The 72,089-nt window shown below is 40.8% G+C and overlaps 4 protein-coding genes across 5 annotated transcripts in view; 1 reads left to right on the top strand and 3 right to left on the bottom strand.

The window, feature by feature from the left end:
- The window catches only part of LOC140545674 (endothelin-2), a 7,862-nt gene extending 6,648 nt beyond the window's left edge, over window positions 1-1,214 (bottom strand). The window contains exon 1 of the mRNA XM_072669006.1: window positions 1,157-1,214. Within this exon, the coding sequence (XP_072525107.1) occupies window positions 1,157-1,214 (58 nt within the window). The remainder of the gene's footprint in view (window positions 1-1,156) is intronic.
- Window positions 1,215-11,413: 10,199 nt separating this feature from the next.
- pex3 (peroxisomal biogenesis factor 3) lies at window positions 11,414-17,578 on the bottom strand. Its single transcript, XM_072695960.1, has 12 exons — window positions 17,418-17,578; window positions 16,833-16,964; window positions 15,903-15,984; window positions 15,354-15,397; window positions 15,147-15,268; window positions 14,991-15,057; window positions 14,835-14,889; window positions 14,482-14,632; window positions 13,375-13,445; window positions 13,148-13,270; window positions 12,824-12,920; window positions 11,414-12,716 (listed from the first exon to the last, which is right to left on the bottom strand). The coding sequence occupies exons 1-12, from the start codon at window positions 17,488-17,490 to the stop codon at window positions 12,633-12,635; spliced, it is 1,101 nt and encodes a 366-aa protein (XP_072552061.1). The 5' UTR covers window positions 17,491-17,578; the 3' UTR covers window positions 11,414-12,632.
- Window positions 17,579-18,366: 788 nt separating this feature from the next.
- Window positions 18,367-22,058, top strand: adat2 (adenosine deaminase tRNA specific 2). 2 transcript variants are annotated; one of them, XM_072680442.1, is made up of 6 exons: window positions 18,367-18,586; window positions 18,677-18,781; window positions 19,592-19,742; window positions 19,982-20,088; window positions 20,235-20,307; window positions 20,403-22,058. In XM_072680442.1, the coding sequence occupies exons 1-6, from the start codon at window positions 18,497-18,499 to the stop codon at window positions 20,516-20,518; spliced, it is 642 nt and encodes a 213-aa protein (XP_072536543.1). In that variant the 5' UTR covers window positions 18,367-18,496; the 3' UTR covers window positions 20,519-22,058. The 2 variants fall into 2 exon arrangements, with proteins under 2 accessions (XP_072536543.1, XP_072536535.1); XM_072680434.1 differs by having other exon boundaries at window positions 20,229-20,307.
- A 2,357-nt stretch (window positions 22,059-24,415) lies between these two features.
- On the bottom strand, window positions 24,416-66,092 carry aig1 (androgen-induced 1 (H. sapiens)). Its single transcript, XM_072680422.1, has 6 exons — window positions 65,844-66,092; window positions 57,205-57,360; window positions 51,205-51,306; window positions 32,046-32,161; window positions 31,058-31,221; window positions 24,416-28,203 (listed from the first exon to the last, which is right to left on the bottom strand). The coding sequence occupies exons 1-6, from the start codon at window positions 65,982-65,984 to the stop codon at window positions 28,169-28,171; spliced, it is 714 nt and encodes a 237-aa protein (XP_072536523.1). The 5' UTR covers window positions 65,985-66,092; the 3' UTR covers window positions 24,416-28,168.
- Window positions 66,093-72,089: the final 5,997 nt, after the last annotated feature.

The following is a 72,089-nucleotide window of genomic DNA, read 5'->3' as shown; positions in this document are numbered from 1 at the left end:
CAAAAGTGATTACAGTTTTACAAAAACAAAAGTGGTTCTTTATTTGTGTCGCTCCAGAGAATTCTTTTTAGCAGCATTACTTTTAAAGTGTGGAGTATGGGCGCCATTGGCTAGAAGGTAAAATCTGCAAGGTCTGCATGGAGAATGCTTTGAAATCTTAAGGGTTCTTGAACCCCACTAAAACTGCTACAGTACATGTGGGAAGTAATATATGTTCTGTGGTGCCTGGAAGTGGTTCCTACACAGGGATATGCCCTACACATGGGGGTTAACACATGTTCAAGACAGACGGAATTGAGCAGCATTTTACGGCACATTTGACTCTAATTTAACTGTGGATGCATTACTTCACAACTAATGGTGAACTGTACCTCACATCAACCTATAAGAATGCCAATGTTGCTAAGCTACATTTTTAAAAACAATTGTACAAATTGTAAACTCTTCTGAGTATCGCTGTCGAAGAAACACTTATCTTTCTATTCTTGCAAGCACTGGTTAAAATATACCCCAAAGGACCTTTCAATTTATAGCCACTTTTGTAATTGCGTTAGACGAGTGTGAAGAAGCTTTTGAAAATTTATAGAACCTCAACATAATGTAAAGGTTACAGGAAGAACTCGTGAATTGGAATTTAACCTTACATAATGTGAAAGTTCTTCAAGGTTCCTCATTCTTATCGATCATGTTAACAGAACAAAAAGAGGTACTTCAGTGGTTCTTTAGTAAAGGCATTGGTGCTATATTGAACATGACAACTCAAAGAACAATTCTGGATGTCTGGTCTAATTATTTGTTATGTACAAGGAAAATGTTTTGCAATTGATTGTTTTAAAAATCTTTTAAAAATGGTTCAATAAATCACTATAAATTGTTCCACTAAGGAAGAAATTTTGTAATACATAGAATACATGTAGTACCTCTTTGTTTAGAGTGTATGGCATCACTAAAAGAACCATTGGTGGCACATTATGTGAAAAATTACATATTACTAGAAACAATGCACAAAAATATTTATTTCCACCCCAGTTTATGTCTTACATAATTACACATCAAGCAGATATAGTACATTTATAATGTACAAATAAACACAACCAGTTTTGCACTGTCCTGAGAGTCAACAAGAAAAGCACAAACAAATAGAGAAGTTGTTTACCTTCTTGTTCCATTAAAAGCACCATGACACTGATCAAGTAGAAAAAGGAAAGATCCATAGTGTCTGATTCCTGAAGCGCAAAACCAGAATGGAACACCTAAAACCTCAGACATACAGAAATGTATCCAGGAGATGAGGGGGAAGTGCTTTGTGTGGAAGGGGCAGCCTGTGGATCCTCTCTTAGGCTCCGTCCTCCAAACACCTTCAGCTCCCCCACTCCCTCCTCCCCTACCTTATCTTATTGTCTATCACATGATCTCCCTGCAAAGGACCACACCACCACACTTGGCACAAAAGGGTGTGCATGCACAGGTACAGTTTGCAAAGATACCATAATATTAGTGCACTCTTTGAGACAATGACCACAGCTATGGAACATAAAGCTATGTTTGGAACCCACATTTTGCAGAACAAAGTCAAGGGTAGAGAATAGGGAGGAAACCTGTCATTTTTTCAAATTGGGAAGCCGTCTAGCACCATGTCTTTTTCCCAAACCAAGGGAAGCCCATTGCGGTGAACCTCCATCTTAATTAAAACAATAAAAAGCCAATTGAAACATCTTGACGATCGCATCTGCATGCCAGACTCTCTTAATTGCTGAGGGCTCCTCGAACTGGTTAAACTTTTGCTTCCATTAAAATGGAATGCCGACAGCGTGGGATTATTTCCAGAAAGGCTACTTTTTGGGTGGTTCCCCTGTGAGATGTACTGAAAATTGCTTTGTAATCACTAGGGTAAGCAAAGAGTTCCGATCCAACACCCTTGGGTCAACAGATAATCCAGCATACACAGCCTCCTTGCACATTCAGGCAAAGATATGTAGCGTAGCGTGAAAGTTGTTGAGAGTGCTCCTCAATGGGGCCTGTCATATAATCACAGTGGGAGCAAACTGATTTATTCAGCGCCGCACCACAGGGGTTATTTTTTCCCACCCTTGGACCCATTTAGCTCACTTTTTGACTTCTCATTAGTCCAGATTAGGCTTAGCTTTGCATTCAGTAGAGATAATTAAAGGCCTAGACACAACACAAAACAACGTATTTGGTCACACAGCCCTTGGCTACAGCAATTAGATCCAAGAGGTGAGGTGGGGGGAGTGCAGAAGGAAGGGAAGAGAACTTCAGAGGGGTTGCAGCCCTAGCCTCCTGTGCCTGTTTTCCTCTGTGGGAGAGCTTTAATGAACAGTTTGTCGGCGGCTGTCGGTAAAAATGGCCACTTGTTCAGGCTCCTGAGCCGAGAGTAACAGGAAGCTAATAGCACACAAGCGTGTGCTTCAAGTAAAAGCTAATTTCGCCCTTCATGCCAAAGTGAAGCAGAGGGTAATTGGCTGTTTTCGTATATCCATTTAGACTTAGCTGCCAAAAACAGCCAGCAATTGCTTTTTTTGGCAACAGCAACCTGAATCTCTTTCCAGAGTTATTACACCAGTACAGAGAAACATGAAATTCTGTACACACCAAATACAGGGACCAAAAAGCATTCTTTATAGCAATAGCAAAGAAGAAAAGCCCCTGGTTCCCTAATGCCCCTACGGAATCTTTCAATGGATGCTTCTTTAAAGAGTCATTGTTGTAAACATGATTTGTGAAAGTGAAAGAACCTCCACATAATGTAAAGGCTCTATCCCAATTCAAGGCTTTTCCTTAAGCCATGTGTTTTAGACAATAGAACACAAGCTTTTTATTTTTTATTTAAAGAGGGTGGAGAAAGACAAACCAATTCTTGTAAATGAAAGAGGTGAAAAAGTACACCACAACATTTTACAATATGTCAAAGTGTGGGTTCTGTCAAAGCCATTTTAAAAGGTTCATTCAAATCTTTTATCCATCTTTAGTGGTGTTTGATGCAATGACTTAAATAACTAAAGTATTGTAATGATAAATTACAATACTTAAATTAGTATAGTTGTGGGCAGTATTATGGCAGTATTATGTTACAGAGTTATGAATTTAGTTGTTTTTTTTAAAACAATATATTTAAATATAAGAGCAGAAGAGAAAAATTCTATTTTTTTTTAATTATTCAATTTCAATAATAGATCAGTAAAATGGTTCAAAATATGACTCAAATGTCATGGATTTATGCAGTTTGATATTTCTGTATCATTAGTCATTTTTCTAAAGGGAAATGTTTTGTTGTGTCATCACTGTATTTGTACAGGAGTTATACTAGTAGATATAGAACTTTGCTGTAAACTATTTCCAACTACCTAACAGCATAGCCTCTATTCTCAACAGGTAATCCCTGCCATTGCACCTGCTTCTGATCCAAATATCAGCTTGTGACTGAACATTATCTTCAAACAAGCTTTTGACCTTAATACAGACTTATCCTTCCACCTCTCCGTAGTCAATAATAAACTGACGCTCAGTCAATCTCACAGACTTTGCTGTAATTTTGGAAAGAAACCCGAAGGTGGGTCATAATTTACAGTGTTATATTGTGAATCACCACAGCTCATCAAGAAACACAAAAATGTCTAGCACATGAAGTCATTAGGGTTGTGCTGGTCCACAGTCAGCATGACTAGCAAATTCAGAATACAGATGCATGATGACACAGGCACATTTTGATAGCATGATAATATCACAACCTGAAAAGTCTGGGCTTCTCCAAAATGTGCTACAGTGTAAAATGTGTTTGCACTGACATTTCTGTGCTGCAAACAATAACTGATAATTAACCTAATTCATTTATTTATCTGCTGAATTCCACACATAACTTTCTGATTTCCATGAAAAAAAATGTTGGCAGTAGAATATTTTTTCCAGAGCAGAGACACATGTAAATAAGGTGACCATTGACAGATAAAATCTCTTGAAAAGGAAATCTGGTCTGGAAGATGAATTTGTGATTTTTATTGCTCTTATATTGTTTATCCCTTTTGTCCCATTCAGATTTATTTGTATTAGATGTATTAATGAAAAAAGTGGGAAACCTCGAACACATTTACAGGGCATTCATTAAGAGCAGCAGTGCTGATCTACAGCACTGAAGAAGAATTTGATCCTAGATCAGCACTCCTGCTTAGTGGCGGACTTAGGCTGTTTTAAGGACCGGGGCTCAACAGCTATTTTGCAGCATGTATTGTAAAATCATCTTTAATTAGGATTAACATTACATTATTAGGCTAAATTCTTTGCAACAAGCGATTGTGGCTAAAACTGAAAACTCTAACGGAAAGCACACAGATTAGTGTTGTGTTCCATTTAAAATACAAAATAGATTACTGCAGGGTTTTGAAATGTGTGTCATTGTTGACAACAATTCACTTTGTATTTTACTGTTAAATACAGTTAACCTAACATAATCTAATCTAACCTAATTGTTACATTGAAAAAACAGACAAGTGAGATTACATCAAAATGCGAGCTAGATATTAGCCTTAAAAATGCAGTAACAATTCGTAAGCAGCTCTACAATGTGTTTGGAAAGTAAGCAGGGCTTAAGAGGGAAATTCAATCTTACCAAAAGCATTTGGCAGGACCATTAGACTGTCACCACAGTACCCACTTTGGGAATGCCCCTGAGGGCACATTGTAGGGGATGCTGTAGGGAACTGCATCTTATCTTCTGTTAGGATGAAACACTTCTTCATTAGAGAAGCACCTAACTGGCCACTTCATCATGTTTTCTCACCTGTAGGAGAACCCTGTAGATCTCTGCGTCCCATTTTCTCTACTGAAAAGGGCACCCTTAGAAGGGCACTCATTAAGACAATTTATCAAAATTGTGCCCCCAAAATTGGTATCAATGTATCATTTGTATCATTTTGTAGCATTTTTGTTCAATAAAAGTGTTGATAGGTAAATGTTGGTTTGTGAAGGATGGAAGTCTCCACCTAGTGATTAATCCTTATAATTACATTTCCTAAAGCAACAGTCTGTAGAATGTATAGGATATGATTTTAACTAAGAGGTTCACAAATGAGTGCTAAAGTCACTGATTTGGTTGGTTATCTCAGCCATGGGCACAGGCTACAGAGTCAGTATGCTAATCACTCTGTTGGATATTCGAATTTACAGTCTGTTATTCAAATGTCGAAAAGTGTCAAATACTGTAGAAACACTTCCAAATTGCATTGTACAGCAAAATTTGCTCATTTTCCTTGTTCAAACACATTCTCTAAACGATGCATTGATGCAGAAATATTTGTGTTTATAGTTTTTGGACATGTGCCTCATAGTTTTGGAATAATAGTTTTTAGTGTGTACAGAAACAGCCATAATTCATTTTCCATCCTCTTTTTATTCCCTAGAATTAAACAAAGCACAGTTTCCCAAAGGGTAAAGATCCCATAGAGCAAAGAGGGTAAAGTTTCCTTAAAGAGTTAAGATCATCTCAACTGTTTGAGAGAGCATTCAGTGTGATGCTCGTTGAATCATTTAAGAATCTTCTTTGTGCTAAGATTTCTTTGGGAAACCTGTGCCTTTAAGACTGATGTTTAACTGCATATTATTATTAGTTTGGATTTGCTGCAGTCTTTCCTCATTTAGCCACTACATTGAATTTGCATGAGAACTATATTCTATAATATAATTTTAACCCACTGGCCATCACTGCCACTAACTATTTTTTTCATCTGTTTATTCAAGCCTCTCAGTTACATCACACAGCAAGCCATATGTCTCATCCTTCTCTGCAAAAGCAAAGCTGTTCTACATCATATCATCCATTACATTAGCTGATGATCCCATCAGGGAGTTCAGAAAGAACAGAAAGATCTGAGCAGATCTTAAACACTACAGTAGGAAACTGAGCAGGCAGGGAGGCAGCGGTAAGGAGTGGTCAGATTGGGAGAACAGAACAGAACTGTCTTTAGTAGTATTGAGTGAAATGAAATACATTCACATTTGTATAGTATATTAAAAGCATTTCAGACCAATTTTAGAATGGTTAGGACATGACATTCAGTTGTCTATCAGTGATGTGCCATCAAACCCATCATTCTGCCTCCTTTGTCACTACACACCTCGTCCTTTCCTGCCTACTCAATACCAATCAATATTCAAGCATTTCTTTTAATCATGTTCTGCAGTCTGTTTTTTATGTTCTGTTTATGTTAAGTTCACTTTTATGGCTGTGAGAGAGTTACAGCAGTTTCACAGTGCTTGGTGCTATGAATGGTTTTGGAGAATGAATGACCCAATGCCCTCCATAGTTGGCATATATGAGTGTTCCTCAATCTTTTTTTATCAAAATATGCTTTTTTTATCCAGTTGTATTTCATAATAAAAGGCTTACATATCATGTTCCATCAAAGTCAGTGAGAATATTTCAGGTCAGTTCTGATGTACTCTTGGCTGCATCTTTATGAGCTTGTGACGATTGTCCTCTCGCCTTACCACTTTAAAATGTTGTGAGACCACACTGCAGTCTCACATGTACAGGCCTTCTGCCACGAGCCGACCACATCCTGTGTCTCATATGCAAATGTGTGGATTGGGCGCACATGTGCAGGGAAATCAAAGATGATTATCCTGGCTGGAGAGCACAGCATGGCACTGCGGCATGAAAGCTTGGGGTCATTTTTTCTGCTATATTTTTTGGAGTGAAAACCACACATTTTAGGTTTGATTACAGACCAAAGCCTTTCCTTTGGTGGCTATTCCAGACAGTACTAATGAGTCTTGAGTCTTCACACAGGCTCTAAGCTACATTTCATTGCATATTGTGTCATGGACGCCTACAACGACCAGAAGTCGCAAACAAATCGTGCCTGCATCTCAATCTTAAAAAAAAAAAACTGAGTTCATGTTTTAAAGGGTGAGTAAGAGATTGACAAGTAGATAAACATGAGACAGCTACATATAAAATAATAAAAATAAAATAATAATGGTACTGATAATATTTAAAATGTGGTAATTGTGGTAATTGTTGTGTAGAGTGTTGTCTGGCTCTGGGTGTTTAAAAACAACCAACATTGCAAATGTACTGTCCTTCTGCCGAAACTTATATTCATGCAAATAGACTGCAGATCTGCCATGACAGCTGACCAGACAAAAGCTCGCCTGCATTAAGGAATGTTTCTGGCCTAAATCTGGAAATGCTTGAGTAACTGTACTTCATTACTGGAATTAGGTATTATAATGGCAATTTACTCAAGTAATATTCTTATAATATTTCCTATTAAAAAATTAAATACTTGAAATTGACCAGAAAAGATGATAAGCAGGGGCGCAGTACGAGTAAATAAGGAGCAGGGTTGCAGTACGAGTAAATAAGGAGCAGGGTTGCAGTATGAGTAAATAAGGAGCAGGGTTGCAGTATGAGTAAATAAGGAGCAGGGGCGCAGTACGAGTATATAAGGAGCAGGGGTGCAGTACGAGTAAATAAGAAGCAGGGTTGCAGTACGAGTAAATAAGGAGCAGGGTTGCAGTATGAGTAAATAAGGAGCAGGGTTGCAGTACGAGTAAATAAGGAGCAGGGTTGCAGTACGAGTAAATAAGGAGCAGGGTTGCAGTATGAGTAAATAAGGAGCAGGGTTGCAGTACGAGTAAATAAGTTTAATAAATTCAATAATTTAATGTACTTTTTATCTGACTAATCAGACACGCATTTTGACAACCAACTTAGTTAGTCTGTGTTATGTGGAATGTGAAGAGCTCATTATCAAATCAAGTCAAATCTAATTTATTTGAGTAGCGCTTTTACAACTGGCCCTGTCACAAAGCAGCTTTACACAATCAGGAATCAGTAAAAAGACAAGAAATCAACAACATAAGAAGACATAAAAACCTAAGACCCCCAGTGAGCTAGCCAAAGGCCACAGTGGCAAGGAAAAACTCTGGAGGAAGAAATCATGGGAGGAACCAAGACTCACAAGGGGGACCCATTATTCACTTATTTTGTTCAAATTCATTAATACAGTGCAAAGTGGGCTGCAGGCTTTTGTTTTGCAGATGCAACACATGTGTTTTTTTTTTTTTTTGTTTCCATCATAAACTGACCATTCACAGCATGCAGGCAATGCATATGTTAACCAGAACTAACTGAAGGTTAAGCGCAAGATCAGATGTCTGTGTTGAATCACAGTAATTACAAAACCAGAAAAATACATGTTAGTCAACTGCACTTAGAACCATAATAGAACCATAATAGAGGTTTTAGGGCTAAATTTAGATGATTGGGTTCAGGGAAGACTCTCTTAAGTGTTTTTGGCCAATTTCTTTGAAGTCATCAAGGAAGGTAGTAGTTAAAAATGCAAACTTAGCACACCTCTTACTAAAGCACTGTTTAAAGAGTACAGTCTGTACTGTAGGCTTATGAACACAGTTCAGGGGCAGAACTAATTATTTTCACATGTATTAGAACAGATTAACCCCTGAGAGTATGAGTATGTTTTTTTGTTTTTTTGTTCCTGTTAATAAATGTTGAATGTAAAGTCTTGGTCTTGGAGACAATAAAAGACTAAATCACCCAATAAAAGACTCAAACTGTCTCTAACTGTATTGTCTCCCTCTGCTGGTCTCAGCGGGGAGCTCACACACAAGTCATGTGCGCCAATGTGCAAGGGCGAAGCACATTCACCCTTCACCTGAGGATCATCTCCAGCACACAGGTGCTGTTCATGGTTTGACTGATTAGACTCCACTTAGCACATTCTTTTGGCCCAGAGGAGGCTTTTCAATATAGGGGGGGCTATGCCACTCTCAGGCCAAACCCTGTGTCACCAGGGAGAAGGTTGGGGACTAGAGGAGGCTACTCCCGCGCTGGCCCCCAGATGGTCTACTCCCGTGCCGGTGGTCACTCCTGCCGCCTCTGCTCCCCGTGCCGGTCACTTCAGTCTTCGTTCTGCCGATGGTACTCTGAACTATGTTTCTCACAAGGCTAGTGCATTGGATCTTCATGGGAAGATTGCTGTAGCCCTAATAAAGTCCCTCTGCACATGCAGCTGGCCTCAACCCTTATGCAATACTAACCATGACAGACCAGGTTACTAAGTTAGTTAAGCAAGGTAATTTCTCTCCCATTCTGGGCCAACCATTACAAAATTCAGAGCAGTAGAAGTCAATACACCTGGCTTGACACTTTTAATGTAATTGTTTAGAGCTTGAATATGTTTTTAATGTAATTAAATTACTGTAGAAGTGTAAATTGCTGTCTAGCTTTTGATATCTAGTTTTGACTTTGACTGAACAGTTTTGAGGTGGTCGGAGCAAAACTTAACTTTGTTAAATAAGGTGATATGTCACAGTGTAGTCCACAAACTGATGTTTTGATAACTGAGAAATGCAATTAACTAAATGTAAAAAAAAAACTCTACTTAATTCTGTACACTGTATGTAGTATCCTTTTTCCCATAAAAAAAAAGCAACAAAAAAAATGTCCTTCTGCATGTAAATATAAAGTATAATCTCCCTGTCTCTTTATGTCCTTTGTCTTTGTGTGAGAGTTTATCCAAGTAGCGATTCGTGGTTTTTGATCAATGGATCATTTTGTCTTGGGGACAATAAATGATTCAGGCTCCAGCTGCCAGCTTTCTTTCTATGAGGGACCTCTGATGTGTTTGTGTTCAGTCATTCATAGTGTTCATAGATCTCAGTACAATCTTCGCCAGCTGCATTTAGTGACAAGTTATTAGTGAGGTCAGGATGTTGAATGATCACCACTCCACCTCATCTCCAACTCCCAAATGTATTAGCTGGTGCACCATTATTCCAGAAAACACAGTTCCACTGCTACACAGCTCAGTGCTGGGGGAACCTATGAACCTATTGACACCTGGCATTAGGCACGGTGTTAATAGGTTCATGATTATCTGCTTCAGAAAGTCTTATTCTACGGATAATACTTCTCTACACAACTGTAGCTGATGTAACTTTCACTATTCACTGCTTGCAAGATTCTTTTTTTTTATTGTAACAGATGGAGTGAATAGTAGAGTGAGTAAAATTTGCCTTAAAACGTAAAAATGATGTAAAGCATAATTTAATACAGCTGTATGTCAGATCAATTGAATTTTAAAGCTATCTATTTTTATTCTGTGTCCTTCCTTCATCTGTAGCAAGCAAGCTGCTTGGCATATGGGCTGAAGCAGTGTTCATATTATGTCTGCTTTATGAACGAACTCCAAAAAAGTTTCAAAATGTACTGTTTACATCACATATCATCTATGCACTATTTTTAAATGAGTTGTTTTTGTGAAGTTGCAGGTACAAATGTGATTACATATATAGGTTCAATGCTATTTGAATAGGCACAAAACAGGGCAGCCAGTCAGAACAGATATATATATAATGATTAGTTTGATTATCCCCTGGTCAAAATAGCTTAAATTTCCAAAAGGCATACTTCAGCAAATGCTCCTACTTCTGTGAGGATCTTGGGCCGCCTTGCATGCGCTGCTTATTTGAGGTCTAGCTCCAGATTTGAATGATGTTCAACATCCAGCTTGAGCCTCCTGAGCTCTATTGTGGGTTTTTAAGTGTTTAAGTGGATTTTTGTGTTTAGAATCATTATCCTAATGTAGAAGCCATCCTATTTTTATCGTAACTTTTTTATACACAGTGATGTTTGCTTCCAGATTTGTCTCATATTAAATTGAATTCATTCTTCAAATCCAATTCATTTGTATAGAGCTTTATACGCCCTGCAACCCACAGCTTTACCAAAAATAAGACAAAAAAGTAACAAAACAAAACTCTTTCCACTACTGTGAAATGTTCTCCATGCCACTAGCTGCAACACATGCCCAACACACGTGTTCTTTCCCTTAGCTACCATTTAACATTTATTTACACATCTTACATCTTACAAATCATATCTGAAGGCCATTCACATATGCAGTGTTTAGAAAGCAGGGTCTTTTGGCAATTTTACGTATGAGGTGAGAGGTTTATGTCTTGAGGGAAGGCCTAATATTTTATGAGTGTAGTGTTTACAGTTTGTACAGGCAGGATTCCAGTTGGGAACACTTAAATATTGCAGTGCTGATCTAGAACTGCAGAGCCCACACACAGATGCATTTTTTGAAGTGTATTGTTAGGGATTGATTACATTTAGGCTTTAAATCAAACAGCACAGACCTCAGAAAAAGCAAAAGCACCCAGAGAGTGCACCCAGAGCATTAGTCACATCTGGAGTGATCAAAACTGGCATTCAGATCATATTTAGGTCTCCATATCACTGAGAGTTCTGAACTTGCTGTAAACATCATGTTTCAAAATAGCAGCCTTGGTGTGCAAATTTCCCACATTTCATGCAAAACAGGACAGAATCACTGTGATCTACTTAACTACACAGCACTGCAAAACAGATGTTCTATGCTTTTAATAAGATTTATTAATCACCTAACAACCACAAACTGGACTCATAGTACAGATTCATGTAAACCTTTTAATTTAAAATTTCTTCATTAAAGCCCACTTTTCACAATAGGTACTAACCTCATTGTCCACCCACACAAACCAAGATAAAATGGAAAAAATGTTTAAGCAATCATTTGAAGCTGATTAGCAAAAGGGGCAGATTAATAAACAAATGAAATAAATCCACAAACATGGACAGAATTAGTCCTGTGTAGAAAAAAAAAATCTTATGCTTGTTCAAAATATATTCCAAATGATGTGACAATTTCAGATTTGCAGGTTTGGTTAAAGCTGCTTACAAGCCAAGTTCATGTTGACTCCATGACGATCATTCCGAACAAACAAAAAAAAAGACAAAAAGATGTTAGTGCATTACTCATGTTCATGCTGGTATTTGCTTTTGTTTGCAGTGCACTATGTTTATCTTCTACCTCTGCCAGAAAAATCACCCTGACTGAGTTGAAAAACACTAACTGAACTGAATTAAGTCTATACTGTGTTATAAACAAGAGTCCCTTCAGAACCCTGTTTCTACATTTTCATTCTGTTTTAGCTATGCACACACCTGGGCACCTCCAAGACTGATTGTGATTACCATTCATTCCCATGGATTGTGATTTCCCACAAAAATCAAACAGAAAACCCTTTGACTCAAAACACACTTTTAAGTGTTGTTTTGAGACAACACTTTCTCTGTACAAAGACGAAACACTTTTAAATGACAACCAGCTGTATGGTACAGATGTGGCAGATGAAGCTTAGGTGAAATCGTAGTTTAAAGGGCACGGCGGGCTCGCTTACGATGATTTTACCAAAACCGTGTATTTATGTATTTAGGATCCTCATGGACTAGATGTGGATCTTTTGTCATGACTGACATGTCTTAGTAGGTCGTTCTCTTACATAACTATAAAGAAACCGACCAGTGATTAATACAAAGTCAGGGCCAACAGTTACAATCCGAAAGAATTACACCCCCCCCCCCCCTTTGAATCCTTGCCGACAACTGTTCATGTTCAGTTCGTGAGACAACATTCCACCATGCATAGGTCCCTGAGTTTCTTTACGTAGGATGTGTGAAGAAGGGAATGTTCTGCTGTATAGCTCTTGAAATTCCTTGGGAATTAACCTCCAGCACAAGTCCACGTTACACTCAGTCCTAGTGTTTACTTCTGCAGGTCATGGGGGCTGCTAAATGTTTCATAAACGTTGGCTGCAAACTCTTTCACTTGGTCTATCATCAAAAGATCCTAAAAACGTGAGAAGGAGGGCAAACATTGGTGGAGATGCAAATCTGTTGAGAACATTGGTAACACCAAGCAAAAATCCAAAATCATCAATGATATTCATAGCTTACCTGAACAAAGTGAGAGGGTATTTCACTGCATATTGAGTTAATCTGTCCATTGGCAATAGGAATTATTTTTGCAAGTGGGAGACTTACATGTGAAAGACTGGAAAAGAGTGGAAAAAGCATGTTAACACAGTGTTGCTTCTTTATTAGATTCAACCACTACCTTTACACAAATTGTAACCACAAATCATATCAAATGAGCTATGTACACACTGCAGTCAGATTTACTGCCCAAATCCAATTATTTTGTTCAATTATTGACTGTCTGCTTAAGGTGGCCTTTATCTCTTTGTGGAGGGTGGCCAAAGTGAACTGGAAACTACTGACCTATCAGGCGTGCTGCAGAGGGTGGAGTCTTTTGTAGGGGGCCTGAAGAACTCTGCCATATTGTCAAGGAAACGACTGAAGCCTCTGTTCAGGCAAGTGTTGAGTACAGTACCAAAATCTGGGCTGAAGGAGAAGAGCGTCAACAGCTAAAGGTGTCCAAGAGCTTTAATTCATGAAAAAAATACAGTACCTGCATCCACTAACAAAAGCACCATTATAGTCCATACCTGTCAAGCATGTCCCTAGTTTCATTTAGTAGCTTTATTGTTGTGATGTCATTCTCGGTTAGACCAGATGCCTGAAAAGTCAAATATTTTTAAGTGATGCTGCAAAATATGTAAGAATTAAAGACATATCCACATTTATCTAGTCACTCCATGTATTCTAGTATTACAGTGAGGATAAACTGAACCACTAACAAAATGTGTAACCACAAAATTTTCATTCAACTTTCTGAAAAGCAAAAGACACACTGAGTGCATGCTCAAAAACTGACACCTTACGAAAAGAAATAAACATACACAACTTAGTCACCACAAGCTCACATATTTTAGTTACTGAACCAGGAATGCTCAGGTCCACTGCTTGTGATCTACCCATGTAGTTTAATTCCGATCTAAGGGCATTTTCACACCTATAGTGTTTAGTTTGCATCGCTCCAGAGTTCATTTGGGACTGGGCCGAGACCACCTTATCTCAAGGGTCTCAGTGCAGTTGTTTTGGTCTGCATCCACATTCAATTTGTGTGTACGCACCTGCCCAAATGAATCACACCAAGGGTGAGTCCGATTTAACCAGATGCCCTAACACACCTGTTCAAGTTTAACAAGACTTTCAGGAGCATCTGAATATTAGAGCTAGGGTTGTTGGAACTAACCTCTCTAGGGAAATAGATCACCACAACCAGAGTTGGGCACATTTTCAAGATTTTCAGCAAGAATCAATTCAAGAATTCAAATTCAAAGAATTCATTAGAATGTATATACTGCTGTCCACACTTTGCATTGTTCATGTACACTCATCTATTGTTCAGTACCCCATTCTTAGATTAGAGTGCTCTATGCATTCACCCTGTAATTAACAAGTATTTGTGTACCAGTGACGCCAGACCTGTATTTTTTATAATGTGACTCTGTTGGCCATCTACAACAGCTACACTGAACACCTTTTCGCTTTTTTTATGTATTTGAAATATCTACTATAACACTTACTAGCTAACAAACTGTTGTTCTTATATGAACAGAGTGGCTTCATTTTAGATTTTGTTGTGCTACAAGCAAATCTGCCCTATACTGTGAAGTCTCTGTCATAGTTTACGGTGGTAGCGCTTTTACCTGATCAGCCAGTGTGTTCTCCTCATCTGGCATCATGTACCAGGAGAGAGCTTTGTGTCTCAAGGAGCCGCTGCTTTCCTCCACCAACTGTCTGATTTGAGTCACATGCTGCTCCAGTTCTTGCAAGGATAAACTCTGCTTCAACGAGACCCTAAATTAACAGAGAGAGGGACAGCTTGGCGTTACTGTCCAGCAGACAGTTTAGTGTACTGCAAAATTGTCTTCGTCTGTTCCTCATTGTGACATGGAAAATTTACAAAAAGGTGCAATTACATTTTTCATATCACCCACCCCTAAATGGCATTATGCTATAAAGAAGAAAAAAAAAAAACAGCTAATCACGAAAGACTTACGGTCCTAGAATTTCCTGTACAGCCTTCTTCACAACAGTTATCAGCTCAATAAGCCCTGCAGACACAGAACACGAGTTACTAGTCAATTACAAATAAAGTCTTTTCAAAACATTCACCACCATCATTACAAAACAGGATTTTTCTAGGTTCTCTTACCATCTCCTAGAAGGTGCTGTATACTCGACAAATACTGCTGCTGGACTTCAGGAGGGGCCAACGGTGACTAAGGGTGCAAAATATGAGAGGCAACTGTTATAAATCCATCAAATTCTGCTGCTGCAAGATCCTAGAAAGAAAGACTACAAGACTTACAGTTCCATTTTTAGACACAGAGTTGTCCAGGTACAAGTAACCGCCAATTATGTTGAGCTGAACACGAAGCAACACCACCAGCATGCATGTACTATATACAGCCACAGTGCTTCGGGTGAAACCTGGTGAGGGCAAGCAATTGAGGTGAGGACAAAGCTGTACAATACGGCTGTTCGTCTCCATAAATCTGAGAGTATTCCAACTTACTGATAATCTTAAGGTCCTCCCAAATCTCCACCTTATTTGCTGGTCTACAAAAGACACTCAAGTCAGTCAAGTGAAACTTGACATTTCAACATACTGAAATGAGTAGAGTTGCTGCATGCCTGACTAAATCTCAGAAAGGTTCCATATTATATTATTTATTGTACAAACGTCTTAGAACCAAGCACCATGTTACAATTGCATGCAAAACCTTGGGCAGTCCTGGCAAATTGCAACACATTTCTGCACATTTTAAAGCAAATGTTTATTTGTTCATTTTAAGATAATTGTAGAAAAAAATAATTTTCCAATATCAAGGCATTATTTATTTTTTAAATGTTTTTATACAACTTCAAATCAACAAAACATCATTTGAACTGGGTGTACAAACTTTTGCAGAACTGTTATATCGTCTGCTATATACTTGCTATATCATCCAAACATGCAGATGAAGACATGTACTGCCTGAATCTGATTGTAAAGTGATCAGAAAGGACAAATGTGAGCATAAAGTGTTCATCTCATGGCTTGTAATTCTAGTAAAAGACTCACCTGGACTTCAGCAATGCTGTGAGGCTCTCTGAGTTCAGGTGATGTATTATAGCCTCCCTCAGAGTTGGGAGCATCGACAACACTAAGAAAAGGGGAGAGAGTCTTAGGGGGGGATATATAAAATAATCAATACTGATTGGCTTTCTCCAAAGATAAAGTTTACATTAATACAAACCTACCATTGCTTATTTAGATATTTGTCAAATGTAGCATATATTGTATTTTACTTAGAACATTTGAGTGGGTTTGTGGACCAAATCCAGTTGTTGTCGAATTTTAAATGACCACATACATGACCAATTTTCCCCTTTAAAGCAGTATTATGTGAGAAATGGTATTTCTAGCTCCTGGGCTCCCCTTACAGTCGGGAAGAGGAATCTGCACTTTGAGCCACCCCTAAAGGACACAATCTATACATGCATTTCTGAACAAACAGAGATACAGAACAGTCCCTGAAAGTGAAAGAATGCATCACAACACCTGACAAAGTTTATTGTGTAATAAAATCTGATCTCACCTAGGCTCACAACATGATACCATTTTTGTATGTATTTTTGTGGCAACAAAGCTGTCTCTGAACCAACAACACAATCCAGATGTAGTAGCTTTGAGCTTTGAGATGTGAGTGCAGAAGATGGGGAAAGTGTACATCATAATGTGAGCATTTGTAGGAAGCTATGCTTTCATGTCCACATAATTAAAAAAAAAGCTCCAACCTTGGAAGCATTTTAAAATCCTCCTATTTCATGTTCATGTGGGCACAAAGAAAAGGCTAGGTTTTAAAGAATCCCCCTGCATGAACGGCTGTATCTAAATCCTCTAAAATACAAGATACACGACACATTGGATTTTATATATGTAGTGAAATCATTAGACCCCTAACAAACAGTTACATGATCAGTCCTTCCATTGCCAATCTTAGGTTGTTACCTGTCATGTTACAGGTCCTCTGGTTACTCTCAAAGTGGAACTGGCGCCGAGCCTGGGCGATGTACTCCGCCGCTTCCCGTTCCTGCATCTCCTGGAGCTTCCTCTGGGCATATTTACCCAGCAGGTACACACCTAGTGAAGAAATGTGACTTAAAGTTAGTAGCTGTGGTTTAGTTGTACTATCTGCACGTAATTGTGCCATGAAGGCGAGAAGGCTCGCCAGGACAGCTGAGTTAAATAATAAAAAAAAGAGAGATTGACCAAGCGGCCTGTCTCTCATGATGTGTTCACACAGACAGCAAACACTCAGATCTAGGTGACAGGTTAACATGTGGTGAAACACTGCAGGGAAACACTTCAGGGAGACTAGGAGCTATTAAACCGCCTTCCATGAGAATAGAAATGATGCGTTTACAATACTTCAGGGTCATAAAATGGTTATGTGAGCACTAATTTATATCTTTGCGTAGCTGCCTAATACTAAACCCGTCTCTTTTCCTGAGACACTCGGCAGCTATCAGTGCAGTGTAGTATGGATGAGCTGCTTAGCGAGCTACATGGCTAGTTTGAGCCGGTGTGTCGTACCTCCAACGAAAGCTCCGGCGAAAATAAACTTCCTCTTGTGTCGTTTGATAAAATTCCACGAGGACGATAACATTTTAAAACACAATCGGGAGTCTAAAACTCGGAAAAATAACTCCGATTAAGGAGCTTGCTTCTCAGACAGAGCTAGCAGATCTCTGGACTCCATGGCAAAAGAGTTAGCGTCATGGTTGCCAGATGCGCGTAAATAATCCCCAATTTGGCGAGTTTCCCACGTCCTCACATCCAGACCATATACTGCCTATGTTAATTTGACACATCTCAAATGTACTTGGCTGTCTACTTTACTGGCAAACGTTAATGCATGTAATTTGTACCAAATGTTTTGTTAAATCTGAGAACAATCTGGTGTGACTTTACTGCCCAATAAATCATATTTATTTATGCCTCAGAAGTGAACGGGTCTAATCAGTGTTTGGTGAATTTTCGCAAACTACTACAAGGTTAATAAACTAATCCGTAAGTGGGAAACAAAGTCCTACTCGATTCAACTAAGCAATTAATTGCGATATTTAAAAGACTTGTTAGAGCAGTGTAAATATAAATGTAATTATAATCTAAAAACAAAGGTATCAGTTCGCATAGCTACGTTTATGCAACGTAAGTCCAGTCCTCGTAATTAGTAATATACAGTGGCATTCAGGGGGAAATGTAACATTGCCTCGGAACAGTTTTGTTTACCACAGCAGTGGTCAAAGGCAAAATCAGCATAGACTGTGTTATTTGGTCATGGTAAGATGATGAGAAACCTCAGTTCTGAAGTGGGGGCCGCAGATCACGCATAGTGTATTCAGTTTACTATCTCAACATAATTAAGGGGTTTCTGCCAATATGGCAACGTCGTGTAGCAGCCAACGCCAAGGAAACGCGCGTTGGAGTCGATTGATCGATTGTGCGGGTTCGTCGCACTGGTCTTACTGGGTCCCTCTGCTATTATGTTCCCTCCGTCAATGTGCAAGCGTGAACGAGCAGGACTTGCAGCGCGCGCCTCTCTAACTTACAAGTAGTACAAGTACCTTTTTGTAGCTATTTTCTGTGTAAGTTATTATTAAAAGACAGAGATGAGGACTCAGAGGGGCGAGCATCATGCTGGGTTTTTACAGCCCCCTGACAGTGATGTCCAGAGCTGGATGGACAAGGCGTTCGATATGGTAGCTAACGTTTCTGTCCACTACTCTACAGTTTATTAATCAATAATCCATATCCAGCAGTAACTCGTTTATTCTGAATGTGCTCAACAGGCAAAAGATGCTCTTGAAAACGGAGAAGTACCTGTTGGGTGTCTGATGGTGTACAACGACGAAATCTTAGGAAAGGGACGAAATGAAGTGAATGAAACAAAGAATGTAAGTAAAACAGCTCAGCTAGTCTGGACACGGGCACTGTTCATGACTTTGTTTGTTTGTTTGTTTGTTTGTTTGTTTTTACTGCAGACCGTAGTTAGTCAGCCCGTGACCAGAGTAAGACGAAGAGTTGAAGTTATGGGGCTGATTTTTCTGTGACCATGTAGACCAGAATAAAAGAGGAATAATCTTAGCTACTGGAAAGTTACTTAAGCTGGGTACATTAATGACTTCCTTGCTTAATTTAATTAATACTAATAATTAGTTTATGATCTCTGTAATAGGTTTACAACACAAATAGTGGTGCTGTGGAGTAATGTGCTTTGCTACAAAGTTGGAGGGAAGAGCTGTTGGTTGTAAAACAGAGTTTTCTAGATAAAGCATGTATGATTATTTAGTACTTATTAAGAAATGTTTTATCATATTACAGTGTGGCTAGTAGGGCATGCATATAACAAACCTGTTACTATTTATAAGCATCCCTTCATGGAAGTGCGTACATCTGGCAATGGGTTCTTTAAGCAGGATAATGACCCACAAGAACCACAGTTCACATTTCCTTGGGTTGTTTTCTGTGTTTTAAGTAACTGGCTCAGTTTATCACCCTGTATGAAGTCTGTTATGAAAGCATTAGCAACATAACAAACCTTTGGAATCACCAGCTGTGTATATATATATATATATATATATATATATATATATATATATATATATATATATATATATATATTACACACACAAACACACACGTTACATGTTAAATACAGAATACACATGGAGTGGAATAAATAATGTTATTCTGTTTACAAAAAGGCCACACGCCATGCAGAGATGGTGGCACTTGACCAGGTGTTGGAATGGTGTCATCTGAGAGAGCTGGACATGAAGGAGGTGTGCAAACAGACTGTTCTTTATGTGACTGTGGAACCATGTATCATGTGTGCAGCTGCCTTGCGTCTGCTAAGTATCCTTCATATTTCTTTTGGTTTTGTTTTTTGGAATGTTTCTGTTTCTGTTTTTAGAAATCTCTCCAACAAAGCAGGATTTCTTGCTTAGCCAGCTACCCTTTGAGATTAGTTTGATATTAAAAGAAAGAAAGTTACCTTCTTGCCAGTCACCCCCACTTGCATTTTGTTTTATGAAATGGACACCTGCATTGACTAGTTCTGGAAGCTGAGGCTTTGCTTCTTGACACTGATGTAGATATACCTTTAGTCGTGTATGGGTGTAAGAATGAACGGTTTGGCGGCTGTGGTTCAGTGTTGGACATTTCATCAGATGATCTACCACACACTGGTACATCTTTCAAGGTAAAAAAAAATAATGTGTGTGTGTATATGTATGTTTGTATGGTAATTAGCTTGTTAGGGTCAAATTCTGGGTAGAGGACAAGGCACTGTATCAGCAATCATACAGTTTGCTACCATTTGTTTGTTTGTCACTTTTTCAGTTGCAGTGCCTCTCAGGCCACAGAGCAGAAGAGGCTGTTGAAATGCTAAAGACGTTTTACAAGCAGGAGAATCCTAATGGTGAGGGTGTCGATGAATCACTTCTGTTGTGTTTGTTATTCTCCTTGGATGTACTTGCTAGGACTTAAGAATTTACATGTTTTTCCTCATCATAGCTCCCAAGCCCAAAGTGAGAAAAGACTGCATCAGTCCAGCAGGGGGCTCTGTTGTCCCACAGAAACAAGAAGCTTTAGATGATGAAGATGGAGCAAAAACAACCCATTCAGACTGAAATTACTCTTTTTTTTTTATTTATTAGTGTATTTATATTTTGACTAAGAGTCAGGTGGACAAACTGCACCAACATTTGAATTAACTTCGTCAGTTCATCACTTTTTATGTGTCCATTATTCCATTATTGTTTTCACGCAGGAATGTAGGCCCACTTGATGGGGGCTTGTTGGTCGCTAAGTTTCCTCATTTATCACGCCACATTTCTGGTAAACCACAGTTCCCCAAGGATGTTTGAGGCTTTCCTGCACAGCTGGGAGGCTAGCTGTTCGCTGTTCGCTTGATCATTAGCGGCACTCTGTGCTTTGCGGACAGCCACTCTAGGCAGAGTAGGTCTGTTGTGCATTAAAGCATGCGCTCCTCTCCAGTCTTCACCACCCCCTCCCATATGTCCTCACATGACCCGGTCTCTGCTCCACAGCCATAATTGTGATCTCATCCCAGTGTGCTATGAAAGCAGGTGCTTGGGCACACTTGGTCTGGTTCTGCATTAGTGCATGTTTTGCTAATAAAGTAGGTCTGCAAGTAGGGGTTAACCCATCCAGCTTGTTCCATTACTAATATGGACTAAGTACTTAAATTCCATCACAGGAAGGCAAAGCATGTATAAAGGCTAATATTTAAATGTAACACAGATTATATGTTTCAACAGAACTGTAAAATGTGATGTATTTATTCAAGTATGAGAAATAAGTATATAGAAATATGAGTGCATTGTTAGGATGTGTTGTTGAATGAGAAGGCAGTGAGGGGTGTAAATTATTCACAAATTTAGATAAACTACTTTTTCCAGCAAAGAAACAGTGACAATACACAATGGAGCCAAAGCTCAGATGAAGCTAATAACAGTAATAGTCTCATAAGAACATGCATATTAAATTTGGGGTTATTTTAGATGGTAAGTGAACAGTTAGTTCTCATAGTTGGCATGTGGAATGGGGCAGAAATGGGCAGGCATGAACCCCTCATGACCAAGACGACGGAAGAGAAGAGATGCCACCAAGCTGGTGAACGTTTTAAGGCAAATCACAGGGTCCAGCGAGTCTTGTGGAATTCAGTTTAATGCCTACCACCTGTCTAAACATGGTTTCAGACCAGGAACTCGCCTTCATGGCAACTGTATCCCTCAATGGCAGTGGCCTTCTTCAGCCGGATAATGCAGACTGCACATAGTTTAAGGCCCCCTGTTTTCCAAAACCTCAGTACAAAAAAACACCCATGGGATGAGCTGGAACAACAAGGACGGAAGGTTGAAGTTGTTTTAGTGGCATATGGAGGACCAGCAGCATAATGTTTTAGCTCACCTCTGTGTACTGACCTGATAAACTAGGTTTTGGCACATTGTCCTCTGAGGAGAAAAAAAAAACTTAAAATCCTCATCATCAGCACTAGACGGACCATCAACTCTGTTTGCGATTTAGCTCCTCTGAATAGGTGGCCCCATCTGTTTTTCATTTTTACAAATGATACAAATTGATACAAATTCTTTCATCACACCCAGATTAGAATGCCATGGGGCTGAGACACTTTAGTGCAGATTACTGTACGTATATATATATATATATATATATATATATATATATATATATATATATATATATATATATATATATATATATATATGCATTTTGCACTGCATCTAATGTACCAGTCTGAATGATTCATATATTTGGGTTAATATCAGGACTGATACCAACCCAGCATACTGTATCAGTGTATTACTGGTCAGCAGGTAGCATGTTCTGTCTGCAATATTATACTTTTCTAATTATTTCGGGTCAGCTTATAGCTACTCCATACTCTAATTCTTTCCAACATCAAAATTCAAGCACAAACCAGAGTTTGTGAACAGCCATCACAAACCAACACCCTAATCTGTTAGATTAAGCACCAAATGGACACAATCATAATTTTTTTTTTGTTGTTGTTGAAAAAATGTATTGTATTGTATCGAATAGTTAATCAGTACCAACTGCCGGCTGAGTGTATTGTTACACCCCGAATAAACACATGCTTTCTTATTTTGTGGTAAACGACCTGCCACTGAGCATTCACAGATGTCTCAACACATCAATTTGATGAGGAAATTCGAGTCCACTAGAATAAATTCAAGCCAACTGTGTTGTTATGACAATAAATACTGAATCATGAACCTTAAAGTGACATAGTCGCTTGGGAATGAATTAACAGTGGGAGAAAATGAACTCCTTCGCGTATGTCTGACCCATTAAACAAGTGGGCGCTTTTTGCCCCATGGCCGATCCAGCAGCTTCTAGGTAGTGTGCCCAGAAATGAGTCAGCGTGGAGAAAGAACATGCCGTAAAACAAACCAAAGCCACCTACGCTGTTCCAGCTGCATGTGAGACGGCCCCTGTTTTATCCATAAATAAAGCATTCACACAAATCTGAATTATTTTTAAACCGTGGCTTGCTTAGGGTTATAGAATTTGGCATTGTGTGAATAACTGATGTAATTACAGACTTAAGCATGTCATGTCTAAAGATCAATTTGAAATCAGTGTTGTTGGCCTGTAGTTTTTTTCCCTTCTTCTTATTCGGTAACTGATGTAGAAGTGTGCTCATTGAAACTGTTGCTTCCACTGTTGCTGAGTCAAACGTTACAAATACCCTTGGCCATTTTATGACTCTCAAAGATTAAATGGCTTGATTGTGATTAATGTCCGCGTTGGTTACAGAGCCTCAGGTGGCATTCTGTTTAGCGTTTAATGCAATTACTGATCATTACGCTCCATGGCTTTTGTACTCCATCCTGTTGAAGGGCCGCTGAGGTGCACATGCTGCAGGCTGTCAATATCACACCACTCACTACACTACAATCACTGCATTTTCACCTCCATTTTGTACTTGCTGAATCAGTTGCAGTTGTCTTGGCTGTGATGAGGAGGGAAGTTGTTTGTGGGTTTTGTTGTTTTTTTTGTTGTTGTTGTTTATTTAGACCAAATAAACTAGCCACACTGCATGGAACACTGGACCATAGGCCTCAAATCAGAAATAGGCTTTTATGGTATTAAAATATTTTCACATTAAACAATTTAAACAAATGCTATTTTTGATATTTTGTAATGTGAAATATGTTATGCTGTGGTGAATAAAAAAAAATTTGCAATAATGTATTAGTTGCTGTATGAATGTAGCATAATGTGGCATCTTAGGTGTGTGTGTACATGTATGTTTGGTTTGTTTTGCTGTTATATGGTTAATATGACCTTGCACCATGACAATAGACAAGGTACCCAAGGTGTAGGGTACAGCCAGTCATAACAGAGGTCACTTACATATCTATCTTAATGGCACAGTAACAAAAACAGTGTTTAATTATAAAGGAATAACATGAGGTGGGGAAATAAATTTACACCAATGTAAAAAAAAAACGTGTCTAAGACTGCATGGTGCCTGACTAAGTCTTTAATGACACCTGAAATAAATCTACATTCATGGTTTTTGGATGAGGATGGACATTCCAGATGTTCTTTGCGCTATCAGGTTTTATGTGGACCATTTAATTTACTCAAGAACCCCTAAGGAACCCTTTGGAGTGTATACAAATTCTAAGATGAGTTTAGATCTCATTAGATATTCTAATAACCACACTCACCCCTGCCCTAAATACATCCTGCAAGCCTTCCATGTTGTTAAATGTGCGGTTAAAACAGTTAGCTCCCTCTGAGGTGTTTGATTTTAATGATTACTATGCTAATGCATGCAAGAGAATCCTACAGCTACGATGTTCAATTTGTCACCTCCGCATGAGGCAGCGGCAGTGTTAACGAGAAGACTATGAAGTGCAGTTCTGCAGTCAACAAGCTGACGGAGAGTGCACACAAGAGCACACACTATACACACACCCATATACACTAAAATGTGTGCTGGAAACATACAAAAATAGCCTTCTAGGAATCCACTGTTGGTCTAACACTCCAACCAATCAGGAATATCATCTAATGGAGCTATTCTTCAGTCTCCATTTACAATGCAAATTTACACTTATGGACTGTTCCCTCTGCACATATAATTAAAGCTGACAGCCAAAACTGGAGCTTTGTGTCTGTTTTTAGATGGCTTTTTTTGAAGATGAAGCTGATGTGATCAGAGGTATGAAGAAGGGCGAGATGGGAGATGGGATAGGAAGAAGATTTTGACAGTTTTATTTGGGACGTCAAACATGTTACCACCTTACTTTAACAGCTCAAGCCGCCTTTTCTTCTCTGACATAGTTCCACACGTTAAATATTAATTTATGCCCGTAACTGATGAGACACTGTAGTGTTCTGACTCATTAGGTGAAGCAGTACTCCAACATGGTCTACTTCATCACATTTCACTTTCTTGGGTGCAGGAAACATTTGTGGGCCCTTTGGAATTACATTTTATGGCCAAAAGTATGTGCACACCTGACTACCTTTATAAGCTTGTGGGACATCCTGTTCCAAAACTATGGCAGATAATACAGTCCTCTGAAGTCCTCTTGCTTCTGTAACAGCCTCCACTATTCTGGGTAGGCTTTTCACAGGAATGGTAGTTAATGTTTAATGTCAAATAGAATTTATTAGAAAACTGTCAACTATCTGAGCTCAAAGGCCACGATGCTTAAATCTATACTATCAGTTTTATCATTAAAGCTGTCCAACATCCAATATTTACCATCATCGTAAGCTTAGTTAAATTTGATAAAAAATTCCTGCATGGTATGACGACTCATTTTCATGACTTGCTGTTGGAGCAGCTCACACGTGGAATAATTTATTAGGGAATACTCTTCATTTAGCTCGTTATCAAGCTAATTTTTCATAAATCATGGCTACAATCAACATTGTCACCATAGTATGTAAGTCATTTTAACAGTTGCCATCATGCTCTATCTGACTGAAAAACTTCAGAAATGCAGATTAATGTGCACTGTCTCTGTAAATTCAAATAATGTCTGACGGGAAGTCCTGGCTCACAATCGACGTTCCAGTTCATCCCAAAGGTGTACAGTTGAGATGAGGTCAGAGCTCTGTGCAGGCCACTGGAGTTCTTCCACACCACTCTCGTTAAACTGTGTCTTTATGGACCATCGATGCACACAGGCAAAGTCATGCTAGAACAGGAAGGAGCCGACCCAAAATTGTTACCACAAAGTTGGAAACATATAATTGTCTAAAATATTTGTGTGTGCTGTAGCTTTAACATCACTCTCTATTGGAACAAAGGGACCCAAACCCTAAAAAACTAATCTCCACTAAACTTTACAGTTGGCACTATGCAGACACTCATCAAATCCAGATTCATCCTTCAGACTGGCAGGTAAAGTAAAGCGTGATTTATCACTCCAGAGAGTCCAGTGCTTCCTAAAGCAATTTGGAGGCAGAGTGAATGCAACCAAGTATAGGAAGTTATTTGTGCTAGGTGCTTCAGCCTAGCCGAGTTTGCATGGTCTACCATTGTGTGGCTGCGCAGTCGGTCATAAACGTTGCATCGGCAGTTGATTGGGCAGATCTAGCAGTGAAGAAGATTCCCACAAAACTGATTTGTGGCATCCTATGAAGTCCAGTGGGCGTCACTAAGCTCTTTAACACAACCCATTGTGCTGCCAGTGTTTTCCTACTAAATTGCAAGGCTGGATGCTTAGTGCTTAATGAGTGTGGCTGAAGCACCTGAGCTCAATAAATTATAATCAGGCCTTCCAATCAATCCAACATGAACTGCATACTAAACAAGGACACAGTGCCATTGATGCTAAGTACTGGAAGCTGTTTGAGTGCTATCAGTGCCCCCTTGTGGAGAATAATTTTGCCTGCTAAATGTGAGTGCGTCACAAGCTAGGTCTATGAGGTGCTTCACTCAAGAAAATAAATGTAATGTCGGGTTACCTGCAATTCACAAACACAGTTGGTGTAGGGCCTGATATGACCCCAGAGGAAACAACGACTTCAGTTTTAGCCCACCTTCGGGCAAATCAAAGACATTTAGCACTATTGCTTCTCTGCTTTAAAGTAGGCATTTTATAAAAAACTGTCAAATATCATGCACTGCAATCCTCAGAAACAAACCTGATAATGACATATAATGATTTGCATACATCTCCATCATTTGTTTGATGACTACTTATTTTGTGCTATGACTTAGATAAAGATCAGGTCATATATTTAAGAACTCCTCACTGCATAAATCCATGTGATTCCAAAAGGGTTCACAAAAGTAGTTATTTCATATAGTATTTTTAATTGTGTCCTGCAGCACTACTCTGGCCAGCCCCTGTGGTTTAGAGAAATGCAAGGGTGGAAGCTGCAAGAGCCTGCCTATTTGTTTGTGTCCATCATGAAGCGATTGTTATTTCTTGCTGAGCTAAGTCCTTTTCCTCTTCAGGCCTGGAATGTGTGTTTCTCATTAAGAGAATGTCCAGCACGGTACAAAAGAAATTGTTATGTTTGGGCAGAGGCTGTGTCTGAGAAGGCAAGGGCGAAAAGGCCAGTGAAAATATGGGACAAACATTAAATCATGCAGGCAGCAATTTTTCTCTTTAATTGAATGCCTGGCCTTCCTTTTCCCAGGGAGCTGTGGAGATGTGGGAGTGTAAATACTGGAGTAAGAGAGTGAGAGAGAAGGGATGAGGTACAGTTTTGAATTCACACTGACTTACAATGCCACTTCTATGCTGGTTGGATATGTCCATTCTTTCTATTGACAGCCCATCAGTTGTTGCTTCGTATTTCCAGCTTGTTTTTTTTTATTAATACATTAAAAAAAGCACACAGAAACATATGGTTACACCCATGTGCTTTTGTTTAAGACCCTTTGGAGAATAAAGTAAGAGACTTTATGAGGATACTTGTGTTAAGTGTTCCTTGACAGTTCCAAAGAAAAAAAACAGTACTATCAGATGCATCATTAAATAAAACGACAATACATGTTGGTAGCACACACAGAGCGTTCCATGGAAAAGAGAAGTAAATTCTCATAGCAGGCCATGCACCAGGCTTGCTTATTTACAGTCAGGTCGCACATGCAGATTACTTCCATTTCTGAAGTCAAGATAAGCCACATGACCTGCCGTTGGAATGGCAGCAAACCAGTAATGTTTAACAGGACAAGATGAATGTTACTTATTGCTCCTTCAGGTTCTTACACTTTTTACTCAACACCCTCACACCACATAAGCACTGATTACTTGTTCACCAACAGCTACACCACCATCTGACTTAAGCATTGTGCTCATTATCAGTTACATATGCTTATGTAAGTGGACATTGGGTATCAGTCAATCCCTTATAATGAAACACATGAAATACAACATACTTAACTCATAATATGATTGTAATACTGGCCTTAAACATGTTCAGAGACAGAAATTCTGTTTTACACCTTGACATACTTGAGGTATTCTGAATATTAAGTCCCCCAGAGTCACCGCAATAACATAATGTCTGTGCTTTCCTTTCCTAGGGGGAAATAGTTGGGAAGAAAGTTATGTCTTAAGAGCTTGATTAAAAAGAGGAGAAATATATCAGGCTAAGCTCAGTAACAGTTTATTGGTATGCTGATTACTGATCACCATTCCTGAGTCAGATCCGCTGCTCAGAGTCCTAATGAAGAGGTGATGATATCGGGAGAGTAATCCTAACATGGCCACACCTCACTGGTGAAGGACTCAGTCAGTTTTATCCTTGTTAGACTCAATAGCACCTAGGGACAAGAAAACAGAAATTCAGATTACTTGTTGCACCTAGTATAAACGACATCAAAATACCAAGAATTTTGACAGAGCTTTGTAATGACCTAACAAAAACAAAAGTAAACCCAAAAACATTCAAAATACCATACAAAAAAGGATTTCTGTCATTTGCCATACGCTATTTCCTTAACCATTCCTGGCAAACATGTTCCATCCATTTAACAACAATTGCTAAATGTTTAACAGTGCTAATAGTGCTAAAACGGGATTAGATAGCTTTGATGGTTTAGCTAATTGACCAGCTTGACTAGTGTGGCCAGATGACTTGCTTACACATTTTCACTTTGGTAAGACCCTAGCGAATTGCTATCAAATAGCAATTATTAATTGACCCACTAAAGACAACCTGAATGTCACTTGGGTTGCCATTTTAAAATCACTTGTATCTAGGGTAACGCACAAAAACAACCTGATGTAAGATGTATAAAATTATAACCCTTTCTTCATGGGTATAAATTATGTACTTAAAGGTGCCACATGCCTGATGCCTTCTGTTTAAGATGACGGTAGATCCATAATAGTATTAAAGTGCAGGTATAAGTCCTGTTTTGTTTCATTTTTTTTTTAAAATAAGTTTCTTTAATGGCTGCCTGCTATTGGTTGCTCATGAATGTCATGGCCTAATCAAGGCAGTACAATCTTGACCTGAAGAAGAGGCAATGTGCAGTAAATATGCAAGAACGAGGCCCGCAGCACCATTTCATTCGCTGTAGATGTATGTGTGCAAGTGAGCACACGAATGCCTGAAGCGCACTCAGTGATTTGTGGGTCAGTGTCAATCAGGTGGGAGGCAGAGAAGGCTTCTCCGTGTGCTGTTAATACTCTGCTCACGGGCCCACTCCCGTCAGTTTTGCACTGCCTGCAGCAACAAGACGCCCACAACACTTCGCTCTGCTCCACACTGCTAAGCTCTAATGATGCTAATGGGCAGATGAGTGAATGTGAGGGAGCACAAGGAGATCACGGAGGAATATACAGCAACCTGGAGGTCAGTGTGAGTAGAATCTTTGCTCCTGGTGTATGTGGGTGAGACAGAGAGACAGTCATAACGCTAGGCAATTTCTAGCTGGCATGAAGATGTCTGTCCAAAGCAAAGTTCTGTTAAACCTGCCCTGAAATGATAGCATGTGAAGTTAGCTTTTAAGCATAGACAATGACAGCCATTTAAAAATGAACACCCTAATTATTATCAAATTTCCAAAATGAAGGGAGCCAAAACTTTATGACCACTCACAAATTAAGCAAATTTAGTTTGATAAGGTCTGCACATTGGATTAGGGACAAATTGGCAGGAGTGAAGACTTCAACAAGGACCAAATCAGCATGGACACACAACTGGGTGGGAGCATCTCAGAAACGGCAAGGCATGTAGGGTGGTCCCAGTCAACAGTGGTCAAGAAGAGACAAACCATGAGTTGCACGTTGATGATCGAGGCTCTTCGATCAACAAAAGCAATGAAGACTATCCCATCTGGTTAGAACCAACAGAAAGGCTACTGCGGCACAAGTCACTGAAATGTTTAACCAAGTACACCCTGATATGAAAATGGTATTTCCTGATGACGACAGCATTTTCAGCAGTATGATAAGGTAAAGGTGCACGTATTTGTCACTGTACAGCAAAATGTGTCCTCCACATTTAACCCATCTGGTAGTGAACACACACTCACACATGTGTTAGGAGCAGTGAGTAAACACACTCACACCCAGAGCGGTGGGCAGCCAACTCCAGCGCCCGGGGAGCAGAGAGGGTAAAGGGCCTTGCTCAAGGGCCCAACAGTGGCAGCTTGCCGAGCCCGGGAATCGAACCCACAACCCTGTTATCGATATCCCAGCGCTCTAACCGCTGAGCCACCACTGCCCACTGTATGATGCACACTGTCTGGGAATGGTTTGAGGAAAAATGGTTTGCCACCAGATTTCCCAGATTTCAATTCAACTGAGCAACTGTGGAATGTGCCAGAACAACAAATCCAATCTGTGGATGTTCCACCCTATCAACCTTTAACAGTGTTGATAATCCATGTGTCTGTGGGACAGGGTTGTTTTGCTGGCACACAGAGGACCAAATACATATTAGGCAGGTGGTCAAAAGGTTTTATCCATTTCAAATGTTCAAATATATACCAGGATTATAATGTACTATTACTAAAAATGTCAGTAAAAATATGCTTGTTAACTTTCACACTGTCATACAATATTTTATAATAATACTATATAATACATATAGCAACACTATATAATATACATATAGCAATTCTATATAATACGTAAAGAAAACCAATATTAAATGAAAAACTAAACTATGAGAAAAATGGAACTATGAATACACTTAAATATTATATTGTTTAGCCAGCTGTTAAAATTAAAACTTTTTAGCTCTATATCAGTTTTTTCCACTTGTTGATCATCTTTAAGACACTGATATTGTGTAATATCAACAAAATAAAAGAAAATAAAAGCTAATTATAAAAGTCTAGTGAATGCCTTGGAACAATATTCTAAAGTTGCCTACATAATGCACTGCTCTCTTTGCTACTCTTCTGGTCCTCAATTAACCTCACTGTCAACAACATGAGTGACTCTATCGTGCCACAGTAAAACAGTTAAAGGTAATAAAAGTGGGAAGGACGAACACAGTAAGGGAAAAACCCTGGAGAAAGGTTGTTTAAAGGAGACTATGAGAAACTCAAATTTGAGTGAAATTTGAACCCAACCCGAGACAAACCTGACAAATAAATGAGAAACAATATCCAAACCCAATGTGAATAGTACTCTTTTTTTTACACACATATATGCACTTACTCCTTGAGGAGTCCCAGATGTAGCTGTTGAGGATCTCTCCCAGTATGTAGTAGACGCTGATGAGTCCTGTGAGGCAGATGAAAAAGAGAGCTCTGGCCATGGGCCCAATGTGCTCCAACAGTGGATACACCCAGACTCCTGTGACATTATGCACCCAACACATCCTGAGGGAGACAGAGGGGGGAAAAGGAGTCTGTTAAAATGTCATGCTTTCACCCACGGTCTGTCTGTTGCCGTTTCTGTTCCTGTGTCTGTCCAACCCGCCGCATGCAAGACTGTGAAAGCAGTCAGTGGAGTGACAATGTGTCTACCAGTCCCATCTTAGCCCTTCACACACTGCTCTTATTGTTTCCCTGAAGATGTTCTTACACAGAGAGATATTAAAGTAAATAATATGTCCACAAGTATGTTAAAGCAGTATTTTCTTATTATTTCTGAGACATCCTATGAAAGAATAATTTTGTGCATGTGAGATGTGCATTCTGACATTCATGAATCTCCAAGAGTTAATGGTCAGACATTAATTTAAGCAAAGGGAATACAAAATGAAAATGGAAAGGCAGAACATAGAGCTGAAAGGTTGCTAATTTATTGTGATAGGACAGGTGTTAAGAGGCATAAAAATGATTCGCAGAAACAAATTGCAGACAGCAGAGGAACACGTAAAAATGTGTAATGTCTAAAAAATTGCTGTGGTTTTTGTGTTGGATATGTAACAGAGCCTGCCTCTGTTCTGTATTTGAATTTTGAAAGTGTTTCAAATCTTTAATTTTCGGAAAAAAAAAATTCAGTATCACTAAAAAAGCTGTATTATTTCTCCTCAAGTGAAAAACATGAACACATTAAGAACATACTATAAAGGCAATAAATAGAAACTCTGACTCCATGCTACTGCACTGCACACAAACCTACAAGTTGCACTGATCAAAGCAGCATCAGGATGTCGATTAGACATTAGGGTACAATGATAGTGAGCAAAGGCAGTTACCATAGAACATATCCCACAGCAAAGCTGCACACAGCCAACAGTCCACACAACCTGCTGGGATATTGATGATGCGTCGTTCTCATCTCAATTATGATGAAAGGGAGCACCGTCGTATGCTGGGGAGAAGAGAAAGAAGCCAATTAGTTTTGCACAGAAATCCTCACGAAATGAAGCAGCACATTATTACAACGATGTTGTGCAACAGATTCATGTGGCGGGAAAGTGCATGGCTGAATTACATTTGCTCCTGAATGCCCATACAGATGACTGTGTGTTAGTTTCCATGTTTTTTTATTCAAATACAGCTGCAGATTCATTGACTCTGTTTGTCCTTCCTGTTTCTCACATTCGACAGATGTTCCTGAAGATTGAGAGTCAAGACACCTGTGTTATCCAAAACCACGTGCACTTTTCTCTGATATGCCTGCCAAAGCAAATATTTTTGAGCCAGCTATGAATGGCTTTAAACATCAATAGACGGCTTTAAGATTGCAACTCCGGCATTATGTTAACTAACATTAGCTTGAATTAATGAAAATTAGACATCATGCTAACTAGCAACGCTAGTTTTTATTCAGTGTTAGCTTTGTAGTCTGGTTAAACAATTTCTTTAATATTTACATGGCACTGCTGTTCCATTTCTTTCCACTCCTTCCTCCCACCCAGGCATCAAACAACTTTATTTTATCAGAAGCATTCACAACTCACTCGCCTTGCTGCTCAACAGACCACCTGCCGTACCGTTATGAACAGAATGCTTACACAAACTTGAGTGCTTGACTGTTTAGAAGAGGAGAAAGAAAAGAATGAAGACTAGAGTGTGAACTGATGTTGGTCAAACATGCTTCCATACATAAACACAGATGATCGTCTAAACTTTAGAATCAATGCTGCCACTAGATTTGTGCTGATATTTAGTGATAGGTTATACCATAATATCTGATATGCACAATATGCTTACTAGCTGCAGCCTTATCGGAGAGTAGCTCTGGTTTCACAAGTTCCCACCATACTATGATCCTATGCTTTATTTTAGGTTTGTACATCTGGTTTAGTTGGTTACTGGTCGGAGCACCTTCACAGCTTACGGTACACAAAAAGCCTTAAAAGATATCATCACGGTCAGCCCTGCGGCGCCAGGGGGGAAGCTTCGGGCCGCGGTCCACAGGCTCCTTGGGACTTTTCAGTCGATGTTGGGTTGATTTCAATGTTCATGTACTTTCTGTTCCTCCCGTTGGTTTTCTCACTAAGGACTTCTATGTTGACAGCGGTCGAAGTAAGACGCCATGTTTTCTGTTTAGTTCTGATTCGTTTCACCTGAGAGCTGGAGTACAAAGGGAGCAAACACAGATGCCTCGGCGCTGAGAATTACTCTTGCGATGCCAAGCTGTGAGGTTGGCTTCACGTTCAGGAGACTTCTAGGGAGGTCTACGAGTTCAAGTAGTATATGCTCTATCGGAGCGGTTTCACGTTCAGGCGTTCACTGTCTGGTTCACCGGTTGGTCGCCAGGGAGATTTGGCGTCCGGTTCCTTTGCACCCTAGTTGCGTAAGTTCATCGGCGCCTGACGAGCGCGGTTTTGGGGTGAGGTTTTTGTTTACTAGTTTCATTGGTTCCTTTGCGTTCTAGCCTTCCTCCCCCCGTTTGATTTGTACCCCTCTCGCTTTGCTCCCGGACTATTTCCCAGCCTCAGGTGGTCTTCCAGGTTAAGCCCCATTTCAGTTGTCACCTGTCACTTGTTTTCTGTTTCTGGTTAACTGTATTTTGCTGCCTCGTTTTGGTTGTGTTTGTCTGTTTTGTTTGGTCATTAAAGACTATTTTCCTTGCATTGCTCTGTCCCTGCGAGTGTTCCCTTGTCTCGCCTAGCCAGCATGACAGAATTCTCGGCCGACACCCTCCGAACAGCAGGGATGGACGCCTTGGATCACGCTGTTCGCGCCCAAGGTCAATTCTTGGGGAGCAGTAACACACTCTGCAGAGCGTGTCAGAGACTGTCGGCCACCTGGCGCAGCAACAGCAGATACGTACAGTGGCAATCCGGAATTTTGCGAGGGGTTCTTGCTTCAGTGCGAGGTCTTCTTTAAGAACTCTCCGACCGGCACTGACCAGGCGAAGATCGCCTTTATAGTATCCCGGCTCGCAGGGAAGGCTCTGGATTGGGCCACTGCCACCTGGACGGAGCTTAGCGAAGTATCCCTCTTGGAATACCTTAAACATTTTAAGGCGGTGTTTCTACACCCCCGAGAGGGACTCACCAAGGGCGACCTGCTGTGCATGGAGCAGGGATCCCGGTCGGCTGCTCAATACTCCTGGAGTTCCGTACTCTGGCGGCAGGGAGCGGATGGAATCAGCCGGCCCTCTTGGCCCTGTTTCGTAACGGGTTGAACCCCCGTCTGCAGCGGAAGCTGGCCTGTCGGGGCGAGACGTTGGAGCTGGACGACTTCATCGCGCTCGCGATCCGGCTGGACCAGCTCCTTGGTCGCCCTACTCACCTCAGACCCCACGGAGCTGGGGGATCGGTCGCCTGCCCCAAGAAGCAGGCCAGCCAAAGTGCGCCAGGGAGTATAGCACTCTCCAGTTCAGCGGGTGCGGCGGCCTCCGCCTCACCAAGTACACCGGAGAGTGAGCCCATGGAGGTGGGTATCGGCCGCTTGGCTCCAGAGGAACGCAGTCGTAGGACTAGAGAGGGGCTGTGTTTCTACTGCGGGGAAGCGGGGCATCGTCGCAGAGACTGCCGGAGGAGGATCCTGATGGCTTCTCGCCCAAACACCGATGGGCGCGGGGAGGGGACTCCTCGCGCTAATGCGGTGAGTCTGCCCGTTCCGGGGCTAGTGTCAAGGTCGATCACATTGACAGTATTAGTGACCTACCAGTCCCAGTGTGTGTGTGTTGCAGCGTTGATCGACTGCGGTGCGGAGGGGAGCTTCCTGAGGGCCGACATCGTGGAGCGTCTGAGAATCCCGGTGGAGGAACTCCAGAGACCTCCCTGGACGGGCAGCCCATGGGTCCTCGCCCCATTACCCACGTGACCACTGGGGTCCACCTAGCCGCGAGTTTCTTACACCAGGAGGAGGCCTCACTGCTGGTACTCCCGGCCTCCGAGCATGAACTGATACTAGGTCTGCCATGGCTGAGTAAACACAACCCTCATATTTCCTGGCCTGACAGGGAGACAGTGTCTTGGTCCTCGTATTGCCGCGCACACTGCCTCAATCTCGCCCCCTTTAGAGTCAGGTCCACTTCTATGGAGAGTCCAGAGCCAGAGTCCCTAGTCGTCCTGCCTTCCGAGTATGCGGACCTTGTAGACATCTTCTCTAAGTCCGGTGCTGCTAAGCTTCCCCCCCCACCGCCCGTATGACTGCGCCATCGACTTAGTGGAGGGAGCGGTCTTACCCAAAGCACGAGTTTATCCCCTCACTGGGGAGGAGGAACGTACTGGCGATGGAGGAGTACATAGACGAAGCCTTAGCACAGGGGTACATCACGCCGTCTAAGTCTCCTGTAGCGTCAGGGTTTTTTTTTATTCAGAAGAAAGGGGGGGGGGTGAGGCCGTGTATAGATTACAGGGCGCTTAACGCGATAACCAGGCGCTTCCCCTATCCCATGCCGTTGGTCCTGTCCGCCCTTGAACAGTTGCGGGGGGCCCGGGTGTTTAGCAAGTTAGACTTGCGCAGCGCATACAATCTCGTGCGGATCAGGGAGGGGGACGAGTGGAAGACGGCGTTCATGACCACCAGGGGGCATTACCAATACCGGGTCATGCCGTATGGCCTAGCCAACGCCCCCTCCGTCTTCCAGTCGTTTATCAATGACGTCCTGAAGGACTACCTCGGACGATTCGTGGTGGTCTTTCTGGACGACATACTGGTGTACCCCCCCGACCTGATCACCCATGTGTGTCACGTCCGCCTGGTCCTGGCGAGACTCAGGTCCCACCTGCTGTTTGTTAAATTAGAGAAGTGTGTGTTCCACGTGCTGGAGATTCCTTTTCTGGGTTACATCATCAGCGAGCGGGGGGTTCTTATGGATCAGGCAAAGGTTCAGGCGGTTCTGGATTGGCCGTCACCAGGCTCGGTCAAGGAAGTACAGAGCTTTCTAGGCTTCGCAAACTTCTACAGGAGGTTCATTAGAGACTTCAGTAGTTTGGCAGCGCCCATCACGTCATTACTCAAGGGAGCCCCGCGGCGCATCACATGGACGCAGGCCGCAGAGGACTCGTTTCAAGCACTTAAGCGTGCCTTCACGTTGGCCCCATTGTTGCGCCACCCCGATCCCCGTAGACCGTTCGTGGTGGAGGTGGATGCCTCCAGTACAGGGGTGGGGGACCGCTTGCACCCCGTCGCGTTTTACTCAAAGAAGCTCACAGGAGCAGAGCGGAACTACGGGGTAGGGGATCGGGAGCTCCTGGCAGTCAAGATGGCGCTGTCAGAGTGGCGCCATCGGTTGGAGGGCGCTGACCACCCATTCCTGGTACTTACCGACCATGAGAACCTCGAGTATCTCCGGCAAGCTAAGTGTCTGAACCCCAGGCAAGCCAGGTGGTCCCTGTTTTTCGCCAGATTCCGGTTTCACATCACGTACAGGCCAGGCTCCCGTAACACCAAGGCGGACACCCTCTCCCACATCCAACGGCGGAGGGGGGGAGGTCGACCCGGTACCCGTATTACCACCTTCTGTTTCAGTCGCGGCGATTCAATGGGACCTCGATACAGAGATAGCCGAGGCGCTTATCAGCATCGTTGTTCCCGCGGTGTGCCCCCCGGACAAGGTCTATGTACCGAGTGCGTTCCGGGAAAGGCTCATTGGTTGGGCCCACGCCTCCCCAACGGCCGGCCACCCAGGTGAGACCCGTACCTTTCACCTACTGGCAGCCAAGTACTGGTGGGAAGGGATGCGGGCAGACATTCACCGTATAATCGCTTCATGTAGCACCTGCGCCCTGTGCAAAACCCCCAAGACGCTCCCTTCGGGGAAGCTCATGCCTCTGCCCATCCCTGACCGCCCGTGGTCTCACCTGGCAGTGGACTTTGTCACAAATCTGCCCGAATCCGGGGGTTACACGGTGGTGATGGCGGTGGTGGATCGTTTCTCGAGGGGGGGTTAGGTTCATCCCGTTCCCCACGTTGCCCACAGCTATGCAGGCAGCCCAAGCCCTGGTAGACCACGTCCTCCAGAATTTCGGAATCCCGGAGGACATAGTATCAGACCGAGGGGCCCAGTTCACATCCCAGGTGTGGGGTGCGTTTTGCGAGCACCTGGGGGTGAGTGTAAGTCTTTCCTCAGGATACCATCCTCAGACCAATGGCCAGTGCGAGCGCACTAACCAGGAGCTGGGTAAGTTTCTGCAGATCTACTGTCACGACTACCCCAGCGACTGGTCGCGGTATCTGGTTTGGGCCGAGATGGCCCAGAACTCGCTGAGGTGCGCGACCACTGGCCTCACCCCCTATCAGTGTATGTTAGGCTACCAACCCCCGTTGGCCCCTTGGACTGCTGCGGAGACCCGGGTACCAGCAGTCGATGCATGGATGCGCTGCAGCGAAGCCGTCTGGGCCAAGACCCATCAGCACATCCAGACCTTCCTGCGGCGCTATAAGACACAGGCTGATCGGAAGAGTGGGGAGACCCCGTCATACGCGCCTGGAGATCGCGTATGGGTCTCCACACGGGACATTCGAACTGGTCTTCCGTCTCAGAAATTGGCAGCGAAGTACATGGGTTCATTCGAGGTTGTCAAGCACATCAACGAGGTTTCTGTTAAGGTTCGTTTACCCCCGCACTCACGTATACATCCTGTGTTTCATGTGTCGCAGCTCAAGCCTGTGGTGTCTGGGCCCCTGGACGAGGCCACCCCGGCGGACACGCCGCCGGAGCCTGTAGAAGTGGATGGGACTCCCGCTTACACGGTCCGGCGAGTACTGGACTCCCAGGCCTCGCGGTCGCCCCAAGAACTCTCCAGTCGGCAGGTGCCGCAGCCCGCCTCGTCGGACCGAGTGGGCCTGTTCCCGGACGTTCTGGGTTCTCGGGCATCTGGCCGGTGGCCGGGGCGTCCCCGTCGGGGGACCCGACCGGCCGCCTCGGGGGGGTGGCGGGGTACTGTCAGCCCTGCGGCGCCGTATATGCTCTATCGGAGCGGTTTCACGTTCAGGAGTTCACTGTCTGGTTCACCGGTTGGTCGCCAGGGAGATTTGGCGTCCGGTTCCCTTGCACCCTAGTCGAGTACGTTCATCGGCGCCTGACGAGCGCGGTTTTGGGGTGAGGTTTTTGTTTACTAGTTTCATTGGTTCCTTTGCGTTCTAGCCTTCCTCCCCCCGTTTGATTTGTTCCCCTCTCGCTTTGCTCCCGGACTACTTCCCAGCCTCAGGTGGTCTTCCAGGTTAAGCCCCATTTCAGTTGTCACCTGTTTGTTTTCTGTTTCTGGTTAATTGGACCCTGTACTTTGCTGCCTCATTTTGGTTGTGTTTGTCTGTTTTGTTTGGTCATTAAAGACTATTTTCCTTGCATTGCTCTGTCCCTGCGAGTGTTTCGCCTAGCCAGCATGACAATCACTAACACATTGGCAATCAAACCATGATTTGTAATTATTGTAAGAATATATATATATATGTATGTTTTGGTACATGCCAAGCTGGTAGCAATAGTGGATACCATTGCTGTTAATTAAAATTAACAGCCAAATGAACAAAGCTGGTCACTCCATGCCTACACAGCAACCCCCAACCTCACAACACATAAGGCAGTCTCCCAAGACTGTACATTCCGGTCATGCTAGCACTATCAGTGCTTTCTATAGACCAGACTTTAAGTATCATCCAAGTAAATACTCAGCACTGCCACTTGATAAATGCCATTCTACAACCAGCCACCAGATGGTGGCCTATTTACATGGAGTTCAATGGCATCATCTCCTCTCCAACACCTCTTTTCCCCCTATTACATTCCTGGTTCCTTATTCTGAGACTCCTGATTATGAAAGGCAATTAGACAGTGACACCACTCTAGAGCTGTGTCTAAGACAGAATAGCAGGTGGTAGTGCCACCAAAATACATGGGACAGACTAATGGATGTTTGCTGGAGAGGATCAATTAATGTCCTTTTTTATTATTAATCAATATCAAATTCAGCTGCATCCAACAAACACTGAATATGTGAGCAAAATATAAATTATTCATATTCATTCAATATTCATTCCAAACGAACTAAACCAGGCATAGTTTAGCTAAAGAACACAAACATTAACTCTCTCATGAACAAGGCAACAAGACTCTCCCCATCATGTGATGCAGGTTGGAATTAGCAGTGACACATTCAGTTGACTCAACTAAAATCTGCAGAACTAGATAATATTTACTCTGTCGTGACAGAAGTATAAATTAGGCAGTGGATCAAATGAAATAACTGAAATGCCTGAAAATGCATTTGGGGGCCCCACTGTTGGGGCAATAATCAAGTATTAATCAACATTACCTGTGATAATGAGTGTATTTTGTAATTTCACCAGGATGTGTTAGCTGGACACTTTCCAGAGTTGGCTGCATCCTGGATTCATTAAGTCTCCGGAACCCTTAATAAGAATATAAGGCATCTAAAGAGATTCGGTTCAGAAGACTGGTCTCATATCCCTTTACCTCATCCGGCATAATTGAAGGAATTAAATTTTGGAAGGTGGTGTTTGACACTTCCTGGGATAATTAAACTGATCGAAAGTCAATTACTGTGAAGAAAAGCTCCTGTGTAAAGTCAAAAGAAGAACACCTCATGAGATCTAGAGATTCGTTTCAACATGCACAAAATGAGCATGCTGTTAAATGAGCATAGCTGAACATACACACCCACTGAGTGGTCTTCTGCTGTCTCAAAGCTGGCAAATCATTTATATCAGGCTGTTAACCACCCCCCTCCCCTTTTCTGACACTTGAAACTGATGGAGGTTTGTGACTGAGAAGAAAATGTGTGGGATTTGCACTTGCATGCCCTGAGTTGACTATGACCTAGATAAACACAAGTGCGTACTCCAAACGTTGAAGAAGTGAATGAGGTAATGGTCTCTAATCCCCTCTGAGGCAGGACTCACTGTTGGAAATGCAGCTCCTATTTATAAATGTTTTCCTTGGAAACACTACATTCCTTGAACAAGAGTGTGTTCTGATCTGAGAACAATATTTGTCTACTGAATCCTCATGAAAATATAGTCTGTTCATCGATCACACCAAGCAATCTGGCAATACAGCTGGGCATGGTGGAGGCAATGGTTTGACATGAAGCGTGTGCACCAATTGTAGTCTCTGGAAGGTCTACAACTGTGTGGTAATTAGGAACACTGACAGTCAAGATAAGCTCCCTGAACAAATGATGTGGTAATGATTATGTTGTGGCCAATAGCAGTACAGGGTAAAGTCTTAGAACAAACTGACTGGTAGATTAGGACAAGAGGTAGATACAATCTGTACACATTTTACAGCCTTTTTTCACCATGTGGTCAAGGTTGCAAAACCTCAACTACTGCCACATTAGCTTCCTGCTGTTTTCTGCAACTTTGCCCCCGTCGCTGGGGCATACTTTGACAATTCAGTCATTGCAATTATCCTCATGACCAATGGATTGAGGATAAAAAGAATAAACAAGCAGAAAGCCAAGGTCTTTTCATGCAGCTGCAGAAAGTTTTACAGTTCCTATTGTCACAATGGTTTAGGACAGAGTGGTTTAGCGGTTGCCTGAAAGTCACAGTGGTCTCTTAATGAAAGCAGATGTTTACTGACAGAGAGATTTATGGTCAATGAAGTGCCATTGATAAACAGAAATGCAACTCAAAGCTTTATGACTTCAATAGTTAGAATGTGTATTATTCACTGAATTTGTAGTTTTTGTCCCCAGCATTTATCCTGATTTGTTTAATTCTTCTGCTGCAGGTGCATTTTTCACACTAGGGCTCTTAAACTCTAGTCTTTGAGAGCCACAGCATTGCACAGTAAGGCATTAGCTTCTTTTATATGCTGTTAAACTAGCCGTGAACTAAAAGAAATGTAACTGATGAATACAGTATGTCTCCAGGAAGGCAAAAGGCTCCTTTTTTGCGGAAAGTTTTATTTGTGCAATGACGTCACAGATTAAATGAGTTATCTATAGGAGCTTGTCACAGTCTGAATGACAGCTTGAGTCCCAGATTTAGCTGGCACTTGTCCTCCTAATCAAACCCCTGCCTGCCTTAACCTGTCAGAGCAGTGGAATCCGAAGCATAGACATGTGGGCTAAGTGTGCACTCGTCTGGCCAGCGAAAGGCTCCCGGAGGGGATAATGTGTCAGGGAGAGTGCTCCCAAGGTCGGGAGTTGTGTTTCCCTGCCTGGCCTCCCAGGCCATCCCTGACACACTCCACACAGCCCTCCAGTCAACAGAGGGTTCACATGACCCAGCAGCGCACTGGCCCGTCAGCAATGAAATCTCCACTAAATACCCCTGGCTTTGGGCAGGGAGTGGGCGAAAGTTTGTGCGCATTCTTCTCGTACCTCAAGCGGCCGCTGCCCCAAGGAGAGCCTGGTCATGGAGCTCACTTGGCAGGACTTGGCTGTCAGTGGATTTGGCCCAACACTGCAGATTTTCTCTGTTGAAACAGGCTTGTGCATGACCCCAGACATGTTTTATTTTAGCCCTTATTTGTGGGCCCCCATCTTAATTTAAAGTGGCAGCTCTCTCTCTGACCACCAGGCAATGAAGCTTTCAGAGCCTTGTGGCTTTGGTCAGCATGCCAGGACAGTCTGTGGAAAATCCCCTCCTACAAAACAGCACCGCCCAGAGGACCCTGTAACTGTACGCAGGACAGGCTATGTCAAATGTGTACATTGTTTAAAGTCTACAACAATGATTTCTCTTGGTTTGATGCATGCTGAAATGCCTCAGCCATACACTCTGAAACAACCGAGGGAACAGATGGTATATATACCACAAACCCAGTTCTTTGATACCTCAAATGTTGTTTGCCCATGTTCAAACGAGAGCATGGTTCCAGCTTGGTTTGAAAAAGGCATTTTCACAAAGGTGTTCTGCACCGTGCATCACACATCACACAAGCTGCCAGCCACACCAGTACTGGCGTGAACACGTTTCCACATGCACCGTGAAACGAGGAGTTGCTCCACTGCCGAAAACATTCACAGAAGCTCATACCTTCGAGTGTGAGAGCAAATCATTTTACAACCACCCTTGAGTTGAAAACTTTGTGCTGGCTTTGGGAACAATGGATAAAAGAAACCCAAACTGAAACAGCCATCTTTCACTGGGTTGAGATGAGTAAATATTTTTCCAGTTGTCAAGGATGAGCTAGTGAGCCAGCTATGAGTCCATTTTAATGACGGGTTTTGGACGGAGGAACTTAACCTAGTAACTTTTCCAGGCTCAGCACAGCAACTCAATCATAAGTGCAAGGATGATATTGTACACCGCCAAGCCCCGGACGGCAGTGAAATATTAGTGTCACAGAAAAACGGAGCTGCAATTATCGATCTTTTTTAAGTAATCCCCCAGTGCTCACACAAAACCAAAGGAAATAGCTGAGCAGAGAGTACTTCAAACGGGAAAAGGATTATTTTCCTGAGAGGAATCAATATCATTGAACATAGCTGTTTTTCTTTTTTTGTACTGCTCTGGTTGTTATAGACCTGCGTTTTATTCCTCTCTGCTAACTAAATCTGTCTCCTGCTCTCTGTGAAAAACACATCTGTTTCCGCTCTGCACATAACTGGCTCGAGTCAGGTAGAATCGCATATTCTGTCAGCTGGAGCTCCCCAGATCCCCAGTGGTGCACGTTTGGACAACTAAGTGTAACTTCAGAGACTTTCAAACTGAGTGAAGTCTCTGTTTTCCTTTAGAAAGGTCAAAGCCAGATCTGGCTTTTAGTGATTTAATGCAAGAACTAGACAAATATTCTAACAATATGAGAACATGTTGGACAATAGCACTGCTATAAAACCATCCATAAAACCATTCTAAACTACTCTCTGAGTACCCCCTTACTGGGAGTGTCATTGACGTGTAACCTCCCACTGGAGACATTACTGATAAAAGCTGCTTTGATATGGGTGGGAGCAGGGATGAGCAATATCACAATACTGTATTGAAATGAATTTTGCTATTTAGTAAAAATGACTGTACTAAGCAGTTTTCTTCGGCATATTATGAAGATATTGTGAAAATAATATTTTTGTCCATATTGCCCAGCTCTACGTGAACTGCCCCCTTCACCTCAGTGAAAATATATATATGTCCTATGAGTAGCTGTGGGTTACATGAACGGAGCGTGTGGATAAAACCGAGCCATGAGAGCCATACAGCAACACATTGAGCACGGACACCCATTTTCAGCACCACCACTCTGGTTTGTGAGTGGGGAGCAGAGTTCTATTAGTGTGAGGTGTGGGATTCTGTGTGTAAGAAGGAGAAATCTACAAGTAAGCCAACCTAAGAAAAAACTTTTAATGTGGAACGGACTGAAAGAAAAAGAAAAGAAGCGTGAGAATAGTTCCACTCAAGCATAAGAAACACACCGCAAACGTAATAGTATCACAAAAAGCTTTTGCAAAACTGAAAGCTAAAATTACTCTCACATTTTTCAATATTTTTTTTTTTGCTGAAACCCGATCAAAGGAAAACTGATTTAGTTTTGTTGTATTTTATTGCTGCTACTTTGCACATCCATGGTTTTAAACTTTGACAGGAAAAGGATATTGAAGTTTTACTTATCTTTTATATTAGAAGGTATTTATCTTTATTGTCTTCATTACTAATTAGTAAATACATAAAACAAGCTAAAAAACTGCTAGCTACATAAGGGTTATTTAGTAATTAAAGGATTTGTTATCTGAATCATTTTGATAATCGAGAGATTATTCAACTATCAAAATAGTTGTTTGTTGCAGCCCTAATCACATCTTAGGTTACATCCGTTCAAGTACATTCACTGCTTCACATAGAGACAGTGAGGCTATAGAGACTGCCCTGTGACCTAAGCCATTTCTCTGGTAGGACCTTAGACAGTGAGGCAGAGGGTTTTAGTGAAAGGGTACTTCAGTACCTGGTCATTAAACTTCTAATGTTTGTTAGCAATGTTCGCCACATAGATTCAGTTGACATACATGTCTTATGTAACTAGATGCTCTGAGGTTTAATGCTTAACAACGAAATAGCTTCCTCTGTTGTGTAGCAATCTCCATCTCTTTCTATGAACAAATAAAAAATGTGATGCAAAATTTCGACAACAAATATGTCTTTGCTGACTGACTACATCTGCGGTTAATCTGAATTTTCACTGATATATTCCTATGAGAGGGGAGCCAAAGAAGACGCAACTTGATGGAAATTTTAGAAATAGCTTGAGTGTGAAGTATGTTTTTAAATGAATATCATCATATACTTTCTCATTAAAACTTACTGCTGAATTTCAAAAATAATTGAAAAATGAATCACAGCAAACATGAGATTGTTCCCTTAAGTACAAAACCTCTCAACCCAAGGAACAGGTTCATTGTGCGGCAGTGATAGGAACAAGGCAAGATGGTTGCCTCTTAATAGCAGAAGTTAATATTTAACAGGTGTGAACTAAATGGCAGAAAAACAAATGTACCAAGGTTTTTGCCACCCCAAGTATTCATCTGGAAATTACTCAGCGATTAGTAAATGCAGATGTTTTACGTACCACATCTGCTGTGGATAAGAGGCAGATTGTGTTTTGACAGGCCGCTTTGGCTGGATGAATCTGGCTCTGGTGCCAGGCCACTTTCCGACAGGCTAAGATAGTCTGCAGGGTGTGAGACAAAATGAGTGCCATAAAGTATGGATGTGTGACAGTCACAGCAAGCTCAAACTCTTCATGAGAGAAGATCTGCTGCATGGAAGAACTACTGAATGCTGAGTGTTTGCCTAAGTACTGCATACTTACCATAACCTTACACATTAGGCATCCTAGAAATAAAATCTATTACACTTTAGTGCTGACAGATATCACATTATGAGCAACATGAAAATAGGTTTATTATTGTATGGTGTCTTTATGCATTTCATTATGGTAATACTTTATCATGGAACCAAAAATGAGCATTGCCTAAGCCTCTATAGTACAGTATGTCCTTACTGAGTAGCTGGTGACGTGCCAGCAACAACAATGAGATGCCATCTGTCAACCAGGAGCTTTAGAGTGGTGCCGTTGCCTCAGAAAAAGAGTCATGTTAACATTAATACACCACGGCAAAGAAAACTAAAAAATGTCTGAATCTACAAAAAAAAACAAGTACACAGATTATTTACATGAGAAAAATGTAAAAAAAAAAAAATGCTCCCATATGCATACCTGAATGTCAGTTTTACTTAATACCTATTACTAAAAATCCAACCAAACAGTGAATCCTACCAATTTCTTACTATTTCACAAAACCACACATTCAATCAATTAATGATAAAGTAAATAATCAGCAGATAAATCTGTAATAAAAAAGTTAAAAAGAGCTTCACTTCACGTACTGCTTTTATTTATTTAATGTATTTTCAATGGGAGGCTTTTAACATATACTTACAATAAAAAATATATCACTATTGTAAGTTTTAGGTAAAGCATTTGTTCTGCCAAAAAAGGTCATTATAATGTATAATTACAAGAAAAAAGGAAAAAAGGAAGAAAAAAGAGAGAAAGAAACTATGAAATACCATATACATTAAAACTGTGATATTTTGTGAGACTCTGTTGCAATCAATGTGATATTTTCTTATCTTAGCATGAAAGGCCTTTGCAACCCTAGATCAAGCACACCCATTCCAGTCAATGTATTCTCTGCTTCAACACTTTATGTGTGACAGTTATCCACTGCATGCTGCACTCACACATAGGGTGGATGTAATCTATTATACGAGTACCACAGATATTGTGATTTATTTTGTCTATTTTTACCTCATTGCACACAAGGAATGCCAAGCCGCAGCACACTGAAATGTATGGGGAGACCTCATAATGGAGGATGGCCTTATTTTAACATGTCATTAAAAGGATTCTGCAATCTTGCAGCAGTCTGGCAGAATTACAGTACAAGTACAGCCCACAAATCCAGACCCTATACCCAAGTTGACAATGGCCACTAGGTGGCAAGCAGTCAACAGCCAGACGTGTTCATAGCAGGCGCAGGGAGCTCCATATGTAAAAGCTAAAAATCTAAATTGGTACTGCCTGGAAAGGTGAGACATTTGAATTACATTAATGCTGTCAAGAGTACACACTGGAAACACATTCTCTGGTGGACATTTAGTTATTGAAATCAGTGAGTAGATTCAGCCTGTTTGTAAGGGATATGATATATGCTAATGAAGACAAGCTGGAAAAGACAGAATTTACAATGTGTATATTATTAAAATTAATATGACTTGAATAACAGCTGAAACGCACAAACACATCTGGTTCTTATCTTGCCTTTAGTGTCCTTAAGGCAGCCTGGGGTTGGGGTTGTACCACTGGTTAAACGCACACTACGTCTGTCTGGCTCCGCTGAGGTTCCTCTGACAGTGGTGAACCAAACATGTTATTAGCCATAGAGACAACACCACTGGAGTGCTCTTCAGGCCAGGATCAGTTTAATACCGCAGCGGGTGAATGTTGGGGGGGCGGCGGTGTTGATCGATTTCAGTCACACAGAACTATTTCATCTCTCACTTGGAGCATGGCTTCTTGTAACTGTAAATGGTAAGGCGCTTACCCCCGCAAGTCTAAACATACTGGTCACAGCGGGAGTGTACAGTTAGAGACAATTTTCAGAAGAGCGTCCCCTCCAAATTGGCCTGTGGACACAGCTATTTTCCACTCTAAACAACAGCCCACAAATCCAGCCGAAGGAACTGCAGGGGAATGCCACAAACAGTTCAGAGACAGTTTAAGAGCGCTGCTATGAAGCTTGCTCAGGCTCAGCGTGAGTTTTTCTTTACTGGTACATGGAATGGGATGGAGACTGCTACAGGCCAAAGGAAGCTATTAGGTTATTAAGCATTGGACCTAGTTACAAAAACCTGAGAGTGTCTAGTTACACAAGGCATGTGTAACTCAAAATCATTCCATCCTGCAGAATTGAGGTAACACTGGAAAACTTATCAGTTAACTCCAACTTAAACTCTATACAATGAAAACTGACAAATGAAACCACTTCACAAGCTACATTTCAACTTTGTCACTCCAAAAGGATGGAAAAAAGCAAATAAATAAGTAACTCAAGCCAAACTTAAGTCTTAGAGAGGATGAATGGGTAAAAGACTATGGGCTACTGTAAGTCTAAAAGAGGCCCATGAATAGTTGATGGGAAAGAGGGCCGGGAGGCCTGCTCCGGCGGAAAGGCTTCTGTGGTGTATCACATTTGTCTTCCCTCTTTCCACTTCGCCGCCCAACAAAGGCTTGGTGGAGATGTAGGGGTTGTTTACCATGGGTAATCAGTCATAAAAGCCCCTGTACATAATGAACTCCATTCCAGGGCCTTGTGTCATTTAAAGCTCCCCTGAACCTACCTGCTGAATTAAATATTAGCAAGATGGGCAATGCTCTCGCTGGGAGAACAGCTAAATGCTACCAGGTCTAAACGCTAACACTAAGGCTGTGAGGCTGTTGTTTAAAATATGTTCAACTTAGAAAGTTCCAACTTCAATCCGTACTCTTCTTTCGAGGGTGGGTCTGATGGCTGCATGATGCATGGTGCAGTTGTGGCGAGATGGGACTTTTGAAAGCCTCAAGCTCTCAGGGGAGATGTAAGAAGTTTATTCGTGGTGTGTGCTGCAAGAGAAGTGCTTTGAACCAAGGAGTTGCGCAGCAGGAGGCTACTGGCATTGACATTACAGTAGCGAAAGACTCTTCTGACAAGCCTCTCTTGGCAGAAGAGTAATTACACAGTGGAGACAGGATTTTTGTCAAAGTGAGTTTGACGCAGGTAAACTGCCTCCCGGCATTGCCATGAAAGCCTAGTGGAGGCCTCTTTAAGTACCGATGAAGTGGCTCTGCCCTAATTGTCAATGCCACATTAAGGGAGTCCTGTTAAGTTTCGCCAAATATACAGCACCCAGTTTGACAGCATCAAAACGGCCCGTTGAAGAAAACTGTCCTATCCCTTGTCACCTGGGAGAACAATACTCAGAATAGCAACTCTAGTAGGTTTGCTTTTCTTTTTTTCTCAACTTTAGCATGTCTCTTGATGTCAAGCCTGCACTTTCTATGACAGTTTTCAAGTAACTCCGCAAGTCTAATTAATATTCGTGCATATTTACATGTGTCTTCATAGATCACAGATTTTGAAGGTTCTGGGAAGTTTGAAAGAGCTTTGCCCACCCATGTGCATCAAAGCCCTCTTCATGAGTTCGAAAAGGTGCTGTACAAACCTGCCCTGCATATTCAAATATGATTATTTAAAGACACAAGATGTTGAGTGGTGTTACAGTTCCTCCTATGCACATGGTCGTGGTGGCAACCACATTAAATCAACACCTTCCTCTCCTGTTTGGCTGGCCTTCTCTCCTTAGTGGTATGAAAGTGTAAAGCACTCATAATTGCCCTTCTGTGCAGATTACCTCAATAAGCCTCGTCTGATAAGAATACAGCAGGCAGACAAAATTCTAGCATTGGTGCATGTAATTGTAGTCACAGGCTCTGCCAAACAGTAACAGGGCTTGGTCACTATTTCCTCCTCCGAGCAGGCAAGTGGCGCAGAGTACGGTTGCTGTGGAAGTGCAGATAAACAAATAAATGCGGTACCATGGAATGCAGCAAAAATATTTACAATGGAGTAACTCTCCCGCCGTCATCGCATAGCCAAGCTAGCCAATCTGGCCAAGCTGGAACCTTAACATGTCATGAATTGTTCTCAGCTGTAAGATGCTTTGCTTCCCACTGCTGTGTTTGCCCTTAGCAACCTATTCCAGTTTTAAGTCCCAATCACAAGTTCCCAAGGCCTTCCTTTCCTTCTTCCCTCATCCAAACCTGGCAGACAGTTGGTTATAATACATTTATGGAATGTAACCTCTTGATTTATACATTTGCGCATCTTTTGCACACCCTGCATTTTGTCTGATTGGTCAATGTTAAATTGACCCGAGCTACACATATGTAAAATGGTCCGAACAAAAACCCTGCTTGCAAATGTGGCAGATATCAATCTGAGGTAATAACCACCGGGAACTGAGACCTACTTTTCTATCACATGGCTGCAGTCCACCAAACATTATCTAATGTGTGTTTTTTCACAACATTTTTCTTAACAATAACTGCTGTTCTGTTTTGATTGTAGACAACAAAGGCATGGCTCCTTAGTAACAGTTCCATGTGTAAAACTAAAGTAATCTCCTAATACACATTGTTGCAATCAAAGTTTTTTAAACGCATTGCAGGATACGTTTATTAGCAAACTTTCAGCTGTTTACATTGAACTAATCAAACAAGAACAATTTAAACAGCTCAACACAACTAATAGAACAAGTGTTTCCTACACATTTAACACGCAATGACACTTTTAATGACGACTGCAGTCTCACAATTATTCAACCCCTTCATCAGAACTAACTCTGTCTCATTACCTTTTCCGAGTAAATGGCTACCCAGCCCGACCTGTTGGAAGATTGCCCGCTGATGTCCCCTCTACCTGCGTCAGACCAGCTGCCACCTACCAGTCCGACCATCAGGCCCCCCACCCACCACCACCCATACCAGACCAGCGGCACACCCTCCTACCGCTGCTACCTGATTAATGACCATGTTAAAACCTAAATGGACTTGTAACTATCTGCCACTATTAATATCACCACTATTAACTATCTGTTATACCTGGTTTGGTCATTTTTATTAATAATGTTTAAATAGCTCTGACCAGAGGAGAATGGGTCCCCCTTGCGAGTCTTGGTTTCTCCCAAGGTTTCTTTCTTCAGCTCTGAGGGAGTTTTACCTTGCCACTGTCGCCGCTGGCTTGCTCACTGGGGGTCTTTGTTCCTTCATGTCTTATGTTATTTCTTCTTATTGTCTCTGTCTTTTATTAATTACTAATTATATAAAGCTGCTTTGTGACGACAACAGTTGTAAAAAGCACTATACAAATAAATTTCACTGGACTTGACTTCATCACAAGCTTCTTTAGTGCTTAGCAGAGCACCCATTTACTGTTATGAACTGCTGCAAATTTGTGAACTGTGCTTCCTATCTCTAGGAACATCAGTGTCTTTGCTATTTTTGGTATCCTTTTTCTTGTTTGTGAAGGCAGTGATCTCTTCTCTTAACTTTCTGGGCAACTATACTGACTTCCATATTTCTAATGTGCAATGAAACGTCACAGTCAACAAACCCTTAGCCAGGTATTTCATGTGTTTTATTTTAGGCCCACCTGATGCAACCAATGAGGAGATTTGCCATCTGATTTACAAATGTGTGATCTTAAGATGGTTTCTATACAAGGGTAGTTAACTTTTGGAAAGCACTTGTAAGATTAGTTGTGTTGAGCTATTATATAATAGTATATAATAATAATATAATTGATGTTGTAGGATTGGTTCACTGTAAACTTGTGAATTTTGCAAATAAACTCACTTTGCAATTAAATCATTTTGATTGTAAGTGTTGCATTTAAATCTCTTACACTTTAACATGCAATAATAATGTGGGACACAGGGCTATTTTATGTCACAGTCCTATCATTGTGTGAGTGAACGGTTTGTTTGATCAAGTTAAAATCACTAAACCCAATGCTGATGCCACATTACAGCAAAGATGCACAGAATGCTGATCACAGCAATTAGCTGGTAGACTTACCTGTCATAAAAACAGAGCCAGCAACTGCAGCTGCAATTCATTTTTGTACCTTACCGAAATGAATGGTTCCTCCAATCTCTTATCCCTTACCACAGTAATTGTCAATACTGCCCAAAAATTACAGAAAACTATATGTGACTTTACTTTTTTTTAAGGCAGATAAGACAATTAAGACCGTAAATGGGTTGTAAAGTATGCAGGATTTACTTGGAATCTGGAAAATAATCATTTGGATTTGTGTGTGTGCAAAGAATGAGTCTCATGATGGTAACATGCATGCAAATTTGATCACAAAGGATAAAAAAAAAATCTGTCCATTTGAAGGTACTGTCCTGTAATGCAGGGATAGACTGAGTACTCACCATTCCATGATTTAGCCATTGAGGTATGAAGTTGTCCAAAAGTCTTGGATACACAAGGTCTCTGTCATACAGATATAAAGTCCAGAACATGGTCACCACAAACTGCAAAACAAAGGTATTTATGCAAGTGATTACTTTGTTCTTTTTGTCTCCCATTCAAGACAGGAAATTCAAGTTAATGCCTGAGAAATACCATGAATGAATAAAAATATGCATTACATTGCAGTAGAAGCATTGGCAAAGCTTAAAAATGTCTGTCCACTGTATGTTTCATTATAAACAGTGTAATTAGTCCTGCTCAATGGAGTGCCGCAAATGTTGAATAAAAGTCACAGCAACAAGTAAAAATAAGAAGATAAAATAAAATAAAATAATAATAAGTAGTATCATTTGAGTTAGGTTAATGTCCTGGCTTACCCCTCTGCTAATGCTCTGGTTTGCCCAAGTCAGCCACCACTGCTGAGTGCCTGCATTGTGGGCTAGATGGGCCTTGTCAGCACCAGTTCAGCCAATTGAGGCTGGTATTAAGAGAATTCTCTGACTGGCTGTTCTAGTAAATCAGCCCATGTGAAGTAAAGCAGAAGTGAGCAAACCAAGCATTTATTATTACTGTGAATACAAACTACTCCCACTTCTTTTCACATAGGCACAGAATGTACATGAATGCTGCCATCAGCAGTTTAGAAAAATGCTTCAAATTAAGGTGGTGGTCATCATTTGGCCTATGCTGGTGCTTTTTCTGCAAAGCAGCCTTAGTGTGTCAAGGCCTTTCTATACACTATATAAGGTGATAAAATGTTTTAAGATTCTGACATAGGCTCAGATTTGAGCTGTCCAGTTGTAATAAATTGTAAAAAGGAAAAAGTGCATATGGAACATTCCAGGCACTTTCGGGTAAGCCTATTAGCACTCTACATTATGTGAGGCAGCCTGCGCACCTCCTGCCCAGGGTAGCATTTTAGCCCAGAAGTGCCAAGTGCTGACCTGTCTAATACTCCCCTTCTTCCACCCCAACAAAAGAACAAGTGCTCACTGCAAAAGTATGACAAACCCAAAAGCCAGCCATGAGTAAGGCGAACCGACAGTTCTGGAGCTTGTGTTTTCATATCAGCATACCATAATTAATCCCTGAGAGCTGACTTTCACCATGCCGCTCTTATCCGGCACTTTCTTGGAGCTATAGATGCCTTCTGTAAGAAGGACAGCGGTGAGCTTACAGCGAGATCAAACGCGCCGCAAAAACAAGCACTTTACTGTCGAGCACACGGGTCTTGGAGAAGGCAGAGACGGTGTTTGAAGTCTCCATCTCTCCCCAAGAAGCTACTTCGCAAGTAAGGAATTCCATCTCTCCCCCTCTGTAATCCCTTTGATCCGTGCGGTCTTAACCACTCCAGAACCACTCAAAACCCCCTTTTTGCATTAATGGGCCTCATTTATTGATGTGACAGAATCCTGTTTGAATTGGTTGTTTCTGGGGATTCTGCAAGATCCCTGTTTCCAGCAAGGGTCCAGTTATTGCCACGGTAGACAAATAAACAGTGCAGCACTGGAAGGATGAGTGCAGTGAATGGGGGCTATTGACCTGGAGTGAGCAGCTTGCTTGAGTACCTCAAGAGCAGACAGACTGCCTCTGGAGGTGCAGAATCAGACAGTTTTAGCATCTTCACCCTCAACACGTTATTCATGTCACCTGGTCCTTTTGCATAAAACCCCAGTGTGGGCAATGAGCCCTCCTTGCTTACCCAACCAAAGCAAAGCCATCTGTAGCTTCTAGGTAGTTTGACCTCTATGACTGCGTAGGATACCTGGAATAAACTCCATGACCACTGTATTAAGTAAATTACTTTAAGTCCATTTCTATACCAAACAATATTTCAAACTTCTATAGGTTTTAACCATGGTTTTTAGAGTGGAGTACCTCAAGCAAGGGTATTCAGTTAAGGGCCTGGATGGTGATTTCAATACTCAAACAAATCTTCTAAATCTTCTAATCAACTAATAATTCAACTAATATTCAATAAAATGTTAATGAGATTACCAGGTTTCGATTACTCTTAAAATAAATGTGCCAAAATTGTTCCTTGGAGCAATCGCATGCATTTGAGTATTTAAATTTTTTTTAACAAACCTTCCATTGAACGTTTTTTTACAGCTAGGGTTACACCTTGTGATTAGTTGAATTTTAGCTCTGATCTGACCGATTCTGTTCTGACTGGCTCTAGTCTGTAGATTGGGTGAATCTAATTCTAAAAGTCAGGTTGTCATGTCGTTTGTCCAAGGCTCTTAAAGACTGATCTGACAATTTAGTAAAACAGTGGTTGCTTAAACAATCATCTCTCCTAAGATAATGCTGCCCCTCCACCCCAGACCCAGAGCTCAATACTCTTGACCTTAAATGACTATAAAGTATCTGCTATAGTGTAGCACATGTAGAGGATGCCAGTGCAAACATACAAGACGTGTACCAAGAACCATACATCTAAATTGTGTAATCCTATAACTATTGACATAAGGCTTGTTTCCCGACAGTGGGACTGAGGCTAATGATACCTATTAGACAGGAGTAAGCTGAGCCTTTGGCTGAGGGGCAGTGCCAAGTGTCACCTAAGTATTTGCTGGTAATGTACCTGTATAGTGGTAGGACTTTTTCACAACCTCAGAAAGGAGACATGACATCCTCTGCTTGTACCATTACCAGACCACTAATGCCATCTGGCCTGGGACTATATGCAATATTATTCCTAATGTGCTAATGACTGATCTTTAGTAACAGCTGAGATTTCTTACTTCTTAATTTTTTTTAAAGTAAAGTTAAATTAGTAAATTCTCTGCAGGAAACCAGTATACCAGACTTGGCCAGACTCAGAATCATAGATTCAGAGAATAGAGGCCTAACTGATTCTGTACTGTTTTAACAGCTTCTCCTAAGGCAGCCAGTGAATTCACTCCTCCTCACTACACTGAACGTAGAGCCGCCTGTTACAAAGCAAACACTCTCAAACTCTTCATCATCTGACAGCTTAGATCTCCCCCATCTCCATCGAGCCACATGATACTAAAACAGCTTCAGCCAGGCACAGACAAAGCGAGACATCTGCAGGTTCCATTCAAATATTTTCCGTGCAATTATCTGATGGTCATTACAGACTCCATGCGCATAAAAGCAAGAAAAACACATGGAGCTTCCTTCTCTCACCCAGAGCACAAGCCCTTGTTCATGGTGGCTGCTCTGGACCTGTGACATGCCATTCAGCACAGATAGATGACCGGACATTTGCAAAGCAAATGGCTCCGTACATTAAAGACAATGTGCGATGGTGTCCCTACTCGCCTTATGCAAAAGTGCTGCCGAGGCCCTGCTCCAGATATAGCGGCATAGGCCAAAAGAATGTGGCAACAGCCTGCTTTCATGACAATCGTGGGACTTTTCCATCTACAACCCCACCCCCAAAAACCCACTATTTTGCATGTGAAGTATAACACAACTTTTGGATGACCTAAAAATAGATGTCAGGGCACATGGTATCTACCCACAATGTGACCTAAAACATCCATCTGCTTTCTCTTTTTTATTTTACCCCCCCCAGTGCAAAAATGCCTGCACTGAGCGGCTGGAATAACAATTTAGGGTGATGGGAGGACATGGATTCAATGACAGTTGTGTGGTTATGTTAAAAATGTAACCTTGGGTGCATCCAATGTGCGCTTTACACAGTCCCATTTTTTTAGCCACAGAGCGATGGCCTGAAATAAGATTTGAATAGTTGCCTCTGTTTTCCTGTTGATGTGTGTGGTTTTGATGTCAGTGGCATAAGTGGGAATGAAAGGGCAATTCTTGGACAATGTACTGCATTCACTGCAGTACTGAAGTAGACTTTTTTTAACAAATGAACTTGATGCCCGTAACATGCATGGTAGCATCATTCAATTTACAACATTTTCTATAATTTGGAGGAAGTGTCTAGTATTAGTGGTAGAAAACATTATCAAGTCAAAACTTTATTTACAGTTTTTACACTTTTTCCCAAACCTTAAAGCCACTGGACTGAGAGTATGGATGGGTTTTATGCAGTGTAAACTGTTTTCAAACCCAGGACCACTTATAGAAAAACAATCATCGGTCCACTTAAAAGCGGTAGTCTAGGAGTCGGAATGAGGTCTCCACTGTGTGTAAAAGTAATTCATGATATGACATCCTATAACATAATTACTTTATATTTGCCTTATCCTTTATTTACGCACACGTCATCATACGCCATGTCCTTCACTACATGCAGGAGGAAGAACCTCCTCAGAAACATTCAAAGTACTGCTGTACCCTCTTTGCTTTTTGCTAACTACTAGACAAAAGGCAGTGTTTTTTAGTATGTTTTAATATAGCATTATAGACAAAATGCATAGTCAGAATGTATTTATTACTTTTGTTAACTCAATAACATTATTTTCCTCATGTAAACACAGGCTTACATGAACCTCAACATTAAAGAACTAATATTATTTTTAATTGTCATACCCTTGATTAATGTATTCATCTTATAGTAGCTTCTTTGTTGCTTTTGTAACTTTGCTGTTGCATTTGTTAATTTAGTGGTGATATACAGTGACATGCAAAAGTTCAATGTCTGTTATTGTGAAAAGCTGGTGAGTACAAGATGTACTGATCTCTACAAAGTATACATTTAAAGATAAACCATTTCTTTAAGCAAGATTACTTTTTAATTTTTATTAATTTCCATCCAACAAAAGGAAAAGGGTCCAAAGCAAAAAAGGGCACCCTGCATATTCAATACTTAATGCCTTTGGCAAGTATCACAGCTTACAATATTACAGCTTTTGTAGCTGCTAAGAATTATTCAATTTTTGTTTGGGAGATTTTCACTCATTCGTGCTTGCAAAAGTTTGGTGAGATTCCTGTGCCATCTTGCTGCGCTGCAATTTTGAGGTTTATCCACAGATTTCACACGTTTTGGTTAGGGGACTGCGAGGGCCATTGCAAAACACTTTAGCTTGCACCTCTTGAGGTAGTCCACACTTTGGTGTTGTGGAGGTGTGCTTAGCATCATTATCCTGCGGTAGAAGCCATCCTCTTTTCATCTTCACCTTTTATTGTATACAGTGTAATGTTTGTTTGTAGAATTTGCAAGCATTTAAGGGTATCCATTGTTCCCACTGGCTGCAACACAATCACAAAGCATGATCAACCTCTGTGCTTAATATTTGGAGAGGTGTTGTTTTCATGAAATTGCGCATCCACACACTAATGCTTCGGTTTTATCCAATTTGTGCAGGTTTCGCTGCACAGTAGAACAGTGCACCATCACTTCAGTCTGCTAAATCTTCCTGAATTCAAACTGCAGGTCTTTTGCAGTCAAAAAGGGGTAAGGGTGCTAGGCAGCTGCTTAAGGGAGCTCACTGCATTGAGTGACAAAGTGGAATCATTTGGCCTTTCCTAACAATGACTGTGAACAAGTCATAGCCCTAAAAAGCTAGTATGATCCGAGGCCTTCGTAACAGTTACATCTCAAATCTCTTGGGTTGCCCTGACTTTTGAATTGTGCCCCTTTCCCATTGTTCACTCTGAAATTGTAAAAAAAAAATCTTGTTTCATCTTTAACTGCATGCATTTTAGAGATCAGTTTATCTTCCAGTCATGCAACCATTCACAGTAACAGAAATCTTCACCAAAGCCCAAATGTTTCAAGCCACTGTATCCTGTATCCTCGCCTGCAAGTACTACCCAGCATCTGCCCAAGCTGCTTTTAAATGTGTATTTAATGTGCATTTTTAATGAGCGGTATATTTTGTCAAGGCAACAAACAGCACATCAGCAGCTGGGTCTGTAGATGGTTTGAAGGGTTCAACTTGGAAAATGTTACTGCCTTACTACCTAAAAAATGAGTGTAGTTAATAATTGATTGCATTAACATGCAGCCCTAGTAAATGTGATTCCTTAAATTACATCCCTAGCATGAGGGAAGGCAAATGAAAGGGTGCACTTACCACTCCCACAGGAAAAGCCAGCACAGCCATCATCCAGTCCCGCAAGCTGATCAGCTTCCGGAGCTGCCTCTCTTGCTCCACACTTGCAGTGCCCTTTGTCAAGAGGCTAGAGAGGTCCGTCAGGACACACACACCGAAAAACACAGCTTGTATGACCTGCGGAGAGTGGTCAAAGAACATTAGTTAAGCAGTATAGCCTAACATAGCTGCCAATTCAATAGTATATTGTGTTATATTAACAAAAAGATATGTAAGATATACTTATATATGGAGTGTTCAAGCTGTTACTTTTTGTGTTGTTGATAATACATGCTGATACATTTAAACCCGTTTACCACCAAAAGCATCTACAATGGACACTTCAGCATCAGAACTAGACAAGTTTTGTTTTCTTTTAAAATAAGTGGACAAATAAGTATGTGTGGATCAAGAAGTATGCTGCAACAAGAAATCTGACCGACATCAGCTCTACATCGCAACCAACTGGACCGCATCTCTTGGATACCACAGTGCACCTTCAGAGGTCTTGTAAAGAGAGCTGTTTGGCTGTTACACACGTGGTCATTGGTGTGTATAATTATACAGTTAGTGTTAGTAAGCAAGACAGCAATGTGACTACTGCAATACACTGGTTGAACATGCTTAGCCAGATATGTTATGGTGTGTATTTTACACTCTATAGTGGGGTTGTTTCTAGGAGAAAAGGACAGTCATTTAACATGACCATTCTGTCTCTAAATGATGTACTGTGCTTAGATCCAGATGATTGCCAATTGCTGTGTAATCTCTTCTATTTAACTCTAAAGTCCTTATAAATCAATGTGTTCTACATATTTGAATTTCTTTTTTCATGTCAATAATATTACTTCTTTATGATTCAGGGAAAATACAATATCTAGAGTTTGGGTCACAAGTTATTTGAGTTACTGCTGTGCTGTTATTTGGGGGAGGATTCATGAACAATTCAACATACTGTCGAGGCCGAATTACGCACCTGGACACATCTTCAGTGATGTTTCTAGTTAATAATGATAATAATAGCAACACTTCTTCTCTTGATTATTATTAGATAATCTCTCTTTCTAAAGCGGACACTGTGGTAAACACAGCAACAGCACAAGCATTGGCGCTACACTGGTATACTGTAAACCAGATGTTAGAGATGATGTTTAGATTTTATTTTCACTATATGAACATATTTCTATTGTACTCCACTAGGCCAAATGTTTAGATGATGCTAGGCTACAGTGCTAAAATCTCAGAAATGTACCCATCTGACTTCATTTGTAACCCTCCAAAACAAACCTTACATATCTCTGTAGCTGTGGATACACTCTCCATTTCTACATGTTATTCAATGTTTTTGTATTGTCATCTGCAGATATGTACATTAAACATATAAGACATTAACATCAGCATCCTCTCCGAACATGAGCACATACATATCTACCCAAGAAACTACACAGATATAGCTAACAATGACTGCCTCGGAACATTATCAGAACAGTGTGATATTGAAATGCACTTATGTACAAACTGACTATACACATTACTTTCTACTTCAAGTGCATATACATTGTAAATAGCAAGAATACAGAAAAACGTGGAGAACAGGAAACCGTAACTTAAATAATGCTTTATTACATAATGTCCTCATATACCACTCACTGCCTTCGGAGTTAGCATAAGCCATTCTCAGTAAGCCCCTATCTGTTTGCCTGCAGTGGTTTCAGCGCCAAGAGATTACCTCAGCATTAATTTACGAAGAGAGTACATTATTCAAGTTCTTTTTTTCCCATCCACAGAAACCCTATACACAAAAATTGTGCCTTTTATTCCCATTAATTCACTGTTTAATTTTTTATTCCTCATTATCTTCCCAGTTGGCAAATTGCTTTCGGAGAGCTGAAGTGAGGAGTGTCCTGTCACAGCACTACTACACACCCACACAGACACACACAGTTTTTCTTGCTCACATGGACAACGAATGAAATGAATGAAAAAAAGTGTCGATTCTTCACACCTTTTCTTTTGACTCTTTGCTTGTAGCTATGCTAAAAATGGATAGCCCCTCAGGTTTCCTCTTCTGCATCAATTTAGTGGTTTAAAGGAAAGACTTTATATATAACATGTATAGAACCTGCTCAATAGTGTCTGTTTTGTGCTTAGAAACAGCCACAATAATTCTGTTGTTTGAGACAAGAGTCAGCATAAAAGTACTTTCAAACAGCACTGAGTAAGCCACTAAAAGCTAATGTATGGTGTGTATATGGCAACAACTAGAGTAGAGTAGTCTAAAGGCAACCATTGTTTTAATACCTATTTAACCAGTACATTGTGAATTGGATTAATCACAAGTAAAATGAGCTTGTCCTTGCACATATTAGCTTGTCAATAATTAACAATAAATATTTCACATTTTCGCATCTCAAAAATATACACAAGATTAATGCATTTCTGTCTGGTAATGACATACAAAGGTGATTTATGTATTTATTTCATGTCGTTTGGAAAACTGTAATTCTTTGCTTTTGGGTGTGAACCCCCCCCCATTAGCAAGACTACAGCTCAGATTTTCACAGGCACTATCATAGGTATGCATGTTTTCATTGACTCCACATTCAATCAAGAATCAGTTTAATGTATATTTTGGAGTTGTAAGGCACTAAATTGTCTGGCCCAGTTACATATAAGACCTGTTTTAGCTTTACACACCTCATACAGTGAAGGCTCTGAGCCTGCATGCTGTTTCCAGGTATTATATGTATAATTAGTTTGTGCAACTGAACTGTGAACATTCTTAATTAATTATCACAGACTGGCACATCTCAATTTCTGAACAGCTGTGACATTTCATGAGATTCCAAACACATGAAGCATCTTGAATTACTCAGGGAAAAAAATGGTTTACTGCTGTTCAAAATACAATAAATTATTCCCTTTGTCCTCCCAAATGAAATGTAAAGGCCTGAGGTGTCAAAAATAGGGTTGAGTTCAATTAACTGAAATGGTGATAACAAGAAAAAGGATGAATTTAGAGGAAGACTTAAGCAAGTTGTTCAGTGTTAGGGCTGTGTGACATACAAAAAATATCATATTACAATTATATTGCTACATATTGTGACTGCAACATACAGCTGTATGCAAGAATGTATGCAAAAAACACTCCAATCAAACGGTCTCATTCATTTGATTTATAATACTAAATATATATGTAAATATGTCTACAGGGATCACACTTTTGCAAATGTTCATGTTCATATTCATAATATATTGGGCGGGGGGGGTGTAAAACATAAAATGTCCATGTACAAAGGACCATGGAACATTTTTTATGTTCACTTCAGCAAATAAATAGAAATCGTGCTCTGTGATTTGCAGAAAATGATCTTGTTTTAGAATCATTTTACATTCACTGTACATTCTAAAATAAAATAAAAACATATTAGTAAACCCTTATAAAACTTAATTAAAGAATAAAGTTTTTCATGTGTCATGTGGAAAATACATTTTTTTATAGCCTTAATCACATGGTTTTTAACACATGGTTAAAAACCATGCAGATGTCTGAGTAAGTGCTCTACTACATGACAGTACAGGTGAGAGGGACCCTACCACCCATCTCTCCCTCGTCTAACAGCACACAATACATCTGGGCCTACAATTCACAGTCCCATGTGGCTGCACCTCTGCACTTCTAAGCACCAGGGCTGGGTGGATTTACTATAATTCAGTATGTTTTAACAGTGGGGAAAACTCCACCTGTTCTCGGAAGCATGCAAAACAACAGAGGATAGTGGTCAGCCAAACAATTTCAGGTCTCAGTAAACTGTGGCTTAGTTTGCTCCTAGTGGGAACAGATTATGATCAAATGTGCATCAAATGATGGGATTTAATATTAGAGCAAGCTTTCCTCAGTGCCTTTTCTCAACGCTATACTAACTGCACAACCAGCTTAGCTTATTACTCTAACACATGAACCGCAAACTGCATTTTGATATTAAACCAACCAATCATTACTCTGGTAGTGAACCATTTTTATATATGAAACTGGAATGGATAGATATATTATCAGTAATATCCTGAACGTAAGAGAAAGATCTGGATTTTATACTATAATACGCTTCTGGGAGTAAAAATAAAAATGTGAAAGTAGTGCTCATATCTCCCCAATCTATCTAAGTACCTAATGAACACCCACGTGTATTATTTGGTGCAATTCAGTCGATGCAGTGTGACACCAACCAAACCAAATAAAAAAGACACAATGTGACACAAACGCAAACTGTGATGTGGGCTTCAGTAAACAAATTAGGTGTGAAAACAGCCTATTTTCATGCCAGGATCAGTCTTATGAGATTAATTAAGATAAAGTATCATCATATTGCCCACTTCCAGTTAAAAGCTAAACATGTTTTCCTGTTTCACCGTGCCAATTTACAAAGACACTGTACACCATGAACTAAAACACAGGCTGATCTATTGTTTATGTAATAATAGACCACTGAGAGGTCTTGCACAGCTAATTAAACTATGGCAGCCTTAATCTCCTTGTTGAAAGCTCTGGACACACGAGAGCAGTCACTTTATGTGTCACAGCAATGGCTCAGCTTAATGTCTCACTCCTCAAGTGTCCCATTGTGAGCGTGGAAACCCAAATCTGAACTCCACAGTCAATAATAAATGAGGGCCCATGAAAACATAAACACCAAAAATCACAGAGAAGCAAGTCAATCGAGTCCAGAGTCAGTAACTAAGAGGGTTGTGTGTGTGTGTGTGTGTGTGTGTGTGTGTGTGTGTGTGTGTGTGTGTATGTGAATATAAAAAATCAGTGTTGAGGAACTGTACGTCCATAGATGCACACAGACTTGTCCATAGACAGAGGAAAGCACCTTCTTCCTCTTAGGAAAGTGACTGCTTGTCCTAGAAACAACTATATCTCATGACAAGCAAAGAGGATCTGTGCTAACGTGCCTTTATTGTCTGTTCTAATAATAGCAGTTCACGCATAATCTACTGCACCGTGGGCTGGCTCCAAAGAAAAGGAAGCAAACAAATAACGCTTGTCAGGGGTTTCTTGCTGGTGTCATAATCAATTATCAAAACGTGTATGCAAATTCACGAGTGTAATAAATCACATTTACTTCATCTCTGCTTCCCTCGCTTGATGCTGACCCAATTACTTCAAATGAATTTCAAAGGTAAGATGTGCACCTCCCCTTCAGACAACCAACCAACGACAAATAAATACTTTTATTGTCCTCCTGATCTTTTGCCAACTGTTTCAATGGCAGAAATGACAATAACAACTGTAAAATAATAATAATAACAATGTAAGCAATGTTAAATAAACTTTCTTTATCCTATATGTGACTACCTAGCTAACCATCATTTGGATATGCTGTGATACTTTGGGGTCATGGCATCAAACAGTTTGGCCTACCTAGGAGTTTACAGTAAGCGTAGTTTAGAGTATCAGTAGAGCAGCCTAAGAGTAAGTGACATCAAAGAGTTTTGCCTACTTGGCAAATACTTTCTCCTCCACTAAAGGTCTGCCTTCACATTCATCTGATTGGTCCTCACAGAAAAACACTCTCATGCAACACTGAAAGACCACCACAAAGAATGCATAGATCCAGATATTTTAGTCACTGGGCATTGGCTTATCCAAACACCTCTGTTGACCTTTAGCATAGCCGGCGTTAACTTTCATAACTTATTAACTGCAACTGTAGTTTTTTTTTTAAATTAAATTAAAGTTACTGTCTGTAATGTCAGTTATACTTTGGTAGACTAAGCTGGGCCCCGTTTCTTAACAGCATTGTAATGTTAAGACAATTGAAACAGGTAAAGAAAGTGCTTGCTCAACCACTGAGGAACTGTCTTTGTACTAAAGTGCATTTGGGAAACCAAGCCATGAGCATAGACTGTGGGACATAAACAACAAACAAAAGAGATAAAATCATCATCAAAATGAAAAGCTGCTCAAGAGCCTCCACTGCAACAAGAATCCATGAGCTGTATGAATGTGAGTGACAGTGTGAGGATACAATTACAGAGGACCTGAATCCCTGATTGTTAATAATTGTAATTGTTGATATTCAGTGATTAAAAAGTAATACATTAACTTTACTAGTGCATTTCAAAAATTTTAATATCTGGGGAAAAAATCTTTTTTTGGCCCCTTTTCTGGAGACGTCTGTGCATAGTAGCTCTTGATGCACTGACACCAGCCGCAGTCAAAGTTCTTGAATCAAAGGCTGTGGCTTTGCATGTTACTTGTGCACCTTTTCCTACCACATTTTCCCCTTCCAAACAACTTTCCATTAACATGCTTTAAAACAGCACTATAAGAACAGCCAGCCTTTTCAGCAATGGCCTTCTGTGGCATACCCTTTTTGTGGAGGGTGTCAATGATCATCATTTCTGATTTTCATGAGCTGCATACTGAAATAAAAAAAAATCAAACAATACAAATTCACTTCATGCATAATATAAAATACCTTTTATACCTTAAAATATGAACAAAAACAAACTTTTCTTAAAATTCCATTTTTTAGATGCACTAGTAGAATTTTCTTCCCCCTCATGGTCACGGTCATTTAGTTTTCCTTGACTACTGTCTATTTAAAGTACTGCATGTGCAGATCCATACTGCACAATGGGCTCCAAAGACTACATATAAGAAGAGATAAGAAGATGAGGGACCTAAAAAAACAATTATAAAACACTTTGAAAATACCTAAGAGCTTTGTTAAGTCGAATATTAGGAGCATGACACCACCCACAGTCTGCTTAAAACCTATGAAGAGTAAGTGGAGTATAAATAGAACCAGTAAAAAAAACCTTTTAGAGAAGAATCAAATGAAACATCTACAAGGTTTTGGGGATTTTTTGTGAATTGTTGTGAAAAAGCGCAAAAAAAACAAACAAATAGAAAATGTAATGCATTATGTCAGTTGGTCATTTTATAATTTATTATGTTAAAGTATTTCATCTTAGTGTTTATGTTCTTCTGATGTTTTCCTGTCATTAGGGGTCTTCTTTCTCAATTCATTATGGTAAATCTGCTTTTTGACAATGCCTGCTGTAAAATAGATTATATAAATAAACTGAAAAATTAACTGTGTTTAATATTTTTGCCCTGACTGATCTGTCTTAAAGGTGGAACTCACAACCAAGCGTTTTTCACACATTTCTGCATAGGTAAATCACTGAGAGATGTGAAAGTCATTGAGAACGTGTGATGTGAAATTCTGCATTGTAGTTAAATGACCAGTGACCAGTAAGTGTTTATATGCAATGATAAGGGTAAATCTGAAAATGGACGTTGTTTGGTTGCCTTACAATGCACTGCATGGACCTCTCTGCCATAAATGGATTTTTTTTTTTAAATCAGGGACCATTTTCAAAAACATGAAGTAACCTTTAGAGGTATTAAACTATTCAGGCGCAGTACCTATCGCCACCACTGTGAATAATCCTGACTCAATGTTTCTCTAGACCAGAGCAGTTCACACCAGAACACCCTGACTATTTAACCTCCTTAAGACAAGACAGACAACCGTATTTACCATTAGTGTTGGACACAGATGGAATCTGGCCTCTGCCTTTCACCCAACGTACAGCTGAACACACACACAAACACACTACTGATCAAACACACACAGTGACAGTGAGCACACGTGCCTGAAGCAGTGGGCAACCATTGCTGAGGCGCCCAGGGAGCAGAGAGCGTGAAGGGCCTTGCTCAAGGGCCCAACAGTGGCAGCTTGCTGAGCCCGGGTATCGAACCCATAACCCTGCCATCAATAACCCAAGTAGCTGTCTGAACGAGGGACATTAACTATATATACAAAGAGTTCCTAAGCGCTACAGTTTATCCATCCACAACTATTTTGGTTATTAACATAAAATCTAAAAACTTGTTTTCCCATTTAATATCTGCAAAACGAATCAACATGTAGTACTGAAATACCTTGTGTGTCAAGATTTGTCTGTTGTGTAAACATTAAAACACTTCAACAGCGGATGAAAGTGAAATGGATGAAAAGGCTTTTGAATGTTAAACCCTTCGTATGTTCCCTATACATGAAGGCAGACCCAAACTAGCACAATGCTCATTTACCACAATGAAGCTTTTAGAGTGTGCCAATAAGAACATAAGAAAACAAGTTTATTACTGGTGCTATTTCTATTAAAAACCGTTGTAAAGGGGGAGGAAACGAGCCGTTTATGTGGAAAACATGAGTCATTAGCTCGTCCTGACAAAACACCAGTCGCGCCAGTTAAGCAGTTACATGGTTTACGCGCATGCGCACATCTGGACCCTGGTACCCAACATGACCTACATTACGCTGCACTGCAAATATGAGACAGATTCCGATATAAGAATCAGATAAACCTCGTATCTGCCCAAATTACAATCTTATTAATCCTTCTGGCCGCTGGACAAAAGCTGAGGCTGATTATATGTCCTCAGAGTAATAAGCACACCTCAGAGTGAGCCACGGTCGTGTGGACGTGCATTCAACTGTGTGGAAGCCTGAGCAGGCTGTGTGAGTGGCCTGCCCGTGTTATCATCACATAGCCGACGAGAAGCTTCTCAGATAAACAACCAGCCACCGGGTTGCACTTACCAAATCTATGAACGTGAGAAACTTCCAGCTGCCGCCGTATGTTTGGTGCGCGGGCATGTCTATGGCTTTGTAATTGCAGATGATGGAGAAGTAGGACAGGAGTATCGCTACTCTGAGGATTTGGGAAGGGATGAGCGCCATCTTCCCCACCGTCGCGTTTCCGTCTCGGGATAAATCCTGCGGATGCGCCGAGCCTGTGAGGAAGAGGAGGAGGAGGAGGTCGCAGTTCAACGAGATGCTAGAGGTGGTGATGGCGTAACGCGTGGAGAGGGAGGCGGGATGATGTTGCTATAGTAACGGTGAAGCGGATGTTGCCTGTAATCGCGCGATATTTCCAAAGAAGTCTAGCCGCGACCCGCCTGTATCTAGTGGTCAGGTCCAAGAAAATCTCTCAATGTAGGTCTGCTATACACATCGATATATGTCGTTCTTGTGAATACTGGTAAACTGGGACACTTTTTACATTTTGATCCCGGTCATGTAATCTAATAGGTCTTTAAAACGTTTTACAGGCAAAATAAACTTCCATTGACAAAAATATCATGTTATGCTCTTAAAGTGAGACTTCTTTACTGTCATAGTGCTCCACTTTTCTTCTCTTTACTTTTATTTATACAGAAAATCATTAAAAATATTTATTTTAATAGGTTGTCTTGCTTGTAATATACTAGTGCATCCCAAATAATTATTGAGAATCCAAAAAGGTAAACTGTCATATTTTATATTCATTACAAAGGTGTAATACAGTAATAAAGCCTTTTTTTTGTTTTGATCATTATAGAAATTATGGTGATGGCTGATATCTGGGTGTCTGTGGAATAATTTCTCAAACTGTCCAGTTCTCTTATGTCTCAAATATATAGAAAACTGTCAAGCATTTTTCTATATATAGCAGGGTTGATGATTTGGGTTTGCTTGCAGCCATGGGACCTGGGTAGTCATTGAGTTGATCTCCTCATAATACCAAAGTATTGAGTCAAATGTGAGGCCATCCATCTAACAGCTAAAGCTTGGGTCATGTAACAGGACAATGATCCCAAGCACACAAGCAAATCTACACCAGAATGACAAGATCAAGGCAATGGCCCAATCAAAGTCCAGACCTCAAGCCAATTGAAATGCTGTAGCAGAGAGCAGTGCATAAACGAATGTCCACAGTTATGGTTGCTAATGGTGGTCCTACAACCAATTGACTGATGGAATGTACCTTTGTTTACACACAACATTTCCATTTTGGTCTTTTGTTAAATAAATAATAGCATGGTGTAATATGTTGTGTCCTGAGGTTGTAGTTACCTAATTTTAAGATCTGCTAAGGAAAAGATGTTTTTATTATGTCTAGCTGTTTTATTATTACATATTTTCACTTCAGTTCTTTTAAATGTGGAAAAAAACTGATTAGTGATGTCAGAGAACACATATTATTTTAGTACAGAAAGTATGTACAAGTTATTTCTTCAGGACAAGGAAGTAAAACAGAAAACATTTACCAGACAATTACACAAGCCTCAATGCAGCAGCATTTTGTGTTTTCAGTCTTTAGCTTTATTACAGCTTCCATTCTTTACAGGAGACTCACTTTCAGTTTCCAGCAGAAAGCTGCAGAGAGAGTTCACTCTTTGAAGTTGGATAACATTTTTGGCATCTCACCATTCATTTGTTCCCAAACACATTCAATACTTTTAAGAGCTGGCCTCTGGAGACACTCCACTGTTGTAAGAACACCAGCAACTTTAGCAGTTTGATACATACATCTCGATCTTCTTAGCACTGTGCTCGGGCCATTATCTTGCTCTAGAGTCTTTACTATGTTTTCAGTCAAGTCAAGTCAAGTCAAGTCAAATTTATTTGTATAGCTCTTTTTACAACTGTTGTCGTCACAAAGCAGCTTTACATAATTATTACTTAATAAAGAACAGAGACAGAGAAGAAAGAAGAAATAACATGAAGCGTCAAAGACCCCCGTGAGCAAGCCAACGGCGACAGTGGCAAGGAAAAACTCCCTCAGAGCTGGAGGAAGAAACCTTGGGAGGAACCAAGACTCACAAGGGGGACCCATCCTCCTCTGGCCAGACTGTTTTAAACATTAATGATAAAAATTACCAAACCAGGTACAACAGAAAGTTAATAGTTGTGATATTAATAGTGTCAGACAGGCACGAGTCCATCTAGGTTTCAGCACGGCCACCAAACAGGCAGCAGCGGCTGGCGGGTGAGCCATGGGTGGTGGCGGGTAGGATGGGGGGACCCGCTGGCTGGACTGGTAGGTGGCAGCTGGTTAGATGCAGGTAGAGGGGACCTCAGCGGGCAATCTTTCTGCAGATCGGGCTGGGTGGCCATTTACTCTGGGAAGGTAAAGAGAGAGAAGTTAGTTCTAAGAGGAATTTTATGGAGTGCAGAGAATGTTGATCATCAGCATCTGGGTATGTCTGATGACTCCGGCAGGTCTGATTATCACAGCATAATTAAAAGGAGAGAGCCAGAAGGTATCACGGACACGGGCGTACCCTGAGAACACCAGCATCTATCTGCTCCACCGTCAACAAACCTGAGTGATCGCGTGATCGCAGCGAGACGACAGCTCCAGCATCTCAGAGTACTACAATTCCCTGGGTCCGCGAACCCCTGGACCTGCAGCCCTTATCTAAGAAACATTAATTACCAAAAGCTAAACTAAACATATAAGTTTTCAGTTTAGATTTAAAGATTGAGACTGTGTCTGAGTCCCGAACATTATCTGGAAGGTTATTCCAGAGCTGGGGGGCTTTATAGGAAAAGGCTCTTCCCCCTGCTGAGGTTTTCTGAATTTTGGGAACGCGTAAGAGGCCAGCACCCTGAGATCTAAGTAGTCTTGATGGTTCGTAATATACTATAAGATCCTGCAGGTACTCAGGAGCGAGGCCATGTAGGGCTTTATATGTTAATAAAAGAATTTTGTATTCAATACAGAATTTAACTGGGAGCCAATGAAGTGCTGATAGAACTGGACTGATATGGTCAAATTTTCTAGTTTTAGTAAGGACCCTGGCTGCAGCATTTTGCACCAGCTGAAGTTTATTGAGGTTCCTGCTGGAACAACCTGACAGTAATGCATTACAGTAATCTAGCCTTGAGGTAATAAAAGCATGTACTAGCTTTTCTGCGTCTTGTAGTGATAAGGAGTTTCTTAGTTTGGAGATGTTCCTAAGCTGCATAAAGGCTGTTCTACTAATATTAGCTATATGTTGCTCAAATGATAAATCTGAGTCGAATGTGACGCCAAGATTTTTAGCTGCTAAACCAGGAATGATGGGAGAATCTGCCAAGTCTAACATTAAGTCTGATAGTTTATTTCTAGAGTCTTTTGGACCTAAAAGGAGAACTTCGGTTTTGTCACTGTTAAGGAGAAGGAAGTTATGTGACATCCAGAGTTTTATATCCTTTACACAGTCCTCCATTTTCTGTAATCTAAATTTATCGTCAGGTTTGGCTGATATATAGAGCTGTGTGTCATCTGCATAGAAGTGGAAATTAACGCCATGTCTGCTTATAACTGAGCCCAGTGGTAACATGTATAATGTAAATAATAGTGGTCCTAAAATTGAGCCTTGCGGAACTCCATATCTTACTTCTGCGTAGTTTGAAGATAAATCGTTTATCTTTACAAATTGGAAGCGTCCCGTTAGATATGATTGGAACCATGATAGGGCTGTCCCTGTGATTCCAACCATTTTCTCTAATCTTTCTAGTAATATAGAATGATCTATTGTATCAAAGGCTGCACTAAGGTCTAGTAGGACTAATAAAGATACGTAGCCTTGATCAGAGGCAAGAAGGAGATCATTCGTAATCTTCACTAGGGCTGTCTCTGTGCTGTGATTGAGTCTAAATCCAGACTGGAATTTCTCATACATGTCATTTTTACTCAGGTATAAGCAGAGTTGTTGGGCCACAGCTTTTTCTAATATCTTAGATACGAATGTTAAGTTTGAGATGGGTCTATAATTAGATAATACGCTAGGATCAAGATTTGGTTTTTTGATTAAAGGTTTTATAACTGCTATTTTAAAGGTTTGGGGTACATGCCCAAGGCTAAGGGATGAATTTACAATTGTTAAAAGAGGTCCGATTATAATTGGGAGAATTTCTTTTAGCAATTTAGAGGGAATCGGGTCGAGTGTACATGTTGTACAATTAGCTGAGGATATAATTTTTTCTAGTTCTGGCTGTGGAAGTGGGTAGAAGGCTTCCAGCCTTTGTTCTACAACTAAGTTTTGTTCTAAAGCAACTACATCGGGTGACGGCCATGTTTGATTTAATAAGCAGGGTTGGATTTGTTGTCTAATATTTTCTATTTTATTATTAAAATAGTCCATAAAAACATGACTAGTTAAAGATGTTGGGATCTGGGGTTGAGTATCTGCCTGGCTTTTAGTAAGTTTAGAGATCTCATTAAAAAGAACTCTGGGATTGTTTTTGTTTTTCTCGATCAGCGAGGCCAGATACGCTGAGCGAGCTTTAATGAGCGCCTTTCTATATTGACTAAGGCTGTCCTTCCACGCAGAGTGGAACACCTCTAGTTTGGTCGTCCGCCATTTACGCTCTAGTAATGTTCAGTAATGTATCACTGCATTATTAGCATTCATGATGCCTTCAATGAAGAAATACCCTAGATGTTATTATACAGCCATAAACTTGCACTGATCCTGCACTGTGAATAATTGTAGACATTGTTCAAATAGTCTTTCATTGCTTGAAAGGTTTTCTGTTTCTTATTAAATCAGTAAAAACTCATCAGTCCATATGATCACATTTGCCCTTCCATATGTCCAGTTGCAGTGTTCTAAATGTTCTTCTTTTCAGAAGGATGGACAGAAACACAGAAACTTGAATGTGCTTCTAATCTGATGGGGCAAGTTTAAGTCTCTTTAAGTCATTTTTTGGAAACTTATGCAAGTGCAACTTCTGCAAGTTGATCTCTCCAGAATTCTATCTACAGAAAAATAAATTAGCTTAAATAAATGACAGGTATTCTCTGACCTTTACTGAGTAGTACATTTAGCGGTTATCATATTTTAATTTTAAAGGTTTTTATCTGAAAAAATTAGAAAGTAGAAATCGCTAAAGTAAAATAGAGTAAAATAGACGTGAACAGAAATGCACTGCTAAGACAATGTATTTTAGTGTGTGTGTTTGTGTCTGTAAGAACATTTTACTGTTCTGCATGAAGATTTTTGTAAAATAATGCAGCTTTCATTGAAAATAATAAATAAATAAAATACCCCAAAGAATCCCTTTTGGTAACTGAGGTTAAGGTTAGGTTCAGAGAAAGTCTACATTGAACATTTTCACACTGTAAGATCTGTCTGGTGTCACATTTCCTTATTTACCACCCTGAAAGACACTTGGTTTTGACTGCCTCTCGACATGTATCAGATGGTAGGCTGCAAAAATTGAAAGGGTGACACAATGACCTCCAAAAATGAAAAAAAAGCTCTGTATGTATTTCCGGAAATTGCACAACGCAACAAGAGTTTACTGATACGATCACACTTCACACATCTTTTACTGTGTCCTTAATAAATAAACTGACAAATCAAAGACTATTAGAAGGAATGACAATGGCAAATAAGCATCAAAGATACACTGTTCCTCCAGCAGCTTTACAAGACAGTGAAGAGGCAGAGCTCCAAAAGATGCAGCTTAACATAACTCATCAGAGACATTCTCCAGTTTTCTTCACTGTGATTTTGTAGCATGATAATAATGCAATACATAATTGCCCTTTTGAGTGCATCGCTTTCTGGAAGATGTCAGGCAGTGGCAGGCCCCCTGTTATAATCAGCGCTGCACCACGATAAGGCTGCCAAAGAGGTTTATGCTCTGGAAAATCCCTTCCCACTGGCAGACAAACAGTTCCCCATCCCTGCGATTAAAAGGATGAAGAAGTGAGGATTACAGGGTTCTGACCTGTGCTCCACTAAGACAGTGAGGAATGGACAAATTGACTCCGTAGTGACCTGGGAGACGTACCTGCTTGAGACTTTACATCACCCTGTACACATCTGCCCTGGGGAGTGTGCTAGGCTTGCTTGCTACATCAACTAGAAGTGAAAGAAATGCAAAGTAATTGTACCTAAAGCATAATTAAGTAGCATTTGTACCTTAAAATAGCAATTTCAAAATCATTGTGAAGAAGTCTCTATGGGGTTGCTACTCTGGGACTGGCAAACTGCTAACTACACTATGTAACATGTGGTGAAGTGG

Source organism: Salminus brasiliensis, chromosome 1 (assembly GCF_030463535.1).
Source record: "Salminus brasiliensis chromosome 1, fSalBra1.hap2, whole genome shotgun sequence".
In the NCBI taxonomy this organism is placed as follows: domain Eukaryota; kingdom Metazoa; phylum Chordata; class Actinopteri; order Characiformes; family Bryconidae; genus Salminus; species Salminus brasiliensis.
This window is presented reverse-complemented; position numbering and strand designations above follow the sequence as displayed.

Excerpts from the sequence above, each read along its gene's own strand:
- pex3 (XM_072695960.1), bottom strand. The coding sequence starts at position 17,490 with ATGTTATCGTCCTCGTGGAATTTTATCAAACGACACAAGAGGAAGTTT. Across the intron at positions 14,633-14,834 it reads GTACAGGAAATTCTAGGACC|GGTCTCGTTGAAGCAGAGTT; the intron begins GTAAGTCTTTCG and ends CTGTTAATTTAG. Across the intron at positions 13,446-14,481 it reads AGAACACACTGGCTGATCAG|GCATCTGGTCTAACCGAGAA; the intron begins GTAAAAGCGCTA and ends TTGACTTTTCAG.
- adat2 (XM_072680434.1), top strand. The coding sequence starts at position 18,497 with ATGAGGACTCAGAGGGGCGAGCATCATGCTGGGTTTTTACAGCCCCCT. Across the intron at positions 19,743-19,981 it reads AGCTGCCTTGCGTCTGCTAA|ATATACCTTTAGTCGTGTAT; the intron begins GTATCCTTCATA and ends ACACTGATGTAG. Across the intron at positions 20,089-20,228 it reads ACACTGGTACATCTTTCAAG|TTGCAGTGCCTCTCAGGCCA; the intron begins GTAAAAAAAAAT and ends TCACTTTTTCAG.
- aig1 (XM_072680422.1), bottom strand. The coding sequence starts at position 65,984 with ATGGCGCTCATCCCTTCCCAAATCCTCAGAGTAGCGATACTCCTGTCC. Across the intron at positions 51,307-57,204 it reads TGGCTTTTCCTGTGGGAGTG|TTTGTGGTGACCATGTTCTG; the intron begins GTAAGTGCACCC and ends TTTGTTTTGCAG. Across the intron at positions 28,204-31,057 it reads CATCTGGGACTCCTCAAGGA|GTGCTATTGAGTCTAACAAG; the intron begins GTAAGTGCATAT and ends TCTTGTCCCTAG.